The 71549-nt window shown below is 39.6% G+C and overlaps 5 protein-coding genes across 5 annotated transcripts in view; 3 read left to right on the top strand and 2 right to left on the bottom strand.

The window, feature by feature from the left end:
• The window catches only part of LOC149289130 (RILP-like protein 1), a 23124-nt gene extending 5284 nt beyond the window's left edge, over positions 1 to 17840 (top strand). Inside the window, exons 3-7 of the mRNA XM_089491091.1 lie at positions 4890 to 5008; positions 5659 to 5883; positions 6923 to 7095; positions 8015 to 8107; positions 17696 to 17840. Of these exons, the coding sequence (XP_089347217.1) occupies positions 4890 to 5008; positions 5659 to 5883; positions 6923 to 7095; positions 8015 to 8107; positions 17696 to 17840 (755 nt within the window). The remainder of the gene's footprint in view (positions 1 to 4889; positions 5009 to 5658; positions 5884 to 6922; positions 7096 to 8014; positions 8108 to 17695) is intronic.
• A 3293-nt stretch (positions 17841 to 21133) lies between these two features.
• LOC149289129 (U11/U12 small nuclear ribonucleoprotein 35 kDa protein-like) lies at positions 21134 to 21934 on the bottom strand. Its single transcript, XM_089491108.1, has one exon. The coding sequence runs from the start codon at positions 21932 to 21934 to the stop codon at positions 21134 to 21136; it is 801 nt and encodes a 266-aa protein (XP_089347234.1).
• A 2584-nt stretch (positions 21935 to 24518) lies between these two features.
• On the top strand, positions 24519 to 32374 carry LOC149289128 (RILP-like protein 2). The gene is made up of 4 exons (XM_089491110.1): positions 24519 to 24824; positions 26053 to 26204; positions 32137 to 32250; positions 32344 to 32374. Exons 1-4 carry the CDS (start codon positions 24519 to 24521, stop codon positions 32372 to 32374), a joined length of 603 nt encoding a protein of 200 aa, XP_089347236.1.
• A 4216-nt stretch (positions 32375 to 36590) lies between these two features.
• LOC149289127 (N-lysine methyltransferase KMT5A-like) lies at positions 36591 to 47056 on the bottom strand. Its single transcript, XM_089491093.1, has 8 exons — positions 47047 to 47056; positions 43570 to 43667; positions 41433 to 41589; positions 38636 to 38834; positions 37888 to 37975; positions 37719 to 37778; positions 37309 to 37499; positions 36591 to 36801 (listed from the first exon to the last, which is right to left on the bottom strand). Exons 1-8 carry the CDS (start codon positions 47054 to 47056, stop codon positions 36591 to 36593), a joined length of 1014 nt encoding a protein of 337 aa, XP_089347219.1.
• Positions 47057 to 54776: 7720 nt separating this feature from the next.
• Positions 54777 to 71549, top strand: part of LOC149289126 (protein strawberry notch homolog 1-like) — a 19414-nt gene continuing 2641 nt past the window's right edge. Inside the window, exons 1-29 of the mRNA XM_089490978.1 lie at positions 54777 to 54908; positions 55151 to 55255; positions 56381 to 56687; positions 59262 to 59362; positions 60159 to 60252; positions 60519 to 60679; positions 60834 to 60967; positions 61211 to 61301; positions 61413 to 61574; positions 61771 to 61906; positions 62097 to 62202; positions 62598 to 62751; positions 63027 to 63209; positions 63288 to 63385; positions 63531 to 63682; positions 63767 to 63964; positions 64920 to 65123; positions 65180 to 65358; positions 65653 to 65784; positions 65882 to 66017; positions 66896 to 67008; positions 67437 to 67508; positions 68015 to 68114; positions 68441 to 68515; positions 68779 to 68925; positions 69384 to 69478; positions 70732 to 70824; positions 70938 to 71075; positions 71172 to 71248. Of these exons, the coding sequence (XP_089347104.1) occupies positions 54777 to 54908; positions 55151 to 55255; positions 56381 to 56687; positions 59262 to 59362; positions 60159 to 60252; positions 60519 to 60679; positions 60834 to 60967; positions 61211 to 61301; positions 61413 to 61574; positions 61771 to 61906; positions 62097 to 62202; positions 62598 to 62751; positions 63027 to 63209; positions 63288 to 63385; positions 63531 to 63682; positions 63767 to 63964; positions 64920 to 65123; positions 65180 to 65358; positions 65653 to 65784; positions 65882 to 66017; positions 66896 to 67008; positions 67437 to 67508; positions 68015 to 68114; positions 68441 to 68515; positions 68779 to 68925; positions 69384 to 69478; positions 70732 to 70824; positions 70938 to 71075; positions 71172 to 71248 (3875 nt within the window). The remainder of the gene's footprint in view (positions 54909 to 55150; positions 55256 to 56380; positions 56688 to 59261; positions 59363 to 60158; positions 60253 to 60518; positions 60680 to 60833; positions 60968 to 61210; positions 61302 to 61412; positions 61575 to 61770; positions 61907 to 62096; positions 62203 to 62597; positions 62752 to 63026; positions 63210 to 63287; positions 63386 to 63530; positions 63683 to 63766; positions 63965 to 64919; positions 65124 to 65179; positions 65359 to 65652; positions 65785 to 65881; positions 66018 to 66895; positions 67009 to 67436; positions 67509 to 68014; positions 68115 to 68440; positions 68516 to 68778; positions 68926 to 69383; positions 69479 to 70731; positions 70825 to 70937; positions 71076 to 71171; positions 71249 to 71549) is intronic.

Below are 71549 nucleotides of genomic sequence, written 5' to 3'. Positions count from 1 at the left end.
GTCTATAATACACACCCAATTTCTAATTGTCCTAGAAAGGAATAAAATAAATGTGATGTCATTGGGCTTGAATACCTATTGTAGGGCTCTATTCCAAATATTGCACTTCATATGAATGTGGAGGGCTGCATAATAAGTTACACTAAAGGTCTGAATACTATTAAAGTAATGATGTCATATAACATTTAATACATGTTATGATTTTGGCAGACAAGATTGGAGCTGTTACCTAGAAACATAGAATTTGACAGCAGAAAAGAACCATTTGGCCAATCTTTTCCTGATGTAAATACTCAGACCTTAATCAATCCTTGGTCTTGTCTTAGATTAAGAATAACTTTATGCCTATCCCATGCATGTTCCAAAATCCACACTGTATTAGCCTTTTATCATTTTTGATGGGAGGCTGTTCCATTTATCTAGCACCCTCTTGGTAAACGGTAGGGTATCCCTCTGTAAGGGGCAATATTAAATCTCTTGTGAATGTGGCAGACGCATATTTTGAAATACTATACATGGATACTTTCTGTTCCATTTCAACATCGTAAATTATCATTTGACGCCCAATGCCAGTGGCTACATTTATATACGTCATAATAATCACATTTATAATACCGTCTTCGTTGGAGGATCATTGGAAATGATGAAAGTTGTGCATGGAATGTCCTGTGTACTGCTTTGATGGGGGTGGATATGATGTCTGAGCTTTAAAATACAAACCTAAATAATTTGAAAAACAAATAAACATATCAACACAAATACAATAATTACAAATTCAAATAATAATAATATTTACAGGATTAAATGACCGCATATAAAAATCTTGATCTTGACCCCTGGATTGTCATCCTGGAAACTTATCGCTATGGTCAATCCATTAATACAATTATTCAAATTACAAAAACATCCAAAAGTATGTATATGGGGAAAATGGAACACTTTGTATATAGTGCTTTAAAATGACATTTATCTTACGTGTGTCTATAGGACTAGTGGAGACTTCCAGTCTTGCTCCTGTGTAGACAACACAAGACGTACTGTTCCTGTGAGCTCCTGTAAATATGTTATAGCCATCTGTGTTTTTCCTATCAGTATATGCAGTGCTGAACTGTGTGCTGCGGTTAAATATAGCCCTGTTTGTTTGAGTCACTCTGGTGTCCAGACAGAGACGCTGTTCCATGTCAACCTATTCCCCTAGAATAGAACAGCTTGGGCTGGAAATAGTGAAGCGTCTCCAGCTGACAGTGAACACTGTAGATAAGTTGGCCTCTTACTCATTGATATTGGCTCTTTTTGCTCCTTGTGGTCTTCAATATAAGGAAATAATATTTGTCTGATTTGGCAGCAGAACCCACGTACTAATGACTCATTCAGTAGGTACAAGGGGGAAAAAAAAAAAGATTTCTTTCTTTATGAAGTCAGCTGATGTTCCCTGTATTTATCCACTTATAAACTGCTGGACCTTTTCCATACCTCTTACTAATCGTTGGCACTGGCTCTCCAAATCCTTGGAGTCCATGATTTTACTGTTGGTACTTAATTTTATTCTCTTTTTATAGATCTCTGTAGATCTGGATTCCCCAAAAATGACTCTGGCGCAAATTATTTTCTAGAGTGTGTGTGTGTGTGTGTGTGTGTGCGTGCGTGCGTGCGTGCGTCTGATGGAAATCCCTCAAAAGTGTCAGAAAGTAGTAATACCAAAAGGTGCTCGTATGTTTATTCTCACTACCAACCAGCTAGGGAAAACGAATCATATCACAGTACGTGCAAAGTTCTGAGAGCAGAACTAAATGTGTTAATAAAGGCAAAGTCTCCCAAAATATAAATGCATACTAAAAAACGCAGGTAAGTATTTCTTGTTAAAAAAAATTACCAGAGCTGCCGGATGATGCTGTCTCTGCTCTCTGAAATCCTTGCCAGGTTTAGCTGTTTCAAGTGGCCGGTCGCTGTCAGTGGGAGCAGCAAATTGGCATGCATACTGGGGGTCTTATTAGACCCCTGGAAATTGTGCTCAAGCCAGATCTGAAGCTGGATGGAGGTAAGTACCTTTCTCTCTCTCTTGCACATTGCTTTAACTTGTCTTCCGCAAAGCAAAGAGGATTAGAACTGGGGAAACAAGCGCTAAAGTCTACCTTTAACTGGATTTTAACAGCTCAAGAATTGACGTTCTTGAAAGTCTATTCCTTTAAATTGTTCGGTTTCTTTCTTTGGGATACCCTTTTTTATTAAGTCCAGAATCTCTGCTAAACCAAGTTCTTCAAATGCAGATGAACTCCTTATAAGATCATTCGAAGTTCCCGTTTGAACGTTATCTCCAAGGATTGGCAGGTTTAGCTTTTAAGCCTTATCATGGGTTAATTTTTCATCATTTGATCCAATTTCAGGCAACAAAAATAAATAAATTAGTGATAAGTGGCCTATAATTAAGATACTTGATATGTTCCTGTTCATCAAACACTTGGGATATACTATAAGTGTCAAAAAGGTGCAAGGAATAATAAATCGGACTACTTGAGACATTTCAGGTGACTTGATTCAATATGTACATTTCCTTATAAAAAAGCATTTAGAGGCATATGACTATTACTATTATAGAAGAGTATATAACACGTGATAAAAGCATGATGTTAGAATTGAGGACTAATTGAGAAGAACAACATAGAGGTTTGATTCATTATAACTACAGCACAGGTAAAACATTAACCCCGTCTCCAGAAGGATATTACTAGTATGAGAGTGTTAAGGGAAGGGCTACTGAAATTGTGACTGGTTTGCCGGATTAATATTATCAGGAAAGACTAAGGGATCATAGAGTATATAGCTTAGAGGAGAACTATTTAAGCTGGGCTGCTGGAGGGGCACTCCCAATAACACACACCCACATCCAGCGACACACGCAAACATGCATGCACACACACCCTCAGCACTAATACACACACCCTGACACTCGCACCAACACAACGGACACCTTTACAGGTAAAAGCAAGGTATCATGTTCAGTGTAACAGATACGTCATTATTTATCATGATGATATATTTGCTTTACTCGTTAACTGTGGTTTTAGAAGAGAATCAAACACAAGTAAGGTACTTTGTTACCAGACTAGTATATTAGAGGGATATAACGTAAACACACCAGAGAGTACATTTGGTGCCACAGTAAATTACTCTGCACTGCTACACATCTAATGACAATATAACAAGTTACCATCAAAATCAGCGATACCTTTTTATGATTTGTATCATATAGCACCTGTACCATATTATTTCATTAGAGTGATATGTGAAACTGTTGGCCGATTCATTGTAGCCACCTGTATTTAAGCCACAAAATGTAAATGTTTTGTTGGTGCATTCTGTTGTACAGGCCTAAGGTATATATCATTTATTTAACAATAAACACATTAATATGGCAGCATCTCAAGGTAAGAGTGAGCTTTGTCCGCATAGTTAGCTTCAGACAATTAGTTGTCATGATGTGAAGAAGCGGTTTCAGACTTGCATGACTGTGTGTGCTAAAAGCATTATTTATTTTGGAATCGGCCAATAACACTTTTACACTGTTCATTGTAATTCTTATGCGCCATTCTCTTAGCTCTGAGATTAGCCAACTAATCTCATTTAAAAATATCCATTACTAAAGGTAGCCACTGTACTTACATCCTCTCTGGCAAATTTCCTCTTTGCCATACAGGGGTCTTATCGGCAGTGTAGTCTGTGGTGCTGACCAGATTCTTTTTTATTTATTTATTTTTTTTAATTATGAAAATATACCCATACATACAGGTTTTATGATATGTCTCAATAAATTCATAAATGTATATACTATTATTACGTAGTATGTCTATTTAAGTCTATACGTGCATAAGTATACATTTATCCACAATTTTCCTAAATTTGCGTAATGGACAAAATCAAGACCTATCCTTCAGACACAATGGATAGTCAATTATCCTACATGATGTAAAAATACAATAAAACAACATTATGTCACGAGGAGCAATGGTAGAAAGGAAAAAGAGGGGAGGGCAAATTCCCATGGGGATCTGGTAGATTAATCCACCGTCTGACAAAGAAGTAGTGAAGGAAAGAAAGAGAAATACGTCTGAAAATCTATTATAGACCAGTAGTAATTACATCGATTCTATTGGATCAGTTTAATTCACATAATTCCTATAAGCTTAGCCAGATGGAATTTGATTTTTCTATATAAAAATAATATTAATTTAGCTAGAGTATTCTTGGATGCCACAGTTCATGTATTATGGTTAAATTCCCAGAATTCAAGCCATGGAGACCATATAGAGTTGTATTTATCAATATTAGAATAGACCAAGTAGAAATATCTTTCCGTTTCACTCTGACACTTTATTTGGTGAATACTTTCTCACCAGTGGGGACTAATTACCTCCAGTATCTTGCCATACATAATTTTATGGCTGCTATGGATATGGATAGTTAAAGATAGACAATTTGTTATTCAGAGGAGGATCTAGATAAAACAGAAAAAAATATGGGCTGAGATTAATATCTTGTTTTGAATTAAGATTTTAATATATCAAAGAGTTTTTTTTTTTCTCATATCTCAAGTTTTCACACTCCCACCAAAAAGGATAGGTAATTCCAACTGGCAAGGTACGCCTTGAAACAACTTGGCCTGGGGAGACCAATGGCTTTGGCGCCAGGATTTAGAGGTCCGTAAGAGCGACTCTATTGGTTGCTGGCAATTTCCATTAACCCCTGCTATACTAAAGAACTGCATTCATGTTATAGGAGAAAAATATTTTTTTTCCATCGGACTTCCACTTTAAAACATACACGAGTATTGAAAGAGCCATGTGTGAAATCATTGTTTGCTGTAACAGACTGTGTGTTTTGTTCTCTTCTAGGAATGTCGGAGAGAGAGCGACAAGTTATGAAGAAGCTGAAGGAGGTGGTGGACAAACAGAGAGATGAGATAAGAGCTAAAGACCGAGAGCTTGTACTTAAGAATGAGGATGTAGAAGCTGTGAGTGTTAAAATATCTCTAACATGAGGGAATATTTATATTTGAACACCCTGGTACATGTGTCGCTTTAAAAACAGCTTGTCCAAAGGCACACTACTGTGGCAAAACCCTATATTATCTTGTTTCCAGTAGATGTCTGTGCACAAAAATCATTATAGATAGTGGATATTATTTGCCATTAATAATAATTTATTTTTTAATAATTGTCACTGAAGCCTCTGTGTTTGCAAAGTACAGGACCAATCCCAAATCAATATCAGCACTCCACTGTCCTCAGAGTCTCTAAAATTTAGGAAATATAGAAAAACCTGTACCAGGGGGGAAATCAGTAGAAACGGACCCCCTGTACCTACACACAGAAGTCTTTACAAGGCCAGGGCCCATAGTCAATAGGGAGGAGGCTGGCTCTCAGGCCTCTCCAGGGGCCCCAGTGATGGAGGGTTCCGTCACAACAATCAACCTGCAAAACAAGAGATTGTTTCAATGACGTTTCATTGTTTCATCTCACTTTTGATATGTGAGTGGCCACTAATTTAGTGGTTATGCTAATTTTTTCCCCTCCTGTTTGGAGGCCATTAACACGCTATCCACGAGAAACATTGAAATCGTTTTTTGTAGGTCTGATGTTTGTCTACTTCTCCCTATTACAGTTACAACAACAGCAAAGCCGTCTGATGAAAATTAACCATGATTTGCGCCATCGCATTACGGTGGTGGAAGCTCAGGGGAAAGCACTGATTGAAAAGAAGGTAGAGCTGGAAGCGTATCTGCAAACCAAGGAGCAGGAGTCTAGTAACTTCAAAGTGGAGATCAGCAAGCTGAGAGAGAGGCTGAAGGGAGATCAGCAACTGAACGGAGTGGAGAAAAGGATAGAGGTATGGAGAAATCATGTTCAGTGATTTGTTGGCGTAGAGGTTGGTGAGCCAACAAAAACCTTGTGCTAGTGTGTGAAGCTCCTCTTCATAGACATAGTGGGACAAAAGTGCAAACTGATTGGCACCGCTGGTATCATTTTTTGGTGGTTAATGGTGTCAGTGTCTGACAATCTAACTCAAGAACTGCCCATATCTAGAATTATTTGTTTTGGGAGCACAGATGCAATTTTACAGGACCAGTTAGCAGACCAGTCCTGTTTTACACCTACTGGACCAGAGCAGTTTTTGCGATTGCCAACCCTAATTTCTCTCATTTAGTCTAGCCACACAATTGATATATTGTGTTTTTTTCAGGACTAGTAGAGTTTTTGTTTGAAACCATACACATATAACAAAATATTTATTAGGAATAAAACAAACACAAAAAATTTTTGATACTGCTTAAAATTTTTTTTCCGCTGGATAGCTTCCATTCCTAAAAAGAAACCCATGTTGAGCAAACATCCTTATTATAGAGTAGTTCAACAAGCCCAGACCCCCAGGGATCTCTTTTTTTTTAGTTGGGTGCTATGCTGACTCTTGCTGATGGAGGGGAGACTGGGATGTGATGAGACACTGGTCCTCTGGGGACATTTTTTTGGGGGGGTGTATCTAGTGCGGGATTGGTTTTTAAGGGATTAAGAGCAATCTTGTTGCATGAACCACTTTTAAAAACAGGCAAATACTGAAATCATACTAAAAATTAAAAACCCAGGAGTTATTCAGGTGTGCCTTTAAGGCCCAAACATCTTCAGGTTTCTTTTGATTGCGTTGTGTAGAACTATTTTGTGTTTAGGTTTGGAAAGTAACATTTTAGATGTTTCCCCAACCTCTCTTTTTAACCTTTGCATGAAGTGTTCATGTTGCAAGTGATTTGCCATTCTTATTAAATGGAAAATCTTTAGTTTATTAAAGTGACAGACATGATGCTGTTGAACTCATTGAGAGACCCATGGTGAAGGTTACATATAATTATCCTGTTCTGTTTCCCCTTTTATAGACAGAAACTATAAATGAAGACAGCATTATTGACTCAGACAAGATGTCTTTGGATCTTAAGGATTCAAACCGGCCAAGATTTACTTTGCAAGAACTGCGCGACGTTTTACATGAGAGAAATGAGCTGAAAGCCAAAGTTTTTATGTTGCAGGAAGAACTTGCGTACTACAAAAGGTATAAGAGCTCAAACTTAGAGCATTTTTTTTACTTTTCCGAAAGGTAGATAGATGCAATAGCCTCCTATCAGAATACAGTGAGGATACTCAATCATGCAAGACCAAGGATGAGATGAGGTTTGAGTCTCTACGTCAGGAAAAATGGGCAGACTAGATGGCCCAAGTGGTTTTAGATTGCGATATAACTATAACTATATAGCTATATGTTATTTTATGTCAAAAATATTCTAGCTGCTTGTAAATGGATAATATTTATTTTTTAAATAATATAATGATGAAAGCTACGTGACACTTATACAATTTTCTGTTTCTTTTTTTTTTTTTTTATAAAGATTTCTTTTTTTTATAAACCACAATGTTTATATCAGTGCCTCGGTGATAACTAGAAGTATTTATGCAGACTTGCATTTGCTTGTCAAAGCGGGATGTGAAGATCCCAGGAAAAGATGAGTTTGTTTTATTTAGAATTTGATGATATCGTATACATGATACACAAGCACAAAAGAAATGCTGAAGTGAGAGAATAGGTAATGAAGGTTAGGGTAGTAGTTGGAAAAGGTAAGAGAGAAGAATAGAAAGAGGAAAAAATATTTAGAGAACTGAAGAAGATTATAGGAACAGAAGACAAGAGCTGAGGGCAGAATGACACAGAAAAGATGAAGACATTGGTGGCCAAGGTGTAGGAGATGTTGCGGTTGCTTGGACCACCATAGGCTGGGTTGCTCAGTGTTCGCTCCACATACAGATGGGTATGAAACAATATGGTCACGCTCTATCCACAATTTCTTTTTCACATTAACACAAATTAGTTCCACTCATGTAGCTCGTCAGAAGGCATAGCTATGGCAGTGCCCAGTTGTTGCTTATCCCCATTATAACATCTTGTGATCCTGACACATCTTCCTTTTTCCCTTTAGTGAAGAAGCAGACGAGGAGAACAAGCTTCCGCAAACCTCACCTATAATAAACCCCAAAACACCAACATCTCAGGAGTCGGGCATCAAACGCCTGTAAGTAATTTAAATGTCCATGTTTATTATGTTCCCATGCTATGGAAATGTTCTGTTAAACAAAAAGGCTGCAACAATAATATAAGGGAACGTTGCAACTCAGAACTGACTACATTTTAAAGCTTCTCTGAGTTATCAAGCCAATGAGCTAAATGTTTAACAACAAAACCCAGTGGGGTTTTATTTGCTAAAAAGTGAGTTTGCAGTTGAACCACTCTGCCCCCCACTTACCTATGCATCCCCAAAAGTTGCCACCCGTGCTCCAGACTCCCTGGTGTCTAGTGGGGGCAGCTGGTGACTGAGCACCGGAAGGTCATGTCACGCCGGCGCTCCATCATAGAAGTAACAGGTAGCAGCGGAGGTTGTTTACGCGTATCGCACAGACGTTCAACGGCTGCCAGAGAGAAGGATCCAGGTCCCCTGCAGCGCAGCGTGGGATCTGCATCTTAGTCTTGTAGTCAGACCTCTATTTGAGGTCGGATTATAAAGTGACCTCGAATATAAGACGAGGGGTATTTTTCAGAGCATTTGCTCTGAAAAAACCTCTTCTTATATTGGAGCAAGTACGATACTTGTTAAAATGTAAATAAAACTATGTAGCATTAAAAAATTAAGAAAATGTGATGCTGGTTTTGATCATCAAATTCATTTTTGATTAGTTCTGCATATTCATATAATTCAATAAATTCAATAATATTCAATATAAAGGGACATGTTTTTTTGTGAGTAAAGCATTACATTTATTTCTGCAAACCATTATTATTATATGTATATTATTGATAATATAATTCATATTTTGATTATTGTTATAGTTGTATTGTTGCCACGTGACCAGTTTTGTTACAGCTTTCCAGCGGAGCGCTAAATGGGTAATCACCCTTGAGTGCTGCCTCGGACATTCATAAATTTTACATGTTGCTTACTGGAACAAGTAAAGTGTGGACCTGCAATATGCCGCATTTGTCTGCTCGAGGAAAGAAATCAATTAATTAAACACAGCGGCTCCCATTTTTCTGACCAGATGGATTTTACACATCCCCACGCAGCGTTTAACAAGTGCATCCCTGGCAATGTACTTATCGTAGATCCACTGTAGCAAATAAATGATATGTAATATATTTGTAATCAATGGGGGATGTTTTAGTTTTACCCCCTGTTTACAACACAGTGCTGTAGTGATGCTTCTGATGCATGATACTTGCTTCTCCATTCTGCATATTCATCCTATCTGCAGGTTTCCTTTTCAACTATAGTGATCACACATATTCAGCAAAGCAATATTTGGGTGAGAGCAAACATTATTATGCATGTTCCGGGACCAGCTCTTTATCAGGGCACTTGTGTGACTGCTTACTTTATTAAAGTAGCTCCCAATCTGTCCTAACTTTTATCTTACCTGCTATTCTTACGTGAATGCATGGCAAGTTAACGCACAGTAATCATATAGCGCCTGGAGAGTTTGGGTCCTGCAGCTGTGCTAATGGGGTGCATATCATGGTGCCTACTCACTAAAATCACTCCATTTATTACACTCAACTTCCAGCCGAGTTTAGTGTTGTCTATAAAGAAAAGTGTCGTGGTCCAAGCACATGTTTGCTACTACATGAACAGAGTTCACCTAAAAACCCCAGTGGGGAGTGTGGGTGCATGGCTTTGTGAAACTCACAGGTATGCTACAGGGCGTTCAGCCTTACTCATCAACAAACTCTTGAGTGCCTAGTGATTATAGACCTGTGCGTACTTGTACTTAGTTTTATATAGATGTACATTAAACAACCTGCGGCGGTGTTCATCTGCTAAAGAATACACTGTACGTCACAAATATTAAGCAGTAATCAAGTCACAGTTGGAATATTGGGTAGCATTGCTATTTAAAAGGTATGCATCAAACTGAGCACAGAACGTTCACGGAGAACCGACACGCTATGAAGAATTCATATTGTGTTGTACAATGTATCTGTGCTTATTGCAATATACGTGCAGCTCAGTGCATTCTAAATTATCGCCTAGGAATACTTTACATATATCACACAGCATGTGCGTCTTGAGACCAACGTACACAGCACGTATGTATTCCTTATAATCATTCATGATATTATCCGCTTCTTGATAGCCCCTGCATTTAAAAATCAGTCTAACTTTCAGTCTGCTGCAGTTCATTTTTTTTTTTTCATGAAATACATACGAATAGTAAATTAACATTTTTTTTCTACATTGAAGAATAATTTAATTAATAGAAAAACCTAAATATTTTTTATATATTAAAATTGTCAGTACCATGCCCATAATACTGATAATAGTGTGCTTAAGTGAAGGAAAAAAACCCACACGTTTTTACATTTTAACATAGATGTGTTATTGCAGTATAAAAACAAGTTGTGTACAATGAATGTTCTCACACTCGTTTTGTGTTTCTGATCGCTCTGTGTTTATTGGCACCGTTGATTATCAAAGTAGTTGGGCGTTTTAAGAGTCGGCATAAAAAATGTGAAACATTAATCCCAAAATATCAGACAAAATAAGAAATTCCGGCTCTTTTATCAACCCTAAACCAAGATGTCTCCCTCTTTTTTTAGTGCTGAATACTACCCTGTATACACTTATTTGCTAATTTTTACATCATGGCTTTTGTGTCTGCTCTCCATGATGGTGTCCTCCAGGTAACATGGTCTTCCTTTGCTACCCAACGAGTCATTTCTCTCTGTGAGAGTGTACTAACATTTACATGCATGAATGTGTCCTCTCCCATCATGATCTCATTTTGTCATTTAATACAGGCGTGTAGTATACATTTGCCTTAAGCCTTGCCAGTTAAAGGGAAATATAGTCTACAACCTAATTAGCCTCTTTATTGTGCCATTTTAAAGCAGTTCAAAAGAAAAGGGAGGGCACCAGGAGGAAAAGGGGGCGCAAGAATTTTTGTCATTACTGCAACAGTCCTGTCATCCTGGTTGACCATTAAGGGCCATGCCAAGGAGAAGACAGATTTCATCTTTAGCCCAATTAAAAATGTATGCTATAGGGCCATGCACCTGTATCATGCAATTTTACATTAAACAAGCACTTGTTTCAGAGGAGGACTACTTTAATTATCATTAACTGTTCTATTTAGGGTGACCACATTTCCTGGGCAGCCTCAGTCTTGAACAATACCTTGTCCCGGAATGAAAGCTCTGAGTGAAGGACGTCTCAGCCTGGCTGAGAGCTCAGAAACCTCTCATGTTTGGCTGAGTGCTTTCTTTTCACAGAGCTCGGCGTAAGCTGCATCCAGCACCTTGACTGTGTTTGTCTGTTTGTGTGACTGTGTGTGTAATGTTTGGCAGCAGAGGGGTTAATTCTCTGAAACTGCTCTTGTCTGGTAATGACTGTATAAATATATTATTTAATCTGAAATCAACATGGTTCCCAAGGCTCCCAAATGATTTATATAATATAAAATGTATTTTACGTGTATGTGGCGGTGTGTGCATATGTGAATCAATGTGAATGTGTGTAATCTCAACTGTCTCTCGCTGTCACTGACTGGCAAAAATAAAATGTGGTCTCCCTAGTTTACATTTAAATCAGGAAAGCTCATTTTATGCCATCACAAGGTCAAAAAGACAGGTATTAAGATTTTATTTTACATGCTAACCAGTCCAGTGTTTTCAAACATGTGTTTGTTGCGTGTACCCTATGCTATAAGGGTGCCTGTCGTTAACATCCAGGTCTCTCCAGAACTAGGCATATAATAGCTAAAACCCAATCCAGCAGCGGTTGAACAGTTCTTCTCAAGTCAGTCATTAAGATATTGTGATCCCAGCTGGAATACTACTTAGTAATTCTTAAATCCAAGGTTCCATAAAAACTGGTTTGAAAACCACAGCCACAGAGACTAAATGGACGGCTCTAGAACCAGCAAGTTTCACATTATCTATATTTAGCTCAAATACAGCTTGTGCACACAGAAGTATAAAATGGTAATAAAGGTCCCCTTTAGTGTAATTGTTCACATTTAAAGAATTGTGCTTCATTACTTGGGCTGGGATTGTAGTGTTATTACGCTACGCTTTCTTTCATCTTTATTTTGTAGATTCCACCCAACTTATCCACTAATGTGACTCAGACAAGTATTATTATTATTATTATTATCCTTTATTTATATAGCGCCAACAGTTTACGCAGCGCTTAATACAATACATAAATTCAAGGGATATGACAAGACAAGAATTGACAGACTAAGACAAACCGATACATTTGGTGGAGAGAGCCCTGCTCGCAAGCTTACAATCTAGAGGGAAATGGGGTGACAAACATAAGGCATAGAGAAAGGGTGAGAGGTATTGTGGGGGTTGTATCGATGACAAGGAAGTTCTAGCAGCTAAGATGGTATGCTTCTCTGAAGAAGTGGGTTTTTAGATGTTTCTTGAAAGTTGGGAGGGAGGGAGAATGCTGAAGGTTCCTTGGGAGTAGATTCCAGAGATATGGGGAAGCTCGAGTGAAATCTTGTAGACGGGAAAAGGAAGAGGTGATGAGTGAGGAGGAGAGCCTTAGCCCATGGGAGGAACGTAGGGATCGAGTAGGAGAGTATTTGCTAATGAGGTCAGAAATGTACGGAGGAGCAGTATTATGGATGGCCTTATATGTCAGTACCAGGATCTTAAGTTTAATTCTAAAGGTAATTGGGAGCCAGTGGAGGGTTTCACAGAGGGGGGAAGCAGAAGAGGAGCGACGTGCAAGGAAGATGAGCCTAGCAGCGGCATTTAGGATAGACTGTAAAGGAGAGAGTCGAGACAGTGGAGTGCCAACCAGAAGAGTGTTGCAGTAGTCAAGACGGGAAATGATAAGGGAATGAACGAGTGTTTTTGTGGATTCTTGGGTGAGGAATGGGCGGATACGAGAGATGTTTTTTAGGTGCAAGCGGCAGGATTTGGCGAGGGACTGAATGTGAGGGATGAAGGAAAGGTTTGAGTCAAGGATGACCCCAAGGCATCGGGCCTGGTTAGTAGGAGAGATAGTCGTGTTGTTAATGGTGATAGAGAATTCAGGTAGTGGAGTGGAGATGGAGGGAGGGAAGATAATGAGTTCAGTTTTAGGAAGATTAAGTTTCAGGTAGTGTTGTGACATCCATGAAGAAATAGCAGACAAGCAATTGGTAATACGGGACAGGAGAGATGGAGAGAGATCAGGAGAAGACAGGTAGATTTGGGTATCATCTGCATAAAGGTGATACTGGAGGCCAAATGAGTTGATTAGTGTGCCAAGAGAGGAAGTATAAAGAGAGAACAGCAGAGGGCCAAGGACTGAACCTTGGGGGACACCAACCGAAAGTGGAAGGGGTGATGATGTCTTGCCAGAGAAGTTGACAGAGAAGGAACGGTTAGACAGATATGAGGAGATCCAGGAGAGAGCTGTATCTCGAATGCCTATAGAAGCAAGTGAGTGTAGAAGAAGGTGGTGATCAACAGTATCGAAAGCAGCAGAGAGATCCAGTAGAATTAGAATAGAGAAGTGACCTTTTGCTTTGGCAGAGAGCAAGTCATTGGAGACTTTTGTTAGAGCTGTTTCAGTAGAGTGAAGGGGTTTGAAACCAGACTGTAGAGGGTCAAGGAGGGAATTAGAGGAGAGGAAGTTAATGAGGCGGTTGTACACAATCCGTTCAAGCAGCTTAGAGATAAAAGGAAGCAGAGAGATAGGGCGGTAGTTAGTCAAACAGACGGGATCTGAGGAAGGATTCTTTAGAATTGGTGTGATTAGCGCATGCTTGAAGGCAGATGGTACAGTTCCAGATGATAGAGAAAGATTAAATAGGTGGGTAAGTGATGGACCAAGGGATGGATATAGAGACTTTGTGAGGTGTGAAGGGATGGGGTCGAGGGGACAGGTTGTTGGGTGAGAGGAAGAAAGAAGAGTGGCTATCTCTTCTTCGGTTGTAGGGGAAAAGGCAGTTAGTATAGTAGGAGTGGAGAGAGTGGTGTTGAGTGGTGTAGGAGGGAGTTGTAAGGAAGAGAGGTCTTTTCTAATAGTCTCGATCTTCTCTTTGAAGTGGGTAGCAAGATCTTGGGCAGTGAGAGAGGTTTGTGGTGTGGGTGTGGAGGGACAGAGAAGGGAGTTGAAAGTAGAAAAAAGGCGTCGTGGGTTGGAAGTATCCCTTATATATAAAATATATCATATATTTACATTTATAAGGAATTATTAATATATTTAAATATATTTAGGGCAAGAGACTAATATATTTAACACAGTAGGCTATGTACAGAAACTACGATTGTAGTAGTTCTATATACTCGCCCTACAGAGAGTTGATCAATATCCTAATGACCTTGTAGTACACTGGTTTACATTATGTTCAAAACTGGCATAGCAAGGTTGTTTTTAACTATGTTTACATTTCCATCTGTTGAGTCCATATTTATGTTTATTTTAACCAGGCTCTTTACCGCTATAATGCCTATGGTAGCAGCTGGACTGATAGCAGATGATCCCACATTGCAGCCAATCAGCAGGCTTGTTTCTCTTGTACGACTTGCATTATTTTATTATTTTTTGCTTGTGTAACACAGAGTGCTTTTTGTGCATGTAGATAACAAGTTCTCAAGTGTGCCACTGATTCAATTCTGATTGGCTGTTTGTGGGATCACTGACCACAACAATGACCCAACTCACCGCCAATCAGAATGACCACAATCTCAAAAAAAATCCGTCATACTTCCAATGACATATGTCAAGGGAAGCCAGTCATCAATGTGCTTGAGATTTAATAATTGAAATAACCCACTTAGATTTCATTTGATTGATTTCAAAATGCATTCTATTGCACACAGCAATTTCTATTAAAATTATATATATTCTTGCAATATAAAAGTTGTTTAGATTTTTGCCCACAAACTGTGTGTTCTAGGTGAGTGAACATGAAGTTTCTCATCTCACCACTTTAATTATACTTCATCTATATTTCCACTGTCATCTCACCTCAACTCACAGTTTAGTGAATGAACATTTCTAACTTCATTGGAGGACACTAACAGTTGTGTTCGTTTGAATCACGTAATACACATGTATTGTGGTGAGCACAACTCTTACTAACAGGGCTGTGTATGGTTTTCATATTACCTGTAAGTGACCTTCTGCAGATTGGGCTGTGACACATAGCATTACGTGTCTGTATATGAATCATTCACCAGAAAATACAGAATATAAACCTTTAAATTGTATTTAACTTGCTGGATCATTAATAACTAGTATATGCACATAATAGCCAGTGGTATATAACATTTTAAATGTCCTTGTCGATAATATTTTAACAATGCTATTCAATAAACTGGGATGGAGACTACACTACATGTAATAGACATAAAATGATCTACCCTATATTAAAAGACAAAATTCAAAATTACTAAAGGACAGTCACAGTACTTTATAATTCCTCCCAAAATGAAGCACTAGAGGGCTTCAAATTGGTAAAGCTGTTTTTCAACCTAGTAGATTCTTAAGGATGAGAGGAGTTGCGTAGCATACCCAATATAAAACATATGTATGTTAGCAGCAGGGGCAAACTTACACTAACTTGTTCAAACAGGACAGATCTACATGAAACAACACACAAGCTTGTCAAAAAAATGTCAAAAGGTTTGCTGTGTGCCTTGGGTATACTTAAAGTCAAAAAAGCCTTTCTATTACACGGTTACAGAGTTCCTTCCAAGCTCACGTGAACCCCCGTCATACTCTAATAGCCTCTATCTTTTTGTTATTGTCAAATGATTGTAAGGAATACTTATGGAATGTTTGTCACACATAGTAACTTTATCATTTATTCCTTGGCATGAGTACTCTCCTACCCTCGATCATACCTGGGAACTTCCCAAAGTAAGCTGCCCAGAGCACGTCCTCTACTGGGGCCTTGTGAGGATGCAGGGCTAGCTCTAGGCATCCTTTAGTGGGAGAGAAGTGGATGGAGGTTGGACATGGGTGGACAGTGGGCATGCCTAAATACCTGAAGAAAAAAGAATTTGACCTGGAGAGCCGGGTAAGCAGGGTTTTACCCAGAGACTCTGGGACCCATCCGGAGAGTTCCCAGGTATTCCACATGATTGTTTGCAATTTAAGAAGCTAGTTCTCCCTACATGGAAACCTTGTAGAGATTAGAACACGGCACATGTGATGCAGTGTACAACATAACCGCGTAAATGTTTATGCTGCAAACTGCATCAAAAGTCATTGTGCAAGCCAAGTATTGTTGCAAAAATACCAACATGCATCTGTATTTGTGACAATACTTGGTCTTCATGTACCTTGACATCATCTCAGGCTGGTGCCACCTCTTAGTGTTTCAGCCAGGAAAGCCAATTGTAGAGAACACTGGAGCTTCTGCATGTAAACCACTGGTAAAACAGGAACTCCAGGATACCATTCGAAGTGTTCTGTAAGTTTGCTGCTCTTCATGTAGCAAAACCTACTAAGCACAGAATGCTACGTATCCTACCAACTATACCACTATGCTACAAGCAGGGAATAAAAATTGTTAGCGTGAGTGACATGCAGTAGTAAGCCAAACCCCCAGGCTTAGTGTACAGATATTCTGCAATCTACACCAAACAGAATGCATTGCTTCAGCAATCCTGTAACTCATCGGTAACCATGGAATAATTGTCACTGTCCAAATGGAGTGATCATTTGCAGAAAGCATGCTACGCATTGTGCAATCCTAACCCCTATTGAAGATGGCTTCAATGGAAGAAAACCATTAATGATCAGGGCGTGGGTTCTAGCAATCTTGGTGACTAACACTGATGTGTGAGAAAAGCATGGAGTCTGTGATGACTTACAATAGGAAATATACTGAAATATGAATTGCTTAATTACTTAAAACAAAAATACTTTTAACTGGTCAAATACAAACACCTTAACAGTAACATATGTAACTATGTTGACTTTGTGTAGTTGGCCAGTGATTTCTGTTCATAACTGCAGGGGCTTGTAAACACTAGCAATGTGGTTTCAATCTATAAAATAGTCCCCATAATGTCAAAGGTGGTGCTAACAATTAGGTACATTAAGCGGCTGCTTAGGGTCCCCATTGGTGTAAGGGGGGCTTACCTAGAGGATCTAGTTGGAGTGAGACAGATTCCTACAATGTATTTTGTTCCTGAACAGAATGCTGCTTATAAATATCCTCCACTTGTACTTGAAATGGGGCTCCTCTCAATCTTTCTGCTTAGGACACCTAAAATCCTCGAGCCGCCCCTGTACAGGGATTCATATACATGTGTTTTTCACATTATTTTAAAAACTGCATACATAACCTGCCGCTTGTTATCTGGAACCATGTATAACAAATAATATGCACGTTTGCGGCTGTATGACAAGTTTTGGCAGCATGGAATTCGCATAGACCGTCCTAAAAGTCGGGTAGAAAACTGCAGCTCTCCAGATGCTGTTGTCCACAACTCTCAGAATCCTCCACTATAAGGGCCGTTACAAGTGTAACTGGTCACAGATAGGCAAAGGGTTCTAAGAGTCTAAATTAATCAACTTCTGGAGAGTAACGGTTTCTACTCTACCCGTCCAAAGCCAATATTCTTACTCATCCTGTTTATTTTGTCTCCTTAGGTTTAGTTTTTTCTCAAGGGATAAAAAACGGATACCAATGACACAGAGAAACGTCCGCGTTCAAGAATCGTACGGGGTTTGGTCTGACTACAACAGAGATGATGGTTACACAGAACAAGGACAAGAAGCCTTACAACACATGTGACATATTGCTTTGCCTTAAATGACAATACATGCATTTCATAGCGGAGTAAAGCACAGATACGTTACGCCAGGGGATACAATTCTGAAACAATGTAGATGTTTGCGCTCTGGAGAGAGAAACTGAAATAACTGCTTATGACGTTAATCCAATAACCCTTATCATTTATAAAACACATGCCTTTTTATAAAAATGCTAAATACTTCAAAACTTGGATGCCATTTCTGTGGAGGACTCTGTTTTCTGTAAATGATTTGTAAATGCCAGAAAGGAAATGTTTTGTTTTTTTTAATTGACAAATGCAGTTAACAAATATTAGTTTGTTTTGCACTTTAACTTTTTTCCTGTGGTTGTTCGGGATGTTTACGAGCCATAGTGTTAGAGGGGTCACATTTTAGCACTGACTATATTATACATTAAGGGAGAGTTTTCTAATGAAATTGCTAATCCTATTAACTGATTTTAGTGAATAAATCCCAATCTCAGCTGTAAAACAAAGTAAACCCTAACACATTCAGAAAGGCTTTCTGAACAGTATGAATTTATAGAGCGCCATTATGTTCCACAGCGCTGAGCAAACGGGAAACTGTGTTGGTAAAGAGCATTGCTGTGCTTGTCAACACATTGGCGACCAGATAATATCCCCGCTTCTCACTATGGGGTTCAATGGGTTTTGCTGCCAAATAGCAGAGAAACTCACAATTTTCTTTATAACGGTCTGAGTGATTAACTGTTTACTGGAAGCCTTTTTAAGCTAAAGAGTAAAGATCCATGTGATAATGTTTGAGTTTTGGGGTGTTCAAAACATGGATTTAAAAACCAGTTACTTAACCACTAAGCTAGCTTAGCATTCTCAGACATCCATGTCAACCTACAAAAATGGGGATTTGTTTGAAAAGTGGTCTGGTTGCTATAGCAACCAAACCAATTGTCCAGTCAGCAGGACTTTTACATTGGTTACTATGGTTATACAATTAGGTTATATATATATATATATATATATATATATATATATATATATATATACACATATACATAACCCCCACTGTTCGAAAAACTACATAAGAATTACGATTGGTGTAAAAAATGTATAAACTATAGCGTGGACATGACTCCTGCCAAGTCCCGCTATACTCATTGAGCTTGTTTGCACTAATCACTGTACGGGGCAAACAAGCAAATGCTTATCAGTTTGGTGGCAGCATTTTAAGAAACCAAAACTGCAGCCAGATGTAATCATGCAAATGAACCTATTTGAATAGTTGCATTATCAAGTTTAGCACCTAACACTACCCCTACAGTGATGCTGTCCTGTGTGCTTTGATGAAATCCTCACCTCTCTGTCACGGGTTAGTGTTTTGATCTGCATGACTTGAATTATAAGAGAGAAAGTTGAGGAATTACAAATTTAGCTAGGTGCATTTCAATATAGCAAGCCATTTAAACATATGTAAATGCAAATATGGACAAACAAAACAGGATACTTCTTACACACACATGTATACACACACACATACATACACACACACACACTTTAAAATCAAAATCCAGATTTCTATTTTGCCACTCGTATTATAATCTGCTTTTTAAAGGAGGTGGTTTCATATACATATTACAGACTATGCTGTATTGTTACAATTATTTATAAGTGAAGGTTACGGGGTGGTGTTTTTGTAGTAACCCCAACTTTCAGATATGCAGAATCCCAAATCATTAGGTGTGAATTCACATAATGAACCAATTAGGTTGTCTTCCTTTCCTATGCAGCTGTTTAGTAGACAAGCCATGAAATATTAGCTATATTTTAGTTGAGCGGAAGAATGTTAAGCAATATGAAAATAAATACATTTCCCAAACTTAAATTTAAAGGGGAAATACAGCACAAATGTTTGCTATGCAAAATATTTTTCATAACATTGTCAAATATGTACATTAAAAATGTCCATTCTGTGCACTACCTTTTGGGAAGCACATTTATTTTTTATTTATTAGTAAACCACAACAGGAATTTAAGAATGCAAACAAAAATCTAAACCCTACCCCCCAACATTTTTAAATACCCTCAATTCTGTTACATTTTCAGAGCTAATATATTGCATAAGATATACGTAATAGCTAGAAAAAATATTTTCTTTTTACACTAATTTACCAAAAGTAATGTCAAGATTGGTTAAAACCAACTATGATGAGTAGGACTGAAAATTGTAAAAAAAAAAAATAAAAAAAGTCAAAGGCTCTAGATCAGTAGAATTGTGGGGGCTTATCTATAGAAAAGTGATTGTAGTGCAAAGTTTGAAAAGCGGTGTCTATGGTGAGAACACTACTTTTTACCAAAGTCTATTTTTACACATAACCCCCAAAACATGTATACATTAACAGAAAATGCTTTTGTTCTGTGGCTGCATTCAATCCAGTTGTGAACATGTAGACTGTATGCTGGTGACCAGACAATCCCTTGGGAAATGTATACCGACGTAGAATCATTGTTCGTAATGCATTTTTAATATTTATCTAAATATTAAAAAGCCAGCTGGTCGCCCTACACGTAGATTATGTTCTCTATAATGCACACAAAATAAATTAAAAGCGATTTGGCCGCACAGCTTATTTGTTCTTTGTGCCTGATGAAGCATGTAAATAATGTAGATATACAAGACCTGAGTGTCCTTTGATTTCCCATATGGGTTTTACAGTATTAACAGAATGGTTTGAGTATTAATACAGCTGGAATCTAAGATACCTTTGTTTTTGTCTTTTTTCCCCTCCTACACATTAATGTTTTGTGAATGAACCACTGTTGTGTGCAGATACAGTCTGAAGTAAGGGGGGGGGGGCATCAATGGCCAGGGTCTGGTTCTCCAAGTCAAACCCATCCGCCACATATGGAGGGCACTGCACCTGTCCAGAAGTAGGCAGAGATGGAATGAAGGGAAGAGTTTAAACCAGTTCATCTCCAGCAAGCACTTTTCATCTCTTTAAGGGCTAGGATAAACCTGGCTTTGGCCATAAACTCACACAGCTCTACATGTGCAGTTCATATTTCCAAAGTAAAGGTATACTGGGGAGATGAACTTCCAATGCCTAGATTAGATTAATCTTTTACAGAAAAGTCAGACATCCACTTTTTTTTGTTTTAATAAATAGCTTCATTACACATTCCTAATTTCACAGAGGATAACCTTCAATGACAATTAAGACGGATGAGTAAGAGATGAGTTAACCTTACTTTAAGGTAATATAGTGATGCTAAACACATAATACCTATGAAAAATATAGTACAAGAAAGAAAAAAGCCACTATCGATCTTCATCTCTGCTTTTTCTGTAATCTCTTTCTCTGCTTCGCTCACGTTTACTATCTTTCTTTCTTCTATCTCTCTCATTTCTTCTTCTGTCTTCCTTGTAATGTTTATCTGCAGTCTGGTCCTTATCAACCCCGCTTTGTGATCTGTCTTTCTCTTGCCATCGTGTGTCTCTCCCTCTGTCCCTTTCATACTCTGTTTTCTTGAGTCTCCATTCCTGCATTCTTTCCACAGAACGAGATCTATATCTCTTTTCTCCACGCCCTTCCATATTATGATTTGTAAACGTTGGCAAATTGATGGGTTTGCGAAATGGACGGTCTCTGCCCCCAAACCGGAGTTGACCAGATTCCTTCTTGCCACCAAAGCCTCCCCCAAGCCTACGAGGAATCCATCCTTTCAAAATTCTCTCCAGTTCAAAGTCAACAAAGACGTCACGCTGATCAATCACCAACTTGTTGGCATCTCGGTGAGCTTTCATTATTGCATTTTCTTGTTTATACTCAATGAAGGCATATCCCTTTGAAAATCCAGTTATAAAATCTCTAACCAACCGAAGCCTCTGGATGTCTCCATAACGAGAAAAAACCTCCCTTAACTTTTCCTCTGTGGTCTGTGGGCTTAGTCTAGCAACAAACAGCGTCAGAAGGGGGTCACCAACAACGCCTTTGTTTGGTACATAACGGGCCAGCATTGCCCGTTGTACAGCTCGATCGTGAGGCTCCTCATCTGTGCCATCAATACTTCCAGCTTTAAGAGGATCATATTGCTTGGCTATAGGACTCCAATCATTCATTTTCTAGAGGAAGATAAAGAAATGTAAATACAATTATACCATTATATAAATATATATATACACTGTAATATATAAATATATATACACTGTAAAATCTCAGGTATGATAAACATAATATACTGCTTTTCAAGAGTCCTGAAAAAAGGGTTGTTTATTATACCCTAGTAAAAAAATTTTGCCAGTTCAATTGAAGTCAGTGAGAGTCAATGTCAGTACCCTAAACTTGCCCTGCCTAAAGTGATTTGACAGCGATTACCGTTTTTCTAAACGTTTACAATATTTTGTTTTTAACAGCTTTTAACCTGAAATGATCGGATCTATAATTAATGGCTTTTTACGGCACTGATCATTAACAAGCGACCCAATCTGGTGGGTGCATATTATAAACTTTTTTTTTTTTCCTACAAAAGTATAAAGTGCATAAAGTTCTAATTGAATATTTCACACTGGTGCGTATCATGCCTGAGATGTCACAGTAATATATATATATATATATATATATATATATATATATATATATATATATATATATAGTGTGTGTGTTTCTGTGTATGTATGCGCGTGTTAAATTGACATTACATTCAGAACTGACTGGTTTTATTCTCCACATGAGACAGACATGGTTTGATTTTTGCAAAATACACCAAAAAATGTGATTCTCACTTACACTGAAATGTTTAGGGCTTCTTAGTATCAATATACAGTTCTCTCGCTCATAAAGCGAGCTGTTGAAATGACATGGACACTGACTTTGGAGGATTCTAAACGAGTCAGCATTCTTAAAGGGGACGTTCAGTCATCAGATTAGCTATGTGATCCCTTTAAATATTCGTGGGGTCCCCCTTGCAAATACATGCGTGGAAAGAGCTCCGAGTGATTATAGTCCACGCATACTGGAACCACATCACACATTGCCGCGCTATACAACTATTGTGAATACTTGAACTCAAATATATCGCGTCTTTATCACCCTGCGAGAAGAGCTTATTAACCCTTGCGTAACACACAGTGGGGTTCGTGAGAGAAAATTAAATTTATGAAACTAAACATGAACGTATGCGATACCGCATGGTTTAAGAGTCCATTAAGCCCACCATACGGCGTTTTTATTTAAAAAAAAAAAAAAGGAAAAATACGGGGAAACACAACGGTTTCCCACAGAGCACCGTAAGCCTCCAGTTTACTGCTATGGATAAAAAAAAACCCTGTGGTAATAAATACAAAACTTAACAATTGTGTTTTCATTTTTTTTTACTTACAACTTCAAAAACCGAGCGCCCGCAACAAGAAACCCGCGTCCAGCGTAACCCAAATTATACCTCAGGAACCGTGATGATGCAGAAGCACACGCCCCTAATAAATTGGACAAATCAGAAAGCAACGACCACTGCAAGCGGCGTTCCTACTGGCTGCGTCAAAACGAGGCTTGGAACGCACGACATGGGTTGGTATCGATTTCTGATTGGAAAGACTCGGTAGAGTCATGGAAGCAGAATGTGCGCTGCCGTTTCCAAGGCAACCGCCTCTTAAGTGTTGGGGCTGGACGTTGTTTAAAACTACTTTACAGGGAGGAAGTGACCGACTTGGCGACAACAGCGAGGTCTCTTCTGTGCGTTAAAGGTGGGAAAAATCTTCATTTAATGCATTGTAACAATTTGCACTTCATCTTACTGTACTATAATGTTATGGTTAGCATATGAACCATGAACCATGCATTTATGTTGGTGGTGGTTAGTGATTTCATACACTTTGATTAAGTTCAGCATAGAATATAGATGGTCTAGTTCGCTGCAGTTGGCCGAGCGTGATGGGAGTTGGGCTAAACTGAACGGAAATAATGACCTGCAATGTCATTTATGATAAGACTGGGAAAAAAAGAGTGCTGGGTGCCATCTACTGAAGGAGTGGCTTTCCACTTGTTGCGATCACGAGATACAATAATAGCTATCACGTGATTGTTAAATGCCAGACGGCATCATTATCAGTAATGTCATGTGGATCTAGTTCTTTCTTTTGGCACTCAAACAGAGCTTAATCTCTGTGGAATTTGTCCCTTGTAGCCAGGATCACACCCTTGTCCAGTATTAATGGCCCCCCTGACCCCTATGGGTGATATGTTTAAATACCATGTGGACCCCCAACTGGACGTGCTTGGGAGGAGCCGAGAAAATCTGACCAGGAGGGAATTTTATTTTCATCCCAAGTGATGAAACCGGGGACCGCTTTGTGCGCTGTGGCTTGGGTCAATTAGCACAGGACACTGCGTTTCCAGAAGAAACTAAAAACTATAATATATAGGTCTAGTCAAACACTGAGCTTTCATGTTTCTGCTGGTGAAGTATTGACAATAAAGAGCAACCAACCCACGTATAAGGGAGCAGGAATAGATAGACACCAGAGACGTAGCGACCATTATTTGAAGAATATGACCACAGCGAAGAAGGTGGCATACCAACTGCTGAAGATGGTAACCAAGACTTTTTGTATGCACTCTTTAGTTATCATCCTGTTTGTTTGTAACTTTGGTTTCAAAATAATATTTTGTGTTAACATTGGTTTTATTGTATTTTTGAAGGTTTGTTTTATGGAGATGGAATCGGAGGATCTTGGGCCTGAGATGGCTTTAGACAAGGATCCCCAAAAATTGACAGTAGAAGATGTTTATGACATTTCACATGTAATTGGCCAGGATCTACTGAAAATAAATAAAGAAGGTCACAGGGTGTCAGAACTTGTATCAAGTCTTCAATTTAAGATTGTTCGTGTTTTGGAAGTACTGGAAGTTTTGGTGAACCAGTCAAGTCTTACAGTCGAAGAGCTAAAGATGGAGAAGGACAACCTGAAAGCTGAAGTGGAAAGGCTGATGAGAGACCGTAATGAAACAGACGCGGTAATATAACAAGAAATGCTGCCATTTTTTGCAGATAATGTAAAAACAAGTTGTTTTAGCCTTAGAATTTGTGATCCTACATACCAATATATATATATAGCTATATATATATATATATCTTCCCAACTTTTCTAAGTGTGGAGCCCATTTAACAGCATGGCTGGTAGAGTTCTAACTATGTAATGAATCACAATGGTTAAAATGCAATTTCAAAGCACAACTTTCCTAAAACAGATATAGCATAATAGTTATCTGTTTTGCTTTCTCATAATGGGCCATGTTTATAATAAGAAATTCTGGCACTAAAGGTGCAGCCATCATTATGGAAAATACTGAAAGGATCCTGATGGTTGCCCAACATTTAGCGATTTGCACTTAAAATGCTTCTTTTAAGTATGTCCCATTATGTCTGGACTGGAAGACATTTAAGACCTCACTTATAAACTGCAGACTTTGAATGGGATTTCTTTGTTTAAAGAGAATTAATATATTTGGTCTATTAATTAAAGTAAGCGTGCTCGGGAGACTTTGCGGTTGCGCTTTCAACTCCCTCTCTTCAATGTTCATCGTTAAGGGCCAACATTGGCAGGTTCCTACAGCTAGAAGGACTGATCTTATCCTGACTGAAGCATAACTCAATGTGTGAGAGGACTGTGAAGAAATATCACTGATTTAACTATACAGAGTCTGCCAAGCACTTCTTGCAGCCAAAGCTCACTGGTGTGGATGTTCATAATGTATAGTCAAGCATATGAAACCACAGCTTTCCCATTAGTGACTAAACCCAATTTTGAACTGGTATATGGTAAACTGGAGTGGTGAGTTATGGAGAGTTATTTTCTGTTGGTGCTATTTTAAGATTTCCCTCTATTAATACAGTAAATGCCTCTATGTGCATAGTTCACAGGGTTCTGGGATATTCTACTCTATGGGCACAGTCTGAAGGCCCGTGGCAAAAGATAAACAAACTAGAAACATTGGGTAAATGTTAGTTATCCATCGTGCAGCTTACGTCAATGCAGTGTATAGAATGGAACAAACAGAATTTCTTCAGTGTTTCCAACCCAATTTTAAAATTCCTTTAAAAAAAAAAAAAAAGAAGAAGCTAACAAGTTGCTCTTTTTCTTCCACTTTTACTTTGTATTGTAAGATTTGACTTACAAACATCTGAAATGTATCTGTAATACCCTTTTTGAAAGCTAAAACATACATCTTCCTTCATTCCTAGTCAAGCTTAGGACCAGATAAAATGGTTATAGACCTCACCGACCCAAACCGTCCCCGGTTCACGCTGCAGGAGCTGAGAGATGTTCTTCAAGAACGAAACAAGTTAAAAGTTCAGCTATTGGTTGCACAAGATGAGCTGCAATGCTACAAAAGGTAATCGCAAAGTCAGCAATTATCAAATGTATACATATAAATGGTATGTAACCCGTGTGTTGCGCTGGGCAGTGCCTTAGGTGAAGGTCCAATCCTCTTGGTGGGCTATATTTAGAGGTTCACCTTAAGGGCCATTCATGGTGAGTAAGTGTTGGTCTGATGACCTGCCTGTTATGTTAGTGGAACTTGTTTTCCTGATCACTGCAGGCCTGTCAGTGACATAGCATACTGTATGTGTGGAGAATTTGTCAAACCCTCTAGATATTGGGAGCACATGCCTAAAACATGAAAGGGGGTGCAAGAACATGGAGGAGAAAATAATATTTTAGTGACCTAAATGTATATGTCACTAGTGACATCTAGATGGCTTGGAAAATTAATACCGTATTTGCTCGATTATAAGACAAGGTTTTTTTCAGAGCAAATACTCTGAAAAATTCCCCTCGTCTTATAATCAGACCTCAAATATGTCTGACTATGAGACTAAGATCCAGATCCCCAACAGCACTGCAGGGGACCTGGATTCTCCTGCCGCCCCCCCCTTCAACTTATCGGTGCGTATGACTCCAGCCGGGGCAGTGTGTAGATGTCTACGCGATTCGCATAGACAACTTCCGCTGCAGCCGGAAGGAGGTGCGGTTAGCAGCGGGGATTGTCTGCATCCATCGCGCAGACCTTCCCGGGCTGTAAGTGAGTATTCCCTGCACCGGTGCAGGGAACTCTGATCTTTGACAGCCGGGGAAGGTCTGCGCGATGGACGCTTTCTACCTCCCTTTGTGCCACTCTGCCCCATAATATGCCTTTTAACCCCCTAAATGCCAGAGTGGTATATAGGGGTATAAGGCATTTCTGGAGGCAGAGTGGCACATAGGGGGTCAAAAGGCATATAGAGGGTTAAAAGGCATGTCATGGGGCACAGTGGCATTTAGAGGGTTAAAAGGCATATTATGGGTCACAGTGGCATATAGGGGGTATAAGGGATTTCTGGGGCAGATGTGCATAACTGGGGGGGCAGGTTGGAAAATAAAAGGAAATAAAAACAGAATATTGTTCTCAATCATAGCTTTTATTAAAAAAAAGCTTACATAGTTTACATGAATTAACATTTACTGGTAAAACTTTTTTCCTATAGGGTTGTCTTATATTCAGGCTTTTTCTTCTTTTCGTGAACTAATATTCAGATTTGGGGGGGGTCGCCTTATAATAGAGCAAATACGGTACATGCCGACTAGATAAGATTACAACAGCAAATGTATAGCAGCATAAACTACCAGTATAAGGTGGAATGAGCATGTATTGCAATCTATTGATGAATAGTGTTGTCCATGCTAAGCCCTAATAATTAATGTAAACTAAAAGGGCATCAATGCAGTTAAATAATGTAAAATAAAACTTAAAGGGACACTCCAGTCATAGTATGCAATCTAATATATATGATACTGATTGATTCCTGTATGTTTTTGTGTACCCCAGAACCTTAGTATATGCAGAACCTTAGTATATGCATTTCTACCCATGTCAGACAACAGGCTTTGTGCTGCAGCTTCTCCTAAAGATAAATCCTTGGATTAGATTTTTTTAAACTTTAGCGAATGCATATTAACATACTTACAAAGTACTTTAATATGCATTCTTTGTTGAAGATCCTGCCTCAAACACTGTAGCATCTGTGATTTTATTATTTTCTCTGAAAATGCAATTACAAAAAAAGCGTTTTAGAAGCTTTTGCTGTTTCCGTGGCAACATTATCAGCAACCACTTTTGTCGCACAATTAAGTGTTCCCGGCAAAGATTGTACATTTTATATTTTTTTCAAGCAAAGGGTTTTGCATGCAGCAGTACTAAGGAGGTTTCTAATAATGCATTTAGTTCTAAAAGTGATAATTAGGCAGAGTAGGTGGAATAACCTTTAATATAAATAAAAAAACACCGTTTTTTTACCAATATTTTTGACAGTTTTTTACCTGATGATAAGCTACACTCACTGTCGTAAAAGTATGCTTAGAACAATCGTCTAAAACAGTAACAGTCTGCATGACATCCAGTAAAACAGATCAATTCTGTCGTCTGTACCTTTTTGTTATTTTATAAGGTGGTCATGATTCCCTTAACCCCTTAAGGACCAGGCTGTTTTTTACTTTTTGTACCCTTTGGGACTGAGGCTGTTTTTTTTTGTAAATTCTCCGTTTATTGCAAGATGTGTAAAGAAAAACATCGCAGTACAGCACAGTGTAGTAAGACAGCATACAATAATGCGTTAGGAAACAACATATTCAAAAAATATTATGATTAGGATGGTACCCAAAAGTCCGTCCATGGAAAACAGCAGGTCTGAAAATGCATGTATAATCAGCTTGGACATTTGTGCCGTAATACAATGGTACAGGTATGCGTCATGAAAGTACATAACGGAATACATAAGAACAGGTACTGAACAGGGCAGACGTCCAGGACCCGTATGAGTACGAGAGATGCCCAGAATGCCCGGAATGTACATTCGCATAGATAACTGACATCTCAACCGAGACGTAATAGCCGGAGAATCAGGGCTAAGAGCAAAGGACACAATGTAACCCGTGAACATAAGAACAAAAAGAAACATGAACGAAAAACATAAAACGATGCGTGAGTCGGTGTCACAAGCTGACAAAAATAGTACCTGAACAGTGAGACCTGAACAGAAGCGGTGCCACTGGTCCCAGAGCCTGGCAACCAGAAGGGACCCAGCAGTGAGAGATGGAGGTATAACTAACCTACGGGGTGCAGTATCTCAGGGAACCGAGGGGAGGCGATAAGTTCCCTCCACCAAAACCACCTTCTGTTGAATTGAAATTCCTTCCCACGGGAGGTCCACACCAATTCCTCCATTTGCGAAATGAATTGCACCTTGTTAAGCCAGATTTGTATAGGAGGTGTGTCCTTTTGTTTCCAGAAAAGAGGTATCACCGCCTTCACTGCGCTAAGAATATGATAAGTGACCGAGTGCTTGTAAGCAGTTATGGAAAGGGAGGTGTGATGCAAAAGGGAAGCAGCAGGAGTCATAGTATAAGCTGAGTCGTTTACTTCCCGTAATACGCGCTCCACAACCCTCCAGTACGGAACCACTAATGGGCACTCCCACCATATATGCAAAAATGTGCCTGGACCACTCTCGCACCTCCAGCAGAGGTCAGGGACCTCCGGCAGGAACTTGTGAAGATCATGCGGGACGCGGTTACACCGAATAAGCAATTTATAGGAGGTTTCCTGTATTCTACTGGCTAGGGCACCCTTATGCGTAAGTTGAATAATTTTATCCCAGTCTGCAGTTGTGGAAATGTGGGGAAACTCTCGTTCCCAGAGGGCCAAAAAGTAGGGCTTAGAAGTCGTATCTAATGCTAATAGCATGGGAGTAGAGTGCAGACATCAGGTGGGTCGGCTCAGAGGCTGCAGAACATAGGTGTTCAAAGGCCGTCAAGGGTCTACAGTAGTCAGTCCGTCGGGGCAGAGAGGCGATGAAGTGATGTAATTGCATGTAAAAAAAAGGATCCTGGTCATGTGGTGGTCGCTGGCCTAGCAGGTCCTTCATAGGTCTCAAAACATCATTAACATAAACATGGCAAAAGCGCAGGGCACCCGCAGATACAGGCGTGAACCTTCTGGAACGGCCAGTAAGGTACCCAGGTGGAAAAGCCGGATTGTCAGAGATAGGGAAAAGAGGGGTGGGGTGTGACAAAAGTTGACCCTTGGTGACATATTTTTTGAGGATGCGCAAAGTCGGTGCGATGGTGGGGTGTGTAACGTGACATGAGTAACTGAACGTGGACGGAAGCCATGGGTAAGAATGGATGGGGTGTGGAAGCACCCTCTCCTCCAGCTGAACCCACTGCTTGCGGACCCGCACAGTCCACTCAACCACCAGGTGTGCCGCGTGATAATATAATTCCAAGTGAGGAACCCCCAGGCCCCCGCATAATTTGGGTCTAACTAAATGTGAAAAGGCCAGGCGATGCGAGGAGGAGGACCATATGTATTTCAAAAAAATCCTGTGACATTGTTTAAAGTAGGTACGTGAGATAAAGATCGGCAAGGTGTGGAAGAGGTATAAAAACCTCGGTAGTATGTTCATTTTTAACACCGCAATTCTCCCAAACCAAGATATATGTGGGAAGGACCAGTGTCGAAGGTCACGAGACACTCGGTCCAAAAGAGGAACAAAATTCAGAGAAAATAATAAAGAGAGGTCGGCAGGGATCTGTAGTCCCAGGAACTTAAAACTAGTAAGGCACCATTTAATAGGGAAGCGCGTGCAGTCAAGACCTGCTTGACCGAATCCGGGACGCGAACCCCCAGAATCTCCGATTTAGCTAAATTAATTTTATAATTAGAAATCTGTTGGAACGTCTCTAGCTCTTTTAGAAAAAGCGGGATCGATAACAGAGGATCAGACAGCATTCCCAGCATATCATCCGCAAACAGGGCCAGTTTATGTTCCATGGTTGAGGATTTTATACCCTTGATGTTGGGATTCAATCGTATGGCAGTAGCTAGGGGTTCCATGCAAAAGATAAACAAGATGGGAGAGAGGGGGCATCCCTGGCGCGTGCCATTTGAAAGAGCAATTGGGCCTGAGAGGAAGCCATTCACTCTAATCCTTGCAGAGGGGTTAAAATATAAGGCGGATATCCAACTGCAAAAGACTCCACCGAGGCCTAAGTGACGGAAAACCTGAAAAATATAGGGCCAGGAGACCCTATCAAAGGCCTTCTCTGCGTCAGTAGAGACCAAGGTAAGAGGGAGATTTGATTTGTACGCGTGAACTATCACATCCAGAACGCGGATGGTATTGTCACGCTCATCCCGCCCCGGAACAAACCACACCTGATCCAGGTGGATCATGCCCGGGATAAGGGGTTTAAGACGCGTCGCCAATATTTTGGCCAATAATTTGATATCTGTGTTTAGCAGAGAAATTGGCCGATAATTACCGCATAGATCCGCATCCTTGCCCGGTTTCAGAATAAGAGTTATATGAGCCATATTAGTATGGGGGTCAAAATGATCTCCCTTAGTCAGGCCGTTAAACAGGGTGACCAAATGGGGGCCAAGTATCTTAAGAAATTTTTGGTAATAGGCCTTGGTAAACCCATCAGGGCCAGGGCTTTTACCATTAGGCAGAGACTTTACTTCCGCCGGGACTGAGGCTGTTTTAACACTTTTGTGGTGCTCGTGTTTAAATGTAATTTTCTCCTCACTCATTTAGTGAACCAACACAAATTATATGTTGGTTTTTTTCAGGATGAGAAGGGCTTTCTTCATATACCATTATTGTCGTCATATCATCTAATTTCGTAAAACAAAATAATAAAATATGATGACAAGTTGATGCCGATCCCGGTGTTGCTGAATGCCTCGACAGAAAGTGCCAGGCACGTCATTGGTCCTTACCTGACAGTTTGTGTCTGATGTGCCTGGGTCTTGAAGAGTTAATAAGGGATGGATTGGTGCTAAAAATCGGTTCTGGAACTTTATGGCTAGGGGACAATAAATGATGTGTAATTTTAAGAAATATTTTCTTAATTTTGTTCCAATAAATGTCTGATCTCCTAACCTGGAAGTCACAATATCTTTGAGTGACCTTCCCTACTTAAACTTGACACTGAGCTGTGGTTCCACCATATACTTTAATTGGTCATTCGGGTTGGTGGCCAACACAGAGACATTGTATTGTTTACCATGGGGAGTATGGTAAGGAGTCACTGTGTTTGTCTGGTAGACGGGGCTAGCACAATTTTCCGACGTGCATATTAGTTTATCTATTAGTGTATAGAAAAGGCCACTATCGTTTGAAAACTTATCTACGATGTGATACTAGTCTCATGCTATATATATATGTGTTTGTGGTGGTATCTGTAACAACTAAAGAACTCGTAATCGCATTTTGTTTTTCTAGTGGTATTGCTCCCCCAACAGAGGACCAAATCATAACATTAGAACAGGAATCGGTAATAACAACCTCTCCCCGAGTAAATGAAAGGAGCAAAAGGAAGTCTTCGGTCAAACAGCTGTGAGTATATTCACTGCCTACATGTCTACTGAAGTCCAATTCCCCTATGGCTAAAATAAAGAACTCATTTCTATGTTTTTTTCTCCCCAATAGGTTTTCATTTAAACAAGAGAAGGAAACATAACACACTTGCTGGGGCATTTTTATTATTATTATTAATGTATACGGACTTTTAAAGTATTCTATTGGAAGGTCACACTTTTATCCATAGATACATGGATGTATAAATATATCAGGTGTCACATAAGACAAAACAGTACCTAGTTCACTCACCTACCACGATCATGTGGTAAACAAGATGTGGAAATAAAGTATGTAGAAGATTGCATTTTTAATGAAAAACTATATAAACCTGCCCTGGTACTGAATATCCCTGAAATAATTGCTTTTTTTTATTGGAACAGATCAAGCTTGGGCACTGGGCAGTAGTAAGCATTGTACATACCCAAGGGTATACACAGTTAATCATACACATTATATATTGAAAAGAATTGCTTATTGAATGTTTTTTTATTCAACTGATTTAAACATGGAGGTGTTTTGCTGAACAGTATTGGTGAAAAACCCACTTTTATAGAAATGGATTTATTATATGAATCCTTGAAAAATAGATCAATTTAATACATTGTAAGTCAAATTGCTCTCCAAAACATATGTACCTTGCAATGACAATAGTATATATCCTGGACAAATTATATAATAAAAATGTGAAAATTTCAATAGACTTTGATTTTCTTACTATACTACAGGGAAAGGTTAGCCTTATCACCATATCAAACAAATCTGCCTTTTACTGAATGAACATGTTTTAAAAATAAAAACTTAAAGGAGAACTTCAGAGAGTAAACCCAAGCCATACAATTATACACGATTACATCATGCTCTGCATCACGTCACACAATTAGTACCACGTTTTAAACCCTTTAGGGACGGGGCCATTTTGGTTTCTTTTTTGTATCCTTTGTGTATCCCCCCACACTTTTTATGACCTCATTTGAAAAATCTTTCACTCGCCTACAAAAGCTAATGGAAAAAAAACTGCTAAAGAGTGTAATATTTGTCCTGAGTTTAGAAATACGCAATGTTTTTGGGGTTTTTTTTGCAAGTTATAGGGCAGTACGTACAAGTAGCGGTTTGCTACATCAATAACTTATTTAAAATCTTGTAATCCTGCTTATGTCCTGTTTGGGACATCTTTAAAGCCGGTCGATTCAAATTTTTTCCCATTAAACCATATATTTATGAAAATTACTTCTCCGTTTATTAAGAAAGGTACAGGGTACATGTACATTGCGTAGGTACAACATAAGCTGTTACAGCGAAACACGCAACATACAATATCACATGAGGAGTCCCTGAGAAGTACAGAACCATGGGTTTTCTATGATAAGCTCATCGTCTGATAGGTCATAGGTTTGTTAGGAGCTAAAAGGCCACATTTGGGACACGAGCAATTCAGTTTTCAAATTGGAATTGGAGCCTGTGTGAAAAGTGTTCAGCAACATCTCAAGTACCACGACACCCCTATTCATGGGTTTGTCCGGTTATTTGCGAGGTAAAAGGCCACCTGTGAGACGTGAGCACTTTTTTTTGTGGAGATGGACACAGACTGACCAGATGTCCAATGTCCTATTTTTGGGACATCTTTGAACAGGGGGATTCAATTTACCCTAACAAATCCTACATTTTTTACATTTTATTTTAGACACCCCATGCGCATTTAACATACCAGTATTTTAACGCTTTCCCTGTGAGAATTTTTGTGAAGATATAGCACTTTAGGATAGATATATATATACTTTTTGCATGGTTAATGCAGTACCTAAGCCCAGAGTTCTTAAGAGGGTCTGTGCAGCTACCCACAGATCTGTAGCTTGAGGAATCCAAGGGCTTTCTGCTTGTTTCCCCTCCTTTGTGAACAAAGGCCAGCAACGTTGTGTTTTCTGAAAGAATGTGAATGGCTTTGTGTCAACAGTAGGGCACTAAAGCCCTCAAGCCCCCCCCCCCCCCCCCGACTGACAGCAGGTTCAAATAGTTGATATGATAACTTTCTTTGGGGGGGACCAGACTTCTTGCACAAACTCACTTCTTGATGGCCAACCACAGTGATTGGCATCTATAAAACAGGAATCCAGAGCGAAAAAAATCATAGAAATCGCTGAATGATATTGCCCCCCCCCCCCCCCCCCCCCATTCACCACCTCAGTGAGCGGAGCACAGATCTGCTTCGACAGACCGTCTTCTGAAGGGAGAGAGCCCACCAAGCACATAGCAGAAAGGATTAAAGAGCCAGGGAATCGTAAGCCAGACCAACTCAAGTCCCAGGAGCAACACGACAGGCTGGAAACAAGAGGGGAGGGTTAACCTTTTATCTGTTCCTGCGCTACCTGAGACAGAGCTACTCAGTTCTCAACCTGTGCAACCAAAAACGGCCAGGGAAGCAAAGTTCCATCAGTCACCGCCATTTTACTGTGAACCATTAAGAAAATGATGTAGTTCCAATGAACCACATTGGTTGGCTAAATGGGCAATTAAATTCTAGATTTCCATTCAAAAAAAAAAAAAAAAAAAAACACCTCTAAATTGAACATTTCATTATAAATATATATAAAAAAAAAAAAAAAAAAAAGCGTGAGGGGGGGATAAAAGGTTAAGTTCTACTTACACTAGACATTGAACACTAGCATACAAATATTTAGCTAAGCAAAATGGTCTCTGAAAATGTAATCAGAAAAACCAGAAGTGTTTTAGAAGCTTTTGCAGTTTTACGGCAAGATCAGCAACCAATTTTGTCACAATTAAGTGCTTCCATCAAAAAATAAATAAATAAATAAAGTACATCAAAGAATGTTGTCAAGCATTTTCCAGTAAGCAATACTAGGAAGGCTTGTGTAAGTGGAATAGTGTCAAAATAAAAAAATACAAATAAAAAGCCACACCAGTTTCTTAGCAATAAATATTTATTCCAGAGTCTTTTTTTATATATAAAATGTAAGTTTGTTTTTACCTGATAATCTACACTCACTGCATTAAAAGTCTTCCTAGAACTATTACAGTAACAGTCTGCATGACATCCAGAAAATAGATCCATTCTCATCGCTGCAGAAGTCATACATTAATTCTCACGCTTAGCCCTGCCATGGTAGGGAATATAATACCAATTAAAATTTTATTTTGTCTAAAGGTGCTAGATTTCCCAATTAAATCAAACACCCAGAAAAGTCCCAGAAACCCAACGGCAAAAGTTACTGTCCATAATCCCAACTGTATGTGCACCAAAAGGCTTTGTAGGACATTTCTGGGCATTCTTCATCAGAGCTTCTTAAAACGTCATTCTCAAGTAGACAATGCAGGTTTTCAGCAGCCCCCATCGTGAGCTCAGGTGGATCTGTGACAAAGGCCAGTTAAGATACCTATGCCAGCACATCGCCTGCATTGGTGGAGTATGAATGTTTTAAGAACCCAGATGCATAAAATATCTTCATTTTAGAAGCATAAAGTTTACATCCACATAAGAACTGGTCCCTTTCAAAGGAAAGCTTTAGGCAAACACTATAGAGTGAATCCCTAAAAAAAAGCCACTTGTACGTACTAAAAATGAGCCTTACGCTCCTGTTGTTGAACACATTTAATGCTAAACCAATTGATGGCACCAGGTGATGGTTGTCTACAGCTTGTCCATCTGTCATTAGGGGACATTGATCAAACATTGTGTATGAGAAACAACCCGTTATTGGAAGTATCATGCAGTGGTGGTAAGACCAGCACACCACTGCACATTTATGTACAGCACTAGAGACTTGCCAGCAATGATCTTAGAGGTGCTGAAAGCTGTTGTATGCTCATTTTCAGCTGGTTTACATATTATTGCCCTATACATTGTGTAAACTCCAGTATGAACCAGGTAGGGTATAAAAAAAAAAAAAGTAGGAAGTTACAAATATGACCAATATGCCTTTTGTTGTCATACAGCAAGACATCTTCACAAAACCCTAAATCTCCGGCATTCTCCAATCCATGACTTGAAGATTAGACCACCCTATGCACTACCTCAAAAACGGAATTGTCAACACGGCACAAGGAATATTTCTCTTTTGCACATACACATAAAAACTGCATATTAGTTCATTGCATGCTTTGGAAGCTCTGGCTTCGCTCTATGCAAAAAAAGTACAAAAAAAAAAAAAAAATTGCATATAAAAAGTTTTGGTAATCTCTAAGACAGCCTGTATGTAAATGCACACCAATTGCTTATATGTTTATGTAAAAGGGGGATTTAAAAACCAAAAAGAAGCAGTTCACAAAGAAAACTCTAAAATCACTGACAGTCTATAAGATGATCAGTGCTTAAGCCAAGGATGTGCTTCAATGGAAGATTTGCTACGGTCCCCATAGTCGTACAGTAATTCCTCGCCTGCTTTGATGTCCCGTGATGCAATCAGTATGAGGTGAGGTACATCGTTGATGTTGTGTAGTTTGGTGTGACAGTTTCCGGTCTTGCTATGGTTCACAAGTCTTCCTAAACGGTTGCTTTCTTTTGTGGCATCCACACTAACGTCAGAAAAACGTAAGATGTTAAAAAGACAAGAAACAAACTTAAAACCACTTAATCCAGGGCTGCTCGACTCATCCTTGGGGTCCACAAACAGTTTGGTTTCATTTTTAATTGAGGCACCTGTGCTGAGGAACCCAACCCTGGAGGAATGGAGATGTGGATCCTGATCAATCCTTCACAGTTCAAAGGGGAAGTAATAGAATAAATATTCATGCTTAGCCATTTTCCCCAAAGGGGCAATCTTGTCATATCTCCAAAGACAAAGTTAAAATACCTCTAGCGCAAAGTCATCAAGGGAAACTACGCCAATATTTATATAACCGTTCTACATTGAGAACTCTCCTCTTAAAATGAAATTTTAATCAGTTTTTGGGGATGTTAACATATGAATGGTATTGGAAAATATACCATTTGGTTTACAGGTAAGAGTACATTAAAGGAAATTAAGGTTTGGTTAATTTGCTGGGATTTATGGTGGGTACAGACAGTAAAAAGTAACTTACCAGTAGGTTTTATTCAGATACTGAAAATAATACATGTAGCAGCCAGTGGAGGAGTCTTGCGCATACACAGCTTCTCGTTTCTTCGCATCCGTTATCTCTATAAGGTCCCCGTGATATTCAACAACAAATTCCCCACGCTGGAAGTGTCGTGTTGCAATCACCCCTCTTCCTTTTCCACTAATTATGTCAACCTGCAGAAAATGAAATTCCAACAAGTAAAATAAAAGTTCCCATATACTTGAAAACGCAAATAAAGTAGTACCGGATGAAGTCTATTGTTTAGGACTTAATCCAGCTTTATTGATAGAAAAGCATTGGGAGTGCCAGAAAACACACAGCCAAAGACTACAAAGTATACGAACAATATTTCTGATTGATACTTATTTCACTAAAGCGAAAGGGGAACTTACCTTCATCCCTTCTTCTTTTCCAGTTTTGATCAATTCATCTATCCTCTTCTTTTCTTCTATCTACAAAAAAAAAAATAAAAAAAAAAAGTAATAATGGAGGTATAAGATACATTGAAGAAAAAAAGAAAACAAAATTCCACAGAAAAATAAAATCCTTAAAAATAAGCACCTCTAATTCTGTTTTACTTTTTCTACAGCTCCTTCTTACTGGAAAATAGTCAGTGACTTTTCTGTTGGGGGAATTCTTTGTTTGAGCCCTATAGAGGGAGAAAAAAATATTTCATAGTTCCATGGCAACATGCGAGTTATTGAAGATAGTCATTTATATTATACACACCCACCCACCACAGTTTGTGTCCCCATGCAGTAGCATTGGCCAGAGGCTCTGATATATTTATTTATTTGGACTGTGTAGCAGAGCTACTGAGAAATTTGGAATACAGACCACCATATGAAGAAGCACTAAAGCCTAAACAATACCCTTAAATGTTTTGTATGTCGGGTGCTTTGCTAAACAGAGAGACATTCCCACCGAATGAAGCTCCTACCCACACAATATCTCTGCTCCTGTGTCTGCTGGATGGAAGGTCCTATCACTAACTCTGAGCCTCTCTTCCATGCAAGCAGTAACCCATGCAGCTTGCACTCATATCTTTAACACGCGACTTTGAAAGTATGGTCTTACTGGTTGACCTTGTCAAATCACCGATAACCGAGGCAGCACCTCCGTTACCCGTCATACACAGTGGGTTCCTCGGCTTTAGCAGGGGCATTTACGGAGACACGCTGACTACTACTGTGCAGTGCAGGCAAATCTATGAAATGACACTAAAACTAGCTATGAATTGGCTCTTTAATATAAAAGTGAAAGGGGTAGAGATGCTCTGGGAATATACAAGGACATGCCCATTACTCACCTTCTCCTGGTAGGTTTTGCTTTGACTTTCTTCTGAGGCTCAGACTTCTGACCCACGGGGGGCGATTCAAAGTTTTTAGGGGTATCTATTAGGTTTTGTTTTTGGTCAGGAAACGTTTCCGATGAATTGCAGCCTGTATCCTTGTGTTCTCTTGATTTCACCACCAGCTCTGTTGCTGTAACATTTTTTCTTTTATCAGCTAAAATGGATATGTAAACCATCACTAACCCACAATCAAAATAAATATAAAAAAAAAAAGAAACCCCTCTAACTATAGTGATTCAATAACATTGTGTAAGTGTCCTAAGACATGCTGTCTTATAAACCGTATTTGCTCGATTATAAGACGACCCCCCAAAATCTGATTACTAATTTAGGAATAAAAGAAAAAGCCCGACTATAAGATGACCCAACAGGAAAAAAGTTTTACTAGTGTTAATTCATGTAAACTATTTTTTCATATTTAATAAAAGCTATGATTGAGGAAATTGTGTTTTTATTTGCCAACCTGCCCCCACCCCAGGCTGGCCACTCTGCCCCCAGGCTGGCCACTCTGCCCCCAGGCTGGCCACTCTGCCCCCCCCCCAATATGCCTTATACCCTCCTATACACCACTCTGCCCCATGATATGTCTTAACCCCCTATATGCCACTCTGGCAGGGGTTAAAAGGCATATCATGGGGCACTCTGCCTCCAGAAAAGTCTTATGACCCCCATATAAACATTCTCCCCCCGGGTGATCTGGATCTTAGTCTCATAGTTAGCCCTCTATTTGAAGTCTGATTATAAGACAACCTCAATTATAAGTAGGGCTGCAACTAACGATTATTTTCATAATCGATTAGTTGGCCGATTATTTTTTCGATTAATCGGATAAAAAAAACGAATGTACATTTTTCATTTATTTAAAATAATGTAATAAACGAATTATATTAAATACAAACAGCATAATAAAAAAAAAACTTTGATAAAATGCATTTCTTGCCTTTATTTCGCTACCAGCCCCCCCCCAATTTATGCACGTTTGAGCCCAGGCTTGCCACGCTGCCTCCCACATATGCCACTCCACGCTGCCTCCCACATATGCCACTCCACGCTGCCTCCCACATATGCCACTCCACGCTGCCTCCCACATATGCCACTCCACGCTGCCTCCCACATATGCCACTCCACGCTGCCTCCCACATATGCCACTCCACGCTGCCTCCCACATATGCCACTCCACGCTGCCTCCCACATATGCCACTCCACGCTGCCTCCCACATATGCCACTCCACTCTACCCCCACATATGCCACTGTGCCTGATACACCTTATACCCCGATACACCACTCCATCCTCCCCAGACATGCCACACTGCCCTCCCCACATATGCCTTATATACCCTATATGCCTTATACCCCCAGATATGTCACTCCGTCCTCCCCAGATATGCCGTATAGCCCCCAGATATCTCATAGTCCCTTCATAGAGTCACAGACCATACTTTTATAAATAAGTACTGGGTTAATCTTCACTGCCCCCAGGATTTAGATTCCCCTTAGTTTGCCCCCCTTTATCTCTAACTGCACCTTAAGTTAACTTTAATTAATAAAATTAACCCTCAGTCCTCATTAAATTAACCCTAAACACCCCATTAACCATAGCTGCCCCTAAATTAACCCTAAACACCCTATTAACCATAACTGTCCCTAAATTAACCCTAAACACCCCATTAACCATAACTGCCCCTAAATGAACCCTAAACACCCCATTAACCATAACAGCCCCTAAATTAACTCCCACCTCCCCTAACTTTCAGTAGCCCAAATATTAATGTTATACTCACAGTTAGATGAGTGTCACAGCCATGTGGTTCTGGCCTTCTGGGAGAAGGAAGGGGGCGGGGCCAGTTGTCACAGTGATTACAGGGAGGGGCTGGTAAGTAGGAGCTGCTGCTGTGAGTCAGACTAAACGGATTATATAATGAGGGGTATTATTCAGAGCGTTTGCTCTGAAAAAACCCTCATTTAATAATCGATAAAAATCGATTCAACTAATCGATAATGAAATTCGTTGGCAACGATTTTCATTATCGATTATTATCGATTTTATCGATTAGTTGTTGCAGCCCTAATTATAAGACTGGTATAAAAAAAAACAAAAAAAAAAACTTGTCTTATAATCGAGCAAATACGGTAGCTAATCCAAAATATTCACACTTACAGCATGATCTAAGAAATATGTTCTGGTTTGAACTAGAAACTTTCAAGACTATATATACACAATTCTTGCTATTTTTTTTCTGGAGAGGAATATTTATTGAAGCCAGAAGGAGTTTACATTATAATGTGTATTCTGGAGTGAGCAGGAAGAAAAATCACAATGGAAGTGTGTCGCCCATGCACAAAGGGGTCTGAATTGGCAGTGTTTGGAGAACCAGAACTGAATCAAAATGGGAAGAAAGGATATGTGTTCAGCCAAACACATAACCGGCACAGAAAATAGCTGGGGGGGGGCACCACTCGGCTCATGCATGACTGCAGTGGCCCATTAAGGGAAAATACTCTTGCCCAACACTGGTCATCACTAATGACAAAGCCCGTACACATGTACGGGCTCAAAATGCATTGTTTTCAATGGGTTAAGGGACCACCCATTGTCCTTAAGGGGTTAAAATTATTTATATTGACTGTATGTAAGCAAACTTTGGAAATTTTTTGCTTTTTTGTTGTTAAATCTTTAAATTCTAATAGACAAAAAACACGGAAAGGTCTTGTGGAACTCCACTCCTTCCCAATGCCCACCTGAAGACTTACATTCTGCTTTTTTGGGAGTCTCTGTATGTGTTTTTCCTGGACATTTGCCCTCATGGTGTATGACCGAGTTTTCTTCTTGAAGGGGTGGACGGGTAGTGGAGGGTTTCGTAGGGCTCATGTAAGAGTAGATTTTTGATTGACCAATGAAAAACAGATCCTGGATAAACAGAAAACACGTACCGTCAATGCCATTTACCTTTCAACATCACCAACTATGTACAGCAACCCCCATTGGGTTAGAATATATAATATGTTCTATATAGCGTTTTCATGCAGCTGTATATTAGGCATTTTAATATGTTCTAGCTCTGTTTTCTTGGCCCAACTGAACACCAACTCCTTCTAATGCAGTGACTTGGTCTTAAATTACCAAGCTGGACATCTTGACCAATGAAAGTCACTGTCTTGTACTTTAGGTGAGAAGGCATAGGATTCCCCCTGTAGATGATAAACTCACTCTTGGGGGCACAAATCCCACTATTGCGCTCCTCTAGAAGCTCAGAATGTTTGCCGGATATCATTGTTCTACCGCCCTAACAGAGCAAGCAGATAAGTGGTTTATAAATTAAACTGAAAATTATAACAGATTGCGACAAGTATCACATAACTATATAAGAGCAATTAATATGTCATAAGTCTTCTTAAACTATGACCCTAAGCCACATGCATCTAGTATTTCCCTTTGGCCATTTGAAACGATTGGCTTCACCATACAAATCCTATGGTCCTTCGGTATAAAGAGGGGTCGACTCAAAAGAACGTGGAACATTCACAATACTTAAAGTACTAGAACCAAAATATGTCTGACTCTTAATTTCTGCAGTCAGCTTCTGGGCCACCTGTGTCCAATCTCCCATCATACAAGGGTTAATATCAGCTGGAATCCTGAGACAGCAATTATAGGCCCCTCGGGTATATTCAGGTATTTAATTTGAGTCATATTCATATTACCACAACCCCCCCCCCCCCCCCCGGCTTGCACCTAGCTACGAAAAACCTGATCAAGGAGCTAGCTTTGTGCCCATGAACCAATTGAACCTGGGACACCTGATCCAACAATACAGATTCCCAAAGCGTTTCTCAGAGCTTAGGAGAAAATTGGACATTGCTATCAGTTATACCTGAAATGCACAGCAAGGGACCAGTGGCAGGTAATGCTGCATAATACCCTTGTTTTCTGGCAACTCCTAGTGGTTGTGTGTGGAACTGCAAGCAAAACCACCATAGTGGCCCAAAATATTAAAATCAGAGAAGCCATAACTCTTTGGCACCATAGGATCAACGCAACTAGACCAGGTGTATCCAACACAGTCCAGAGTATTTTGTATTTATAATTTTTGATTTATATAGCACCATATTCTCCAATGATGGATTTCACAAATTCGCATGCAATTAGGATAAATCAATAAGATGTGCTACGTTGAAAAATCTCAATTTTGTAGCAATATGTGATTACCATGTGGAATTTTATAATACATCTTTACACAGACATATTAAAGATGAATTTTTGGCAAATTCTGGTAAAATATGCAGTATAAAAAGGTAACTACTACTGGTGTCAAAAATGGGAATACATCAATCTGATTTAATATGTGTTCATGTACAGACAAGGTAGTGCAGAAGGAGATTAAAGGGGAAAAGTTTGTGCTACTTGAGGACATCTGTTGCTACACAATATAAGTGCATCGTTAGCCCTGTGGTACTCAGAAGGTGTTTAAAGGCGTTTTTAAATAACATTAAATCCTATTGATAGGACATAGTAACTGTTTGGGCATTAAAATTAAATGTTATTTACGTATGTGTGACTTAATTCCATCACAATGTGTGTGTTATATATATATATACACACACCCTACATTTATCATTTTAACCCTTGCAATGCCCACAGGGCACAGCTGCCAGTTACCCTATTCTTATAAGGATAAAGCACTGTATTAAAAGCTCCTCTATCCCCTGAGCGCTTCTGTCTCCTCTGATCCCAGGAAGAACTAGTTCGGCCACAAAACGTTATGTTTAAAGCCTCCCAAATAAAAGTATTTAATAGAAAACCAACGTGCACAAAAGCCTGTGCAGTCACATATCCGGAACTACTTTGTGCCGATTTGTAGTAAACACTGTATTGAATAGGCCGACCGACCCCGTTCATTTTCGGGTGGTTCTCATTGGTGCCGCCGATCCGACAGGTTTCCGGTGCCTCCCCGCTTCTTCCGTCGCTGGGTTTGGACATTTTCTTTCCTAGGAGACAGAGTTGAATTTGTTACATTGAGTGGGAGAGATTCAGCACATTGTGCCGGGAGCTGCAGGGCAAGGCGCCGCCATCTTTAAAGGGACTGGGACGAGAAGTAAGGAACGTTCGGCCACGCCCTCCAATCGCACAGGCCCAACGTGAGCCCCGCCCCCTAACCCATTGACTGCCGGCATAACTCGATAAAGCCCACTTTAATTCACATTATCTACTTTTTAAAATGGCCACGCACGTGGCAAACCCAATTCTATTCGGTGGCAGAGCCTCGTGATGAGAAACCGGATACATTTTATTTGCACTGGACTATCAGAATCCTGGGTTGGGCAACGGAGGCCTGCCCGAAAATTTGACTACAACTCCCATCATCATCATGTAAAGGCTGGATAAGCGTGAATCAAAAGCAGTGAACTAAACATTGAGTGTCTTAATGTGTCACAAGGCGTTCCCCCTACGGAAAGCTTATTAATGTCAACTCACTTGCTCTTAAAATATTTTACATCTAAAGTAGTATTCCTAAACCAAAATGAAATAGCTACATGCACATCCAGGGGACATATGTCAAATTCCCTCGATCCACATAAACACATTGTACGAATAATGCGTTAGGTATCCTTTGATCCAGTGTCCGTTTTGTATCTACCTGGTGTGTATTATAGATGTACTGACACAGACACACACACACACACACTCTTTGTGCTTCACAGTACAATGAGCTGGGAGGTACAATAAGTGCTGCCATAAGTATAGTAGTCATGGAGACATTTCGTCATATCAGGTATGAATACATTAGAGAAGAGGGTCCCAGCCGTATAGAGCTTATATATTAAATGGCTCCTGGGTACTAGAGTGGTGGGTAACATCACCATAGTAGGTTGACTAACTTGGAACACATGGGATAAACCATTCCTAGATTGTAACAGCGTTCCATTTCTTATTAGTAATTGAGGTACAAGTAATTTTTGCCAAATATGACATCATACAGCTCAGTAACCATGCCATAAGTTTACCAATTCAAAATATACACTAGAACACCTTTTGTGTAGAGCATGGGGTAATGGTCATAAATCCCAGTTCTCAAGCCCTGTATGATGATTATTCCTTCCCATTCGGTTATCTCCCTCTATTGTTAAGCTGCCTTTTGTAGCCTCATTGGTGCAGTCAGCCTTTGTAAGGTTCAGGAGATTAAGGAAAATTAGTCCTGGACAGGAAAAATATGTATTCTAGTTTTATAAAGTTCACCTCCAAACAAGTCTTTTAAACTAAATATCTGCCAGTCACTGAACTGGGGGCAGGGGGATACACAAGATGGCAACTGATTAAAAACCAGAAAAGTTCCCAGAGGGTCTCAGCATGTAACCATGCAATTCAGTGGAGCCCAACTTACAAATCACTATGTGGTCAGTGAAATATATGTTTGAGCAGGGCCCTCCACACCTGTTTCTGTAAGTCAAATTGTTATTTTATATGTACCCATTATACAGCGCTATGGATTATGATGGTGCTATATAAAACAAATGTGAAAAAAGGTAAATATAATTAATTCTCTAGTGATGCCACCATCAGTGGACCCATCCAATTCCAACGAAAAATATATATATATAAAAAATATTTTAAAGTATTTTTTTTATTTAGCAAGCTCTAAAATTGGTGCTGTATCTTCCCAAAAATCTCAGTATGGAGAGAAATAGAATAGCAGCATTTTGAATTACCATCGGGGTTAGTTTTTAAACATATATGGTTTGATGGGGTAAATTGAATTAGCGGGATTTAAACATATCCCAAATAGGACAGGGGGGCAGAAAGACCAGATTTGATTTTTTTTTTGTATGCTACTTTTTTTTCCTTTCAGAGAAAAGCAGAAAGTATTTTTTTAACCATGTTTTATTATTTTTGTTTTGTAGTAAAATAGAGACCTAAAGAACGGCCTTCTTATCCTAAAAAGCTCATTTGTGCGAGTACACTACACGAGAGAAGAAAGTTACAGCTAAACTGCAAAAAATGCCAAAGCGTGGACAAAAAACATTCTTGCCACTAAGGGGTTAAACATGGAACCATATTTAATGGAGACATTATATCAAGATAACAGTTAATCTGTATTCTATAAAAGATATAACTAATAATGCATTGCTAACCTGTAGATCTCCTTCGTGACAAGGGGTATTTTACACCATAAAGACTCAAGCTCATATGTTTTTACCATCGTTCTTACACAATACAGTAACCGTGTTTGGACAGAAAATGCTAACACCTGTCTAACACCTTACAGTCATAGACGCACCAACCCCATACACCAATAAACACACCATATGCTGACACACACTCATGCTAATGCCAGCCTGTAACATGAACACCATACACGCTAACACCACGCACAGACACTGGCTAACACTAAACATATATAAAAATACACACACTATGCACACAGGATTTGGCACTTTAATACAGCAGACGCACTGACTCCGGCACTAGACAGTTACACACACGCACCGGCTCTAGCACCATACATATACACACTGACACTACAGCACACACACTCACATATACTAATCCCATCTCATGGAGACAGGCCACACCATGGCCTATCTGCTACCATCATGAAGCAGGCATGCTTTCCTGTGGGTGCAGCGAGGTACCCAGCGTGTTCACGATGGCAGTGCCTTGCCCTGAAAAACCCTGGGCACCAGGAAGTGGTTTCTAGTTGCCATGGCAATGTAGCACCCAGGCATTGTCAAGCCCAAATATTTGATTTAAATAAAAGAGCAGAAGAGTCTGTCCATTGTTGTCCTCCTTTATAGACTTGGACCCTAATCAGTCCTTGATCTCATCTTAGGTTCGGGATAGCCATATGTTTGTCCTAGCCATGTTTAAAGTTCCACTTATCTACCACCCTCTTACACCTATTATAAATTATTTTTTAATATACTTTACAAACTAAGAAGGCTGTACCCGGAGAAGAACCGGCTCCTCTTCTTAGCTGCCCACCGTACAGAGTGCAGCGGCTTATAAAAGAAAGTGTTGGAGCTCACTGATACATTTCAGGGAGGATACATCTAGGTCGGATAGTACACGGCACTTAACGTTTCTTAGTCTACCGAGAGACCTGGGCAGCTCATGCTCGGGAACACTGCAAATCGGTACATCGGACGAGCAGAACATGTGATCCGGGGTATCTTTCTAAACCGGGCAAAAAGCGTTCGGTGGATAAACTGCCGGAGTGTGCAACACCAACTCGAGCTTCGTTACAAACAAGTTCTTCCCTTAGAGGACCCAAAGCAAACCGGCAGAAACATTACACGGATCATCCAAAGTATTTACCGATATGTAACGTATAAATCACACAATACATGTATGCAGGCGAAATAAAAATACCTCGTCCCATGGTGTCTTATAATCAGAGTAAATCGCGAGGAAAAGTCCCGTGTATTAATCGCTATTAGAACCAAAGAGCATAACCATCTCCATACAAACTCCAAGCAGTTACGGTAAGTTTAAAACCCCGCATTATACGCTGGTTTTAAGAAAGACGCCGGGCAGGAAATATCACCGCCCATCTCTCTTGTGATTGGATTCATTAGCCGTCCTTCAATCGTCGTACGGTTTCTATTGGTTCGAGACCAAAGACGCTCTTGCTACGCCCTCCATTTCGTCCACACCTCCTAAGTTAGAGCATGCACGTTTAAATTTTCCCCTGCATTTTTCTGATTGGCTGCAGTGGGAATGCAACGAGCACGCAATTGGTCCAATCGCGAATAAAATAAAACGTGAAGCTGATGTGAACGTACGACACACAAAATACGCACAAATAGGTGAAGTTTCTAGTGTCAGGATGCTAGCATAAAAAACTTTTTTCAAGCAGGGGTTTCAACTGTGTTATTCCAATGAGAAGAAAATAAAACAAAACACTTATTTGGATGCTTAAATATCATCAAAGGGATTCCACAGCCGTCACATGCACTTTACTGAGTGTAATCTCCTTGCAAATGCAGATTTTCCCGTATACATTTGTGCAATAGTTTGCCCTTACCCCAACTATTTTATATGCAGATGTGTCTAACTAAATGCATCTCTTGGCACGTGATGTACTCTGAGACCCCGTACACATTCATAGAAAGAGGTCAATTTTTTTAATTTAAATATTCATTTTTAATAAATGCGTTATACTACATCATGAAATACAATATGCACCGCTATGCAGAACAGAAGCATCATCAGTATAAACACTCATAAAATCAGGAATATGTTATGAGCACTGCAGCACAGCACAAATATCAGAGTAACAGAAAGCTAAGAAATACTGCAGAGGGTGGTTCCAGATCCAGGCATGGCACATATGGATTAACACATTGGGAACAAACCTGGGAAAGTGGGGTGATGTTGTGACTGGGGTGGGTGAGGGGTGTGGGGTAAATAAGGGGTTGAGGAGAGTGGGGCTAGTCTTCCTCCACTAGACTGTCCATAAGAGAATAGTAACCTGTGGATGAACCTGCGACGGTCATGGACTGTGATCTGCTTCCTTCTCAACTCCACCCTTTCCTCTTTGAGTTTCTCCTGTTTCTCTCTAGATATATATGAATAACACTGATAATCTTGTTATCATGGCACCTGTCAGTGGGTGTGATATATTATGCAGCAAGTGAACATTTCATCCTCAAAGTTGATTAGAAGCAGGAAAATGGGAAACATCTTTGTTCCCAAACAGCTTAACAGTGCCTTCTTTGTGCCCAAACAGCTTATCAGTGCTATCTTTGTGACCAAACAGGTTGTCGCTGCCATTTTTGTGTCCCAAAACAGCTTCCCAGTTCTATCATTTTCCTCAAATGTGACCCTGCTATGTTTGGGGGGCCCACCCCAGGTGCCACTCATCAAGGGGTTTCACATTAGCACAAAAGGGGCTGAAGCGGACTGGCCCTTTATGAACAATTGTGGACCAGCCCGGGGGCAGCCAACCCCTGCTTATGAGAAGCACCTGAGGGGGACTGCCCCCCCAAATGTAGCAGGGTCACATTTGAGGACAACAATGGAACTGGGAAGCTTTTTCGGGGACAAATATGGCAGAGACAGGCTGTTTGGCCACACAGATGGCACTGTTAAGCTGTTTGGGCACAAGGATGGCACCGATAAGATGTTTGGGCATTGTTAAGCTGCAAGACACACACCTGACTGTGAGGGAGCACCAGAACAGTGGTATATATAAACAGACCTTGTGCTCCCTTCTTTTTATACAAACAGACCTCACACTCATTCCACAGAACGACAGGGCAGGGAGAAAAAGAGAGAGGGGAAATAAATACGGAGAAAAGGTAATAGATCATAGGAGAAATGGGGAATAGACAGCGAGAAAGGGGAAGAAATAAGGATAAATGAGAAAAGATAGGGAGAAAGGAGAGAAAGAAAAATGTGAAGAGATAGGGAGAATGGAGAGATAAAGGGGAGAGAAAGAAATGGAACAGAGAGAAAAGCTAGAAAAATATGGACTAAGAACTCACATTGCAGTGCTTACAGTAATCACTTTTCTTTCATCTGAGGGGAAATCCTGTGGAAAAATAAATATCTTTCCTTGAGCATTAAATTCAGCACTGTATACAGTAATGTAGAGTAGAACTATAGAAAACTGTTTCATATTGTTCCAATAAAATGTCTTTACCTGCAGACCTAGAGGTCACTATTGCATATAATCATGTAATATTGGATTAATATCTCATAGTGACTTGTAGATAATGCAAAATCCAATATTGTTTTTAAACAATGTGTGCATGCTAGGGAGCACTATTGCCATCTTTACACTGTGGTTGAGCCACATTGGCCTTAATCAATCTTGTTTGGATATACCCCCAAAAGTTATCTACTTATGTGTATAAATATTCAACACTATCTTTAGGATGGATCAGACCAATACACCAAACCTAAGCAGTCCCATACAGTGGTGTATTTACCTTTGGGGCTGCCCTATAGGACAGTGCCCCCAGCTGCCCACCAACTGGGTGGTTGGCATCCTGAAACACTAAATGACGCTGTACTCCTTTAAAACATAGCGCACTAGGATATGACATCATTTCCTGGCACATCATGTCATAAGGGTGCACAGCACCTTTTAACGGAGTCTATGGGCGCTGTGCTGGCTCAGCACACCCTCCACTTTACATATCGCCACTCTATGCCTTCCATCCATATACCTTTTAGTTGTCACTGTCTCATTGTGATGTATGTAAAGGTTTTAAAAACATTCAATACAAACTTTTAAACATAACCATTCAATATTTTTTTAACTTCCAAAAATTTTATTGAAAGTGTTCATACATGTATATAAACTTAAACAGGCTATTTAGCAATTAAATATTCTGTACCTAAGTATTGGCGTTTAAGGTACTGTTAAGACTGTGTGACATTTTTTCCATGACACTATGAAGTTCCAGAACTGACTTTACTATAACCGTGGGTTGGGACTTGTTTTGTTTTCCATTCCCTAGCAATCAATAGCAAAAAAATGTATAGACAACTTTGTATGCGATGAAGGTATATCTTCTGGGAAGAAATTCAGCAAAACTACTTCTGGGTTAAAAGGAAAAAAACAAACCTGTCACTACAAATCTAACATCAAACACTACCCTCCATAGTGGTTGTAATATGGGGTACCCCTGCACTATATGCAACATTGTATCTCCGATGACTTTCCCTCCATCAATCTGGAGAAGTAGCTTCGTACATTTTGGAGAGTTTAGCTGAAGTTAAATATTTTTTAGACAAAGTTTCTTATCACTTGAGTGTGACACTTCTCTCATGTTTTATTCTGATTGCATTCATGATTCGAATGGGAACATTTATACGATTCACATTCACATGCTATCATATTATAGTATAATAATTCCATCGCATTAGCATAACAATGAAGATATGTCTAGTCATCTGTGCTTTAAGATTTTGTCCCAAATTAAAAGGGAGTGCAGTATTGTACGTAAGGCATTGGAGTTAGATGATCAGACCTTCTTTTGAACCCACAGTAGTTGATCAAGAGAATATAGGGATATTTGTGCATTTTCAATGTCAAGCCATGATAGAACTCCTGGTTTGCAATGACTCTGAACCAGTTGTACCATGTTTCTTGAGTATTGTAAGGGATTTGCAGACTTAATATTTCCTTCTTGTACATATTTAACTTATAGTAATAAGCCTCATTATAGTTCTCGAAACATCCCATTACAGCTGGTACTCAGGTGGAGGAGGCATTATTTTTGTCTGCAAGTAGGCCCAATGTCACTGAAGGTCCCTTTGGTGTAGAGAATCCTGTTGAAATGTGTTGATGACCTCTAATTGACGCTGCCAAGAATTCAACTGCAAGTATGTATAGGAGAGGGGACAAGGGGCAACCCTGATGTGTACCATTATACATTTTGAAGGGGAACTTTTAAAGGGAAAAAGCCTGGCTGATTAACCACAGGATTATAGTATAGAACCATTAGGGAGAAGTTTGTGTTCTCCCATATACAGCTTGATCTCAGAGCTTACAAAGAAGTGTCCCAGAAAAAAGTGTACCGCCTCACACGCTGAATTACAAGCACAACCAAAAACAACACCGCAGCGGAAAAGGCTCTGCTTAACGTGATACAGAGTTCACCATCGCAGAGGCTTTTCCGCTGCGGTGTTGTTTTTGGTTGTGCTTGTAATTCAGCGTGTGAGGCGGTACACCTTTTTCTGGGACACTTCTTTGTAAGCCCTGGTCACTCTCCCACACTTTTTAAACTAGAGTGTTCCCTTTAGATTTTTCCGAAGGTATTTTGTCCGGTGCGACTGTGTTTTATAAAGACGCCGACTGCCATTGACCAACTGGAAACTGTTTTTTAATGCTGCTGTTAAGCTTTTCACGTCTAGCATTCACGTCGTCAGAATCCTCCTCACCTGAAACATACTTTTCACTTGGAAGCAAGGCGGGATTAACAAAAATACATACCACTCCCTTTTCTGTTAATTGTTATCTTTGCTGAAGCCCAAATATCCCTTGAAAAGCCCTCCGCCCTAAAGAGCTTTAAATGCCCACAATCCTTAAACCAAAACATATGTAAAGTATTGTACTCTCGAACAGACACAGGCTACAGGTACTTTTAATAAATGCATTTAGTATTGTTAAACATCTGTATAGGTTAACGATTAATGCAGATACTCTGATCGAGTTCAACCGCCACCGGCCTACAAAGAAAAACCTTTATCCTTTGCTCCAATGATCCGATTCTCCTTCACTGCATAACTGTAACCTCTGACCTATGATCATGTGATGCTTACATACCCAATCCACACCCTCCTTCAATCCTGACCTTCTCAACATGGCAGTTTAGTGAAGACACGACATTCACGTTGACTGCCCACTAGCGTCACATCCGAGGGAGGGCCTGCTTTGCGTCACGTGACGGCCAACCACCACCCGCTCCTTGTAACGGAATAAAATATATAATAATGATTGATGAGAAACTGATCTCCAGGCGGCTGGGTATGATTGGTTTGTCTGGGGAAGGACAGAAGAGTATCACTTGGACGGTGTTTGCCAGGCTTGCGTTGCTCCGGTGGGGGGTGGAGAAGACTTCGGCCTGTGTGGGTCACGTGGTGCAACGTTGTGGTGTTTCCCCGGTAAAGATGGCGGCTGTGAGGTAGAAAGCGTCGGATCTGAGTAACAGCAGCATTTCTAGGCGGACAGACCTGCCGACGATAGAGGGTTTCGGGAACTGCACCGTGAGTGACGCGGGAATGAGGGTTTAGGACGGCGGGAGGTAACTGTGGAGGAGGGCCGTAGGGTACAGGGGAACTGTTTATACCGTGCTGAGCTCCTTATGTCTCCTCAGAGGCCCGTCCGGGCCTGTTATCGGGCCCGTTACCGTTTCCATTCGCAGATTCAGATTGCGTATGTCACACATACACTTCCCAGCATTCCCCCAACCCGCTGACTGTTATCCGTGTCTATTGAGCGTTGCACGTGTGGTGTACGCACGTTACCTGGTATCCCCTGAGGCACACAAACTGACATGAGGGACCCCCGCCCTAGCCTCTGCTCTCCCATTGTTTATAACCGCCCGACACAGGACATCTTTCTGTACCGCCCTCCGCCACCGGGTGACCGCGTACCGTATGTACTAAAATCTTCCGGATGCCCCACGTCGGGCTGTATGTGTTGTATTACCCAAACCCTTATGCAGAAAGTGCTTGTTTACCCGTCTACCGTGTATTTTCTGTCTGGGGTTGGAAGGAGTTCCGTTAGACTTTACATATCATTTCGGAGACACTGGTCATTGCATTAGTCATCTTGGCCCAACCCGGAAGTTTATGTTCTGAACACGTGGTACGGGGAAGGCTGAGAACTTTGGGGACATCTCTATTCTACTGACCTTTGTATCACGCACGTAAAAACTGTATTTATCCTTAAAGCTGTATGCAGCAGGCCTGTCTGTGCTCACGATGGAGTATTTTACTCGCGTATATTTCGCTGTTCATTGATTCGTGAAGCTGCAGGGGACACGTGTCTTAGAAATACCCTTGGTCGGTATAGAAGCTAACAGTTATCTGATACACCTATATTCTATATATATATATATATCTAGTGAATATTTGATCGTGTGCATCTTTCTGGTCGTGCGTATACTCTATAGCTATAAGGAGTATTTTGCATGAGACATCTGATTGTAAGAATAACCTGTAACTTGTTTAGTGTTGGGGGGGCATTTTTCCTTTACAGCAACTGAAATAGTCTTGTAATTGTATCGGCTGCGTTTCAGTTTGCATAGCTTGTAATATACAATTTGTATGAGGCGGTTGATCTGGTCTCTGATTCAGGATCGCTCTATGCTTATCCAATGCATGTTAAAATTCCCTCAATGTATCAGCTTCTACCACCTGATAGGCGACTTAAATTTATCATCTGCTACTCTCTTGGTAGAGTGGGGAACAGTTTTGTGGATTTTGTATGGCTTGCTTATATTAACAGTATGTGACTTCTCTTCCTCATTTAAAAAAAATAAAAAATGAGCAAAAGTGAGAATGTACTATGACGTGGATACATACATCGCCCTTTCTCAAGTATTTCTATCTTATATTGATATGTATCTTTAAATATGCCCGCTGCCTTCCTTGTTTATAAAATCTTACTTGCATATTTTGACTTGTGAAATAACCTGATTAGCAGACTATATGTAACAAAAGCACTGCCACCTAACAGTTTGGCAGTAATCGGCATTGGTAGGCGCTTATGGTTCAAAGTGTTGAATTGCAATATACAAAAGTTCTTTTTAGTCTTACTTTAGAAGTTTCACATATTGGAGTTCCTTATGTTATTTGCTTACCGTATTCCCTATTTCATACCAGAGCCTGATTACTTCATAAATAATTGGTTTATAATTTAATCCATAAAAGCAAAGTCTAGCACATAAAGTGGATTAAGTAGTGCGTTCCCAAGTATGGTGCTAATATAAATTGCCGCTCGGCTTGGTCTTCAGTTGGGGGTCCGTTCAGAGCAAAAAGAATAAGCTGTGCTTTTTGTGTATACTGCAGTAATGTATTCTATGCAGAAAAAAAAAAAATTACCGACGTTTGGCTGACCTCGGGCTATGTATAGAGCAGTTCTGGTGCTAAAAGTAAAGCAGTCTTCAATAAAATTCCCTTGGTTGCTATGGTGACTGGATCACTGACTTTTTACATGTGATTGCTTTGTTGTGCTGTTGTGCCCAGTTTGTGGAGACATAAAAAGATTATGAATCCCGTAGAAGTTGGTACCCCTGCTTATTATCCATGCATACTTACCATAGTGAATGTTGATTGCTGGACACTTTTGGAATTAAAGTGTGTGTTTATTGTATTACACATTTGTTCCTATAAAGTTTTTGTCACACAGATATAGCCTCTGTCTTGTTATACCCCCCCCCCCCCGCCCATAGTCTTGTTTCTAAAGGAGTACTTTTATGAATTGAGCTCATTGGTCTTATTTTGATCTCTTCATTACATTGAGACTAACATATTAAGTGTACCCTTTAAAAAAGTTAGCTAAATATCACGTGACTATTTGGCATGTCTTTATTTATTTTTGTAAGAAATAATATAGCTGTATTTGTTTTTTTCCTCCCAAGATGATGGATCCGGGGCAAGATTTGTTACTTGCTGCTTTGAGTGAATCTGGGATCAGTCCCAATGACCTATTTGATGGTGATTGTTTGGATATTGGTCTCATTGCGCCACCATCAGTTCCAACCATTCAGCAGGTAAGGTTCTTATTTTGATTGAGAAAATATTAGTGCAGAAAATAAATTCTCAGGAGAACAAGTGCTCCATGTTTGTGAGCTGCGACCCAACGGAGCTCAGTATAACTTGGATTGGGTTTTTTTTCATCTTTAATAGCTCTACAAGCAAACAGAATTCCATGAGGATAACTCATTAGGGAAGTTTTTTGAGTTAATAACACGTGTGCTTTAAGCCTTTCTGGTCTTCTGTTTTTCTTTTCTAGACTGTGCCAACAAGTGCGTCAGGTACCAATAAGGAGTGTGAAGCTTCAGTATCTGTCAAGCAAGAACAAGTGGCTTCATCTACCCCAACATTACTAAATGTCAGGGTACGATGTTAGGCAGTTAATAATTTTTGTGGATGGTTTAATCCATTTGTATGGCTGTTCAACAGGTTTCTTGCCATATTCAGTCATGTTAGCCCCGTTAATTGCCAAATTTCAGGTTATTTGTATGCTCCCTGTTGCTATGAGAATGCCACTGACTGCACTGTGCCAAGCTGAGCAGCACCTACTATTAAATGACTTGGTGACTTCAAGGACCAGTGGCAACCTAGTACATATAGTCAGAAAACCACTTTCCTTAGCGAGTTTAGATGTGTATTCGCTAAACTGGGAGTTTGAAAGTTAGTTTAAATGTTCAATCTTGCAAACTGTACCTTATGGAGCACTATGCCTGCCCTTCATAATGCATGTTAAACCTGTGAGTTTTTAAAGGATCTTCACTTTTTTTTTTTTTAAATGAAATTATTTAGTCAATTCTGCCCTTTTGGAGAGGAAGTCTCTTGCCTTCTTGCAGAATAGCTGAAATGAACCATAACTTATTGGGATAGTGAATAGTGTTGTTAGTCTGCAGTTTAAAGAAACAGTCAAGCCTAACTTTTTTCCTTGTAATTGAAATGTGAATCTGTGTGAACGAATACATTATCCTAATTCTCACTTAAATGCTGTATCATCTCAGGTTTAGTCCCTTTTCCGAATATCAGTGTTTTAAATTTGCTAAAGCTTCTTGCCAAGTTCTACTAGATTTAGGGGTAACGAGTCGTATCAGTGAATATTGGCACAAGGCTTACCTGTAAATTACTTGGCTCACTACACCTGAAGTAGTAGTTAATTTGTGGCTTACTATCCTATTGTAGCCTTCTGTGCAACCTTTACAAGTTTTGGCGTCCTGCATTTACTTTTCCTAAACTTTGAGCTGTGTATGCCTTTTTCCCATGCATGTGTATATTTGTATTGGTAGTACACAACTCAAGATTTGGACAAAACATTGTGTTTTATAGACCATACAAAAACTATCTTCCTTAAACCATACAGAAGTTGTCCTGTTTGGTAGATAAATGAGTGGCAGAGCACAATCTCGCTCCCGACCACGACACACCGTAAATTCAGTGGCTGTAAGCTGAGTGAAACTGTATAGTTAGCTAAATTTTTGTTATAATTTTTTCTTTGCAGCCTCCATCAACCACAACATTTGTACTCAACCAGATTAACCAGCTACCAACACTGGGTAACACAATTGTAATGACAAAACCTTCTTCTGTTACCACCAATCGTCAGACTATCACAGTAACAAAAATCCTTCAGACTAGTACCACAACTAGACCATCTACCACCCCACCTGTAGTACAGAGCACCGTGACCACTGTACCAGGCAAGGAGCAAATTCAGCTGAAAGACTTACTGAAGACCAGCAGCCTCAATAAGCTAATGAAGCTGAAACCCCCTTCCAACATTGCACAGCCAGTCGCAACCGCTGCAAGTAAGTACATGTTGGGATATAAAAGAACCCTTTGAACTCCTGCTTATTCCCCAGTATATATATTGATCTGTCACTTTTAAAAAGGTAAACCCATGTAACTGTTTGTAGATTTGAATAGGCTATATATATGTGCTGAACCAGCACAATAGTAACTACAACATGTATTATATATATATATATATATATATATATATATATATAGTAAACAATATGTATAGCTATATATATAATCTAGCGTATGACAGGGGCACTTCAGCCGTCATATGCACTTAATGCATATGATGCCTGTGCGTTCCCTGTATGTTTTTGTGCTGTCCGTTCTGTAAATACACAGGGAGATTATATACCCCAAAGCTAGATGCCTTGCAGGACATGTGCTTGGTTAAATACTTCTCCCTGCACATAATATACTTTCCTCCGGTTCCAGCACTGTTTAGTGGAGAGTGGCGGCAGGGTTCTGCGCAGACCCTAGTGCCCATGTGTTGAAAGTGCTCCCATTGATTTTTTATTGAGAGCACTTTCCTGCCACTGACTGCTTCAACATGGAACTAGTAAATAGTAGCTGCACACCAACTGTAACCACACACTCCTGTTAGTGTGCCGGCTTCAGCACTTCCTGATTGCACGAGTACTTGAGACAGCACCTCCATCATGTGCCCAAAAGCCGCATCAAAAGAATGAACAGCTGTTAAATAAAATGAGAGGAACTTTATAAAAAATAAACGTAAGTATTGAGCAACTTACCTTGGCGTGCGGGACATGGATTCTTTTGATGTGGCTTTCTTGACATCCCACTCTGCATGATTATTCATCTAGGGCTTCAACTGACAATTTCATTATTTTTTCAATTAATTGGATAAAAAAAAATAATGAACAAACTGGATGTTTAAAACAAACAGCAGAATAAAAAACTTTGCGTAAAATGCATTTCTTGTTTTTATTTCCCGACTTGCCCCCCCAGTTATGCATATCTGAGCCCAGGCTTGCCACATTGCCTCCCTGATATGCCTTATAACCCCCTTATATGCCACTCTGCCCCCCCCGACTTACCCCCGTGCTCCAGACTCCTTGGTGTCTAGTAGGGGCAGCCGGTCCACATCTGCGCGACAACCTCTGCTGCTGACTGGCACTTCTATGACTGAGCACCGGGAGGTCATGTGACGCCGGTGCTCCATAATAGAAGCCATGGCGGAAGTGCCGGCAGTAGCGGAGGTTGTCTGCACGCATCGCACAGACGCCCACCGGCTGCCAGAGAGGAAAATCCAGGTCCCCTGCAGCGCTGTGGCGGATCCGCCTCTCTGGCAGCTGACAAACATTGCGCAATGCACGCAGACAACCTCTGCCACTGCTGGCCGGTACTTTGGCTGGAGCACCGGAAGGTCATGTCACGCTGGTGCTTCATCATAGAAGCCCCGGCGGAAGTGGAGGACAGTAGCGGAGGATATCTGCATGCATCGCTGCAGGGGTTCTAGATTATCTATTTGAGGTCGGATTATAAAACGGGAATTTTGCTCTGAAAAACCCCTCCTCTTATATTCGATAAAATATATTCAACTAATCGATAATGAAACTCGTTGCCAATGTTTTATCAATTAGTTGTTGCAGCCCTATATTCATCAATATCAAGTTTTAAATATCTTCCTAAATAATTGCATTGATTACATTGATGAAAACAATAAAAAAAAACTAACACCTAACTTGAGACAAAAGTGCAACGTTTCATTCATGTGGATAGTGGGACAACTGCTCCCATGGCGGGCCTGATTTTAAAAATTTTAGTCCACTAGCTCAAACCATATTGTGTGTGTTACATGCAGCTTTACATGTACCCACCATGTTGTCTAAAGTAGCCATGGGCTTTAAGCCCTGCCTGTTTTATTTCTTTTGCCCGCTTAGTTTTTCTGCAAACTATGCAGAGTGATCTGTAAGCTTCCACAGTCACCATACATAAATCGGTTTACATGATTTTATTAGGATTGCCACTGAAACACCATGGAAGTAAACAAAATATTGATCTACTTGTAACTGGTGTACTTGCTTATACTGGTGTTAAAAGGCAGAGCTGTCCCTATGAATGCGTAAAAGGTCAAACTGCATAGTTCAGGGACACGGCAAGGACACCAAATGCATTCATAACATAGTAATACTGGCTTAGATGTACATCTGCAAATATATGAACTTTCACAAAACATACCAGTTGCTATAGATGAAATGTTACATTTCTTTCAGAGTTTGTTATATTTTCTCCCAAAGTGGTGTGTGCCACAAAGCCAGGTAAGGGAAGCCAACTTGTTTCACTCAATAAAGGTGTTTCCCTACCTAGTTTGTTCACAGCTTCTAAACTGTCTGCACTTGGGGCTAAAAGTGGTGGAAGTGGGACTTTGTACTCATTGGTTATGTAAAATCTTTCAAAATATATATATATTTTTTTTATTCTGTTTTAAGAGCCGGTGTTAAAAATACAAATAAGCTGATCTATAGTGAAATCTACTTTTTTTTTTTTTTTTTTTTTTTTTTTTTTTTGTAATTTTTCATGATTGTCTGTTTAATTTTTTTTTTAATGTTTTTTTATAGCTGACTTATTGAATGGAACAAAGAAAGATATTTCCAACAAGGAAGTGACAAGAATATGGATCAATGATGATCTCAAGATGAGAAGTTTTTCTCCAACTAATGTAAGTATAAGCTGCCCAAAAGAGTGCTAGCTCAGTTATTTATAACTGTTTTGTGTTCATTTTTTGGGAAGTTTCATACCAACATGTAAACCAGGACATCCCGGTTACCTGTGGAAGGGGTGGAATACATGTATTTGTGCGTGATGCCGTTAAATGTTCAGCCAATAAACTAAATACCTCTGTAGACTTTGGAACGTAAGTGTTGGAAGTACACACATTAACAGCTGTAGTTACATAGATATGTCTGCATAGGTACATTTCGGAATGGTCAATAATTTGGATTTGTGTAGAGGAGTGACACAGGGTTACAAAGTTGGTAAAGCTTCCTAACGTTTCTTCCTCAACAACCCCACCGGTTATTTAACCTACGACTCAGTTCGTGAATGAATCTGTATTGGCGTTTATCCCATCTGTTCCTTACTACCACCGGTAGTGCAGCCTGCACCTCGGTGTTTCAGTACTTTCAGTGGTTGAAATGATGCTATTGCCTTGAATGTTTAAAACTGAAAAATACTTCCCTTGATTTGTAGCCATTATATGAATGGGTTACCGTTCCCAAACTATGCACTGTTGACTGTTCTAAATTCTCTCATTCATTTACTTGTATTTGTAGTGATATTGCTTTTAGAACTATCGGTTTTAGCGTTGCCCTGTTTGCTGCTTCACACTCTAGACTTTCATTTAGATTTGGATGTCCCGGTTTTGCAGCCAAGCACAGTTGCAAAATGATTTTGCTTTCATTTGGGTAATTCTTTAATGACTGTCATAATTTATAGCTGCTTCAATGCATTTTCAGAAAGTCCCTGTCAAGGAGGAGGAGGAACCTGAGGAAGAAGATGAAGAGGAAATGGGGCATGCAGAAACATATGCAGAATACATGCCAATAAAATGTAAGCTTGTTTCTCATTGGAAAGAACCTTTAATGTTTGAGGATTTGGAAATCTGTTGAAGGGCTTGGATTTACAGCAGTGTGAGCGCCTATACTGCTTCTGTGTAAGATGGTGTGTTGGGCTGATATTCCTTCCAATTAATATTGTTACATTTAAAATGATGTGAACATCATGTTTGTAGATCACACAGCTTTACTGCTGGATGGATTTCTCTTCTGTTCTAGTTTTTCCTTTGCTAAAACTGTCTCTTTTTGTATTTATTTTAGTGAAAGTTGGTTTGCGGCATCCTGACCCTGTAGTAGAGACCAGCTCCTTGTCTAGTGTGACGCCTCCGGATGTGTGGTTTCAGACAACTATCCCTGAGGAAACTATTGATAATGGCTGGTTATCCGCTCTGCAATTAGAAGCAGTTACCTATGCAGCTCAGGTGTGTGGCGATCTCTGTGAAAGCTACATTTAAAAATCACTGCAACAAGGAAACGGGCCGGAACGTATTGCTGTTAAAAATTCTCAAATTAAGATACTTGCAGTGTTTCGCATTTGTTAGAACTGGTTGTAAATGGTTTAACTTATTTTTACAGCAACATGAAACTTTCCTTCCAAATGGTGAGCGTGCAGGCTTTTTGATTGGCGATGGTGCTGGAGTTGGAAAAGGAAGAACTATTGCTGGAATTATATTTGAGAATTACTTGCTTGGAAGGAAACGATCCTTATGGTATATATTTTTCTGGTCTACTGTAAGAAAATGTTTGTTCAGTAGCTTCATTGTTCAATAGCAGTTGGATACCAGGTCCTCTTCTAAGGCTGATCTACTCCCACCCCCCAAAATATTGGAGGGAGGGGATTAAAGGGTGTTGTATAGTGAGGACTTGTTGGTACCTGTGTCTAAATTTGCTATGCTCTTGCTTGTTACAATACTCAAGCAGCATGTGAATAGGTCTTGCTTTTCTGTTGGCAGGTTTAGCGTATCAAATGATTTAAAGTACGATGCTGAAAGAGACTTGCGTGACATTGGAGCAAAGAACATTCAAGTTCACAGTTTAAATAAGGTAATGAGAATTTTATATTGTGGATTGATGCCATTAGACATCTTATAACAATGCTTATTGTTTGATTCTATGGTCTGTGTCAAACTTTTTTTTTTCCTCTATCATTAACAGTTCAAGTATGGAAAAATTTCTTCAAAGCATAATGGCAGTGTGAAGAAAGGGGTGATATTTGCTACTTACTCATCACTGATTGGCGAAAGCCAGTCTGGTGGGAAGTACAAAACTCGCCTTAAGCAGCTTCTTCACTGGTGTGGAGAAGACTTTGATGGTGTGGTATCCTTTTCCAGTTCAAGCACTGCCCAAAATCAATGGCTGTCTCAGTAATGTTTTACTTGGGTTGTGGGGTAATGCTATTGGCAGAGGGGACATCAGGGGAAAGGCATGGACAATCATGGTGTATAAAAATCTTATTCCAATGGAAAGAGGGTTTCTATTTTTTGTTATGGATCTTTAACACGTCCTACTTTAGATTGTATATGATGAGTGTCACAAAGCTAAGAATTTGTGTCCTGTTGGGTCCTCGAAGCCAACGAAGACTGGATTAGCAGTTTTAGAGCTCCAGAACAAACTGCCAAAAGCTAGAGTCATATATGCTAGTGCCACAGGTAATTGCGATCTGTTTTCTTTGAATGTGGTAGTTTAGCCAAGGTTAAACTTGTTTTCAGACAGTTGGTTTTGTATCCAAATAAGCAGGTACAGTAAGAGAAACAGAAACCTAATTTGATCTTTGTAATCAGGGCTGTCCACTGGGAGAGCACACCTTTCGATTTCTGATGTATTTTCTCATCTTTTCAGGTGCCTCTGAGCCAAGAAACATGGCTTATATGAGTCGCTTGGGAATCTGGGGAGAAGGTACTCCTTTCAGAGAGTTCAATGACTTTATACAGGCAGTTGAAAGAAGGTAAGGCTCTGTCTGTGCATTTAGAATTGTATCTCTCGTTCCAAAGGATTATTATACGGTCTTTTTCCTGGCACACCTAGCTGATTCACATTGATGTCTCTATTTTATTTCTATATTAATGTTAATGAAGATGTTCCCGGAATAATCCATTCATGTCTTCTAATTTTATGAGACTGAAGGTAGTCCTGTCTGGGATTTGGAGCCTCTGTACAATAGTTTTTACTAAACTGAGCTTAACTTCCTATGATGTTTTCCTATGTAGAGCTTTAAAAGAGAAATAAATCTCCTCAAACTCTGCAGCTGTATTTATACTGGCTTCTATATATTCTTTAAGCATTATTAAACTACTGTTGTATATCAAGAATTGCAACCAATAATGTAAACAACTTTTTCAGAGGTGTTGGTGCCATGGAAATTGTAGCGATGGATATGAAGCTGAGAGGCATGTATATTGCAAGACAGTTGAGCTTTACTGGTGTGACTTTCAAAATTGAAGAAGTTCCCCTAGGCCAAGATTATGTAAAGATGTACAATAAGTCTGTAAAGCTGGTAAGAACCATTTTACTTCTCACTTCTTACATTTCAGGCTTACTTGCCACAAATTTCTTGAGTAGTGCTGCGAGCTTAACGCCGGTTTTAAGTTCACTGGCAAGAAAGCCTCATGGAGCATTAGGACCTTGATTAAAGGACTTTATGTTGGTGAATGGTCCATATTTAATGTAGATTGTAAAACTGTTGTGATGAATAGGTTCAGAATTAGTGCGTACATAGTTGCTATGCTTTAACTACAGGTTTTGGTGTTTTTTTGGTCCCTCCTCATATAGTGGGTGCTGGCACGAGAGAGGTTTCAGCAAGCAGCTGATCTCATTGATGCTGAACAGCGGATGAAGAAGTCAATGTGGGGCCAGTTTTGGTCAGCGCACCAGAGATTTTTCAAGTACCTCTGTATAGCATCCAAAGTTAGAAGGGTAGTACAGCTTGCCCGCGAGGAAATTAAGAATGGCAAGGTAAGCTAAGCTGCGTATTCTTTGTTTCATGCATCAATTCATAGTGCTTTGCGTTTCTTTAAATGTCTGTTTCCTTAGTGTGTAGTTATTGGCCTTCAATCCACTGGAGAAGCCAGAACCCTCGAAGCGTTAGAAGAAGGGGGAGGTGAACTGAATGACTTTGTGTCAACAGCCAAGTAAGTTTGTCCAAGTTTTCGTTTATTTGTTTTTTTTGTTTTTGTTTTTTTGGAGACATTTCCTGTTTTTAGATGGTGTGTGGTTACAGAGAGCTCTGTCCTGTAGGCATTTTTGATAGTCTTACTCTCTATACTTTTTCTACAGAGGAGTACTACAGTCTTTGATTGACAAACATTTCCCCGCACCTGACCGGAAGAAGCTGTTCAGCTTGCTAGGAATAGATTTAAGTGCACAAAGCAATAATAACTCTCCGAGGGATAGTCCGTGTAAAGACAGCAAAGCTAAAAAGAGGAAAGGTGAGTCAAACTTGCACATGGTTAAGCATTTAGAATCTGAAATGAAATAACTTCCAACATTTAACATGTCTCTGGCGTTTGCAGGTGATGAATTGTCACGGGGAGCAAAGAAAGCAAGGCGAACAGGAGGTCTGGCGGGCAGCAGCTCAGATGAAGCCAACAGTGAATCGGACACATCTGATAAGGAAGCAGAGAGTGAAAGTGAAAGCTTTAAATCTATTAGCTCTGGAGATGATGATTTTAATCCTTTTCGAGATGACTCAAGTGAAGATGATGAAGATGGTGAGTTTTCCTTTGGGTTTGTTTTAACTTCGGAAATGCTTACGAATGAAAATTGATAATCAGGTGTCTTATCCCTGTAACAATTCATGCTGAAAGTGCTTATTTGTAGCCTTTTGATTCTTCCTTATTGTATGACTATTTTCCTTAAAATGAGTTTTGGCTTTCTCTTGATTCTTCACTCCTTTATAATGTTCCTAGGATGTTCAGGGCTTGCAACGTCGTTGTAAAATAGTGACTGATTTTAGTTTAGCTGCTCCGGAGATACTCTGAAGTAGCCTTTAACATAGGTTTTTGGATAAGTAGTTTATTGGAACAAAATTAAGGGGAGCTCCCATCATACTACTATATATTTAATGTACAATTGTAACTATTTTGCACTCCTACATGTTCCTCAGAGGTTTTTTTTTCTTGTGACACCAAAGTCTCTTGAATATCAGAACACGGCACAGATTGACTCACATGGGACTTAATATCAATTAGGTAAATATTGGTGCCATAAGAAGTGTCAAAGGCCCTTACATAAAACACATATTGCAACAATAGAAAAATCTAACAATACTGTGGCTTCATGTATGGTCCTTCTGGTGTCTGCTATGGCTAGTACTGTCACTTGATTACAGATGTCTGGGTAGGAAAGGCAACACACATGGATTTACTGTGTATAGGTCACACTTTGAAATCAGGAACAAAGGAACACCCATGTCAAACTTACAATTCACATACGTTGATATTGTTAGAAGCACTTCTGTGTACAAGAAAATGTAAATGTGCGTTGCTTTTGATGGCAAAGATTTTTTTGGTTTTGAGCAAAGGCTTATGTCGGGTTATTAGCCTTCTTCAGGTGGTGGCCAAAGCTTAAATCACGTGAATAACTAATTTATTGTGTGAAACATTGGGTCAAAAGCTCTGAATCCACATCATAGCTTTTCTTCCCCCCCCCCCCCCCACACCTTAGATCCTTGGTTGATTAGAAAAGACCATAAGAAAAATAAAGACAAGAAGAAGAAAAAGAAAAGCATTGATCCAGATTCCATTCAAAGTGCCTTACTAGCATCTGGTCTTGGGTCTAAAAGACCCAGCTTCTCAACGGTTCCTAAACCAGCTCCAATCGTAGCTCCTGCTAGCCTTCCAGGTGAGGACAATAAACCACCGGCTTACAGTTCTGGGATTTCCACTAAGACATTGTCATAATGAAATACTTTTTATCCTCTTTAGTTCTTTCCAGTAACACTAATCCCAGTAACAGCTGTGTGACAAGCCAGGATGCGGTAGAAAGGGCTCAGCAGATGAAGAAGGAACTTACAGACAAGCTGGACCAGTTGGCTGAAGCCCTTCCTCCCAATACACTAGATGAGCTAATCGATGAGCTTGGTGGTCCTGATAATGTGGCAGAGGTATTATCGCACCTCTCCATGCTTCTCTTTTAATTGCGTTTAAGTTTAAGGGAACGTATCTGCATCTTCTGCTTTTTTGGTCAAGCTCCGGAATTGGGTTGCACAGTTCTTATTGTAATAAGCAGTCTTTCAGGTGACATGAAACTGCATTCTTGATATTATTTAGTTGTCTGTGTGCATATAGGGTGATCTAGTCTTGTAATTATAGGGGTCAAACTACTTGGTTTTGTGTCCCCCATTGTTGTGTAATCCTATGTTAGCAATACTGGTGTTTAAATTCAAATTTCCATTTAGATGACTGGAAGAAAAGGCAGAGTTGTCAGTAATGATGATGGTAGCATATCCTACGAGTCCCGGTCAGAGCTTGATGTCCCTGTTGAAATTCTAAATATTACAGAAAAGCAGAGGTTTATGGATGGTGAGAAGGTACGGTATATGTTTGACCGGATGCAACAAGGTTTAAGGTATAATGGGTTTAAGGCATATATTTAACTACTAAAGCCATTTTTTGTTGTCTGTGTAGAATATAGCAATCATCTCTGAAGCTGCCAGTTCAGGAATCTCGTTACAAGCTGACCGCCGAGCAAAAAATCAGAGGAGGAGAGTACACATGACACTGGAGTTGCCTTGGAGTGCGGACAGGGCCATCCAGCAGTTTGGTGAGTTTTCCATACAGTACTGTGATAGGTTCGCACCTTTCCTCCCATGTAATGTCTTAAAAAGAGGTTATTCTCCACCCTAAGTGATAAGTTACCAAATTTCAATTTTATACATGTGGATAGGTCTCACATTCAATAGATGAAATCGTGAGCACAATTATAAGAAAGGACTGAGAATTCAAAATAGTAATTATTTATTTAATAATAATAAAAATTACAGAAATCCAAAATTAAAACAGAGTATAACATAGAATGCCTGTTAAAGCTTATATGCATAAAAAATAAAAATAAACATACCAGTCAGTCTCGATATGAAGTCTAGCTTCAGTCTCTCGGTCTGCCCCAGAGTATAAACAAAGGTCTACATATAAATAAGATTTTGTAACTAGACCTGCGTATCGCTACCTCAAAAAGAGTACTAACGGTCATAAAAAACTCAGGAGAGGAAAATCACCAAGGCCAAGCTGTTGATCATTTTTATAGAATAGCCAAAACATTCTATTCTTAAAACATTAAAAAAATCTTATGTAGCAGAAACTACTAGTACTGCGTAGTTAAATCCTTAACCTTAACTTCTACTGAGACCTGTAACAGTCATTAACCTTAACTTCTACTGAGACCTGTAACAGTCATTAACCTTAACTTCTACTGAGGCCTGTAACAGTACGTTGTACTCCCATGTGATAGATATAACCCCTGCTTTTTTATTCATTTTTTATTCTCTTAAACTCTGTGTATAGCCATATTCTAAAATATTACTTCATCTTGGAATTCACTATAGGGAGTGTAAACTGACTTCCACTGTGCTTGCACCCACTTATACGTGGAGATGATCTACAAATCTTGTTAAATTGTTGCTGCTTCTGATTTCCTTGTAGGTAGAACACATCGATCTAATCAGGTTACTGCTCCTGAATATGTCTTCCTGATCTCTGAATTGGCCGGAGAACAAAGATTCGCTTCAATAGTTGCAAAAAGATTAGAGAGTCTGGTAAGACAATCTAGAAGTTCAAACTTACAGTGCAGTGGAGTTTCTTTACTGAAGGGGGTGTTGGCAGGACAGTTGCAGTCTCACCTCTCCAACTCAGCTATGCCTTATTCAGGGGCAGCTCAGCATAGTTCACCGCAACCGAGGAGAAAAATCTTTACGACAAAATGAATATCTGATCTGACTTCTGTTGTCTAATACAAACACTTATAGATTATAACCAGGATATACATACTGAATCCGTTTTGTAGAAAGCCAGAACCAATGCCAAAACATGCACTTTAGAGCATATGTTTTAAGGATTGATGATCCAGTAGAAGTTTTTTTTTTTTTCCTTTATCGAGTTGTGCCACTGTACAGGCATAGAAGTGTTTTGTGGCAGTGCATCGCTTCTCCATGAACTTGAGTTTTTTTTTTTTGTTTTTTTTTAGGGGGCCTTAACGCACGGAGACAGGAGAGCAACAGAATCAAGGGATTTGAGTAGATTTAATTTTGACAACAAGGTGAGTTTCTTAGACTTGTGCATTCATATAATCACCATTTTGTTTGCTAGTCCCAAGTTGTGATTGCAAAAACCCTCCATGTATTTGTAAGGCGGACACCAAGAAAAATTAAAGGGACCATGCAGTTCTTTTGCATGGTTTGAATGATGGTTAAATTGTCTGCTTAACTATCTCTGTGTAACCCCTCAACAGTTTAATGTATCCCTTACAATGGTTCTTTATACAACTGTTCATTTGTGATAAAAAGAAATAACGCTACTCCTAGTGCTCTAAATTTGATTTACATTTTACGTCCAGGTAATAGCTTGTTTTGCGCTCCACAACATCCTGGAATTACCATATTGCTAATTTACTTCCATTAGCTGCAACTGCTTTTGGCCAAATCACTTTATAGTCAGGGGAAAAAATTTGCAAACCCAGAAAGAGCTCGGGGTAGTTGGTTCCACAACATTTTGCTGATGCTGCTCAGAATGAAGTCCTAAAGCTTGTACATTTATTTATTCCAGTATGGCCGAAATGCTTTGGAAATTGTAATGAAGTCAATAGTGAGTCTCGATTCACCCCTGGTTTCTCCACCACCAGATTATCCCGGTGATTTCTTTAAAGGTAAGCTGTCCTAGCTTTTATATTTGCATGTCTAGTAATAAAGTTCACACAAAGTATATGTACGGTTCAGCAGCGGATTAGTCCTTAGTTATCACATTTGCAGGCATACTGAGACTTGGACACAAGACACTTTCCTGTTGCCATCAATTCCTATCCCTCACAAGTGCTCTGTGTTAGTCTGTAATTCTTATGGCCTACTAGTGAAGTTTAACATGTAACAAACAATAGACTGCAGGACCATATACTATATAGGATGTAGTGTTGTAGAACATTTTTATTAGAACGTCGATCATTCTAATCTTGTGATCTTTCATTTTCCCCTATAGATGTTCGACAGGGATTAATTGGGGTTGGACTTATAAATGTTGAAGACCGATCTGGAATACTGACTCTTGACAAAGGTATTGTCCATACACCTTGGATATATATATAATGTCATGAGACTGATTCGTTTATATAGTATAGTCCCTGTCGTCCAAAAATAATGAGAATGCATTCTGGATACTGTACACTCGGTATTTAAATGCAGGTTTCCATATTATGAGTTGTATGACTTGGTAAGAACTAAACTTACAGGAAAACTTCATTATATATCTTATGCTATTATCTGCATAAAGAGATTTATAAATCAATATTCAGATAACATTCTATTTTCTCTCACCAGATTACAATAACATAGGAAAATTCCTTAACCGAATCTTGGGAATGGAAGTCCACCAACAGAATGCCCTCTTCCAATATTTCTCAGACACGCTCAATGCAGTTATTCAGAACGCTAAGAAGAATGGAAGATATGACATGGGTATTTTAGGTAAGAAGTAGATTTGTATGAAATTTAACAAATTTAGTTTGAATACCTGAAGATGAGAATGGAGTCTCAAAGAAGTAGAAAGCTCTGAAAGTGTGTTTGAAATTGTTCTCTCTATCTCCCTTGCTCTCGCTCCGTCTGCGTTCTTCTCTCCTCCTCCGTCCTTCTGCACTCACCCGGTTGCAGAAGGACTGTGAGGAGGAGAGAAGAACGCAGCAGAGAAGTGAAAGTAGTTTGAGAATGTAGTTAGACGAGTGAGGAAAAAAAGTTTTTCATTTAGGAGAAAAGCCCTCTCAAACTTTGTCCGCAGCAAAATCCGTTGCCTGCAAACAAATAGACCAAAATGCAACTGAAAATTTCTTGGCCGTGTGCACACATCTAGCATGTATCACTCGCAAGTTATTGTACCTGTGTGGTTGTAACCGAATTGCAAATCTTTTTTTTTTTTTTTTTCTTTTCAGATCTTGGTTCTGGAGATGAGAAAGTACGGAAAACTGACGTAAAAAAATTCTTGACACCTGGCTATTCTACCTCAGGACATGTGGAATTGTACACGGTATTGTATTTCATTTTGTAACATGGGTTTTTAGAGAAATATTAATACACAAAAAATGTGTAATGGCTGTGATCAGGGGCAGACCTAGGTGGTTAAGTGTGGCTAGATTATAAGGTTTCACTGAAGTTTTTGATAGGACCACTTGATATATTAATAGAGGATATATTTGCATACAATGGGGGGGGGAGTAGGGCCACTACACTATGTGTTAACCCCTGCTGATTGAGTTTGCTATTTTTAGCCGCACCCATTGGTGTATAAAGTCTACCACATAGGCAGCCATCTCCGTAGACAAACATTGGCAGTAGAAAAGGCCATACCGAAGAGCTCAAAGTCTTTTAAACATAGCACTGTTATAGGATGCCGCTTTTCATCTCAGGTCAACTTGTGAAATTCTTCCCCTGGTCCACTAAGTCCTTTTATTGTGAAGCGTTAGCATTTGCTATAAAGCAGTAGACCATTAACATTGAGGGGTAAGGATAGAAAATCTTATGCTTCCAACTGTGTGCCGCCAGTTTGGGGAAGGCCCTTTCCTGTCCCAGCATGACTGCGCCCCTGTGCACAAAGTACGGTCCATAAAGACACATGGTTTGGTGAGGGGGAACTCGAGTGGCCTGTGCAGAGCCCTGACCTTAACACCACTGAACACCTTTGGTTTGAATTGGAACTCTCCATTACAAGCCAGGCCTTCAACATCAGTGCCTGACCTCACAAATTCTCTTTTGGCTGAATAGACAAATTTTCCCACAGAAACACTTCAAAATCTTGTAGAAAGCATTCCCAGAAGAGTGCAAAGGTGGCGAGTGTCCATACTAAATGCTGATGGTTTTGGAGTGTGATGGTCAGATGTCCACATACGTTGGCCATATAGCGTATATGCATCCTAAAGAGAGACCGTACCTTTAAAGATATGATGATGATGGTGTGATTAGTATATAGTATAATTTGTATGACATCTTACAGTATTGTGGAACATCAAATGCTGTGGTTTCACTTTAACAAAGGCTGGGAACTTGAAGACTTTTCCAGCTGGAATATGCCAGATGCTAATTGAAGAATGGGTTGGGTCAGAGACAATAAGCTGTGGCAAGATACAGTTACCATGTATCCTAACCGATCTGCATAGCAAATGTGTGTTTTAGTGTGATGGTACTTGTTACTGCTTCTGGTGGCTTGCCTTAGTAAAATAAATTCTCTCTGAGCCATATTTTATTTTCCCAGATCATGCAATGTATTTTGTCATTGTTTTGCAGATAAGTGTTGAAAGAGGGATGTCTTGGGAGGATGCAACTAAAATATGGGCTGAACAGACTGGAACAGATGACGGGTTCTACCTATCACTGCAAGTATGTAAAATTATTTGTAAATCTTAAAACTATGCGCAGTGCCAATAAGAAGTTGTTTTTAAAATGTATGCTGCTGCAAAAGTCTTCTTATATTTTCATTTTTTTTCCCCCAGATCCGAAATAATAAAAAAACGTCCATACTGGTTAAAGAAGTTAATTCAAAAAAGAGGCTTTTCCTAGTATACAGGCCGAACACTGGCAAACAGCTGAAGCTTGAAACCTTATCAGACTTGAGAAAGAAATACAAAAAGGTAATATACATTGTCAATGAAAATATGCAAATATTTAGTGTTTTTTGGTCCCTCACCTTACTAAATTCTAAATGTGATTTCCTCCCCTTTCTTCAGGTCGCTTCTGATGATGCTTTTGCTCACTGGAAGGAACAGTACACCTCTTCTGCTGACATATGTACACATGCTTATTGGTAGGTTGGCTTTCTTCTAAGGTTATAGTCTGCTGTGTAGTCCACTTTTATTTTTCCCCTGGACATAGCTGTGTTAAAATTGCGTCTTGTACATCCGCATTTTTTTTTTTTTATCAATAACTATTATATTGAATTTTTCTGTCAAAAAAAATGATATATTAATATAATTGCTAACACCAATCACACTCCTATCGCACCCAGGTTCAAGCATCTACTGGCTGGGCATGATAGTGGGATTATGCCATGCTATGTACACACACACACACACGTACACTCATTCTCGTATTCATTTCCTTAATCA

Source organism: Sceloporus occidentalis, unplaced genomic scaffold (assembly GCF_023333645.1).
Source record: "Sceloporus occidentalis isolate IW3139 unplaced genomic scaffold, rSceOcc1.0.p SCAF_48, whole genome shotgun sequence".
Lineage (NCBI taxonomy): Eukaryota > Metazoa > Chordata > Lepidosauria > Squamata > Phrynosomatidae > Sceloporus > Sceloporus occidentalis.
Note: the sequence above shows the minus strand (reverse complement) of the source record. Positions and strands in the feature narration are given on the sequence as shown.

Excerpts from the sequence above, each read along its gene's own strand:
- LOC149289129 (XM_089491108.1), bottom strand. The coding sequence starts at position 21,934 with ATGAATGATTGGAGTCCTATAGCCAAGCAATATGATCCTCTTAAAGCT.
- LOC149289128 (XM_089491110.1), top strand. The coding sequence starts at position 24,519 with ATGGAGATGGAATCGGAGGATCTTGGGCCTGAGATGGCTTTAGACAAG. Across the intron at positions 24,825-26,052 it reads ACCGTAATGAAACAGACGCG|TCAAGCTTAGGACCAGATAA; the intron begins GTAATATAACAA and ends CTTCATTCCTAG. Across the intron at positions 32,251-32,343 it reads AAGTCTTCGGTCAAACAGCT|GTTTTCATTTAAACAAGAGA; the intron begins GTGAGTATATTC and ends TCTCCCCAATAG.
- LOC149289127 (XM_089491093.1), bottom strand. Across the intron at positions 38,835-41,432 it reads GACTCCCAAAAAAGCAGAAT|CTGATAAAAGAAAAAATGTT; the intron begins GTAAGTCTTCAG and ends TATCCATTTTAG. Across the intron at positions 37,976-38,635 it reads GCAAAACCTACCAGGAGAAG|GGCTCAAACAAAGAATTCCC; the intron begins GTGAGTAATGGG and ends CTCCCTCTATAG.